Source organism: Oryx dammah, unplaced genomic scaffold (assembly GCF_014754425.2).
Source record: "Oryx dammah isolate SB20612 unplaced genomic scaffold, SCBI_Odam_1.1 HiC_scaffold_26, whole genome shotgun sequence".
Classification (NCBI taxonomy): domain Eukaryota; kingdom Metazoa; phylum Chordata; class Mammalia; order Artiodactyla; family Bovidae; genus Oryx; species Oryx dammah.
In genome coordinates this window covers 22,386,118-22,458,206 of record NW_024070210.1, presented here as the reverse complement: position 1 = coordinate 22,458,206, position 72,089 = coordinate 22,386,118, and positions in this window count along the sequence as shown.

Below are 72,089 nucleotides of genomic sequence, written 5' to 3'. Positions count from 1 at the left end.
TATGCCCTCCTCCAGAGGATCTTCCCAACCCAGGGATCAAACCTACGTCTCCTGCATTGCAGACAGGTTCCCTACCCACTGAGCCACCTGGGAAGCCCTCCCACCCCCCACAGTTACTACGGTTCCATGTGCTTTCAACTGAAGGACCTTGGTCCTGCCTCCTGAAGATCTGGGATACATCTACTTACACTATAAGCTGGGTACATTTTTTATTCTCTTTAGCTATCTGTTATAGGTCCCGTCTTGGCTTCTAGCCCTGCTTTATGCCCCAGGATGTCTCCTTGAAGCAGCTACATTCCTTCAGGCATCTATACCAGGAGGGAATAGTGGTGGGTGATAGCAGGCCCTGTCAGTCCACGGTACTGCCCTGCTACAGCCTCATAAGAAGTTTTTCTGAGGATGTTCTTTAGGCTTCCGTGCTATGGCTGATGACACCAGGTCAAAGCCTCCAGTGATGCCTACTCATCCCAAATCTGATATTTCCCAGATTCCCTTGCTGGGAAATTGTTAGGTCCCTTGTTAGGGCAAAGCCAGGTGACTGGGTTCTGGCCAAGAAGACATGGGCAGAAACGGTATTAGCCAATTTTACAGGCCCTTAAAAGCATCTCAGCAATCCTCCTGTTCTACCTTCCCTGACTATGGCAATCTTGATGTCCCAAGTTTCAGATGGTGTGACAACTGAGATGTGGGGGTATATTTGTTACTGTAGCCCAGTCTTTCCTACACTAAGGCAGAGCATAAGATGGGGTGTTCCTCTGGCCATGGCCCTCCTCACCTCAGTGAGCCATCTCACAGATGGGAGGTATTCCCCAGCATCTCTCTCAATCTCTGATGAAACAAACTTGGACATCTGCTGTGCTGATGGTGGCAGGTCAGGAGCAGCATCTTTGTGTCTACAGTTGCCAAGGATCTACTCTGTTCCAAATCCCTAAGGAAAGGCACAAATTAGTGAAGTAATTGAACCCCAGTAGGTTTTTCTGAAAAGGCTTTCACAGCTTTGAGCTCGGTTAGGAGGAAAGAGAGAACTTCAGACCCTAAACTGTATGAACCCTTTCTACTTCAGTTGAAGACATCCTTGCTGGGATTCAAAACACAGTCTTATCTGTTGAGAATTCGTGCAACTTCAAGTTCCTACATTACAAAAAGCCTACCCTGCCTGCCACGCCATGTGATCCGTGAATGAGGGTGGGGCTGCTTGGTATTTTCATACTGTTGGAAACAGTGGCCTTGTTGATCTCAGAGAGTCCCAGATTAAGCTGATTTCGCTATTTTTAATCTCTCCGGAAATAAGCAAAGAAGACAGGCCTAATTGCAAACAGACTGAACTTTACATAGGAAATATGTAGGTCCCCCGAGGCACCTAGAAAGTGTCTGAAACCCTAACAGCCTCCTCGTCTCCCCCACTGCATGCTTCCCTCCCCAGAGCACGTAGGCCCTGCACCCAGGGAGGCCTGGTGGGGGCAGGAGGGGTTGGAATCAGGAGTTAAGCTCTGGCCTTGAACTGGCCAAACCAGCCCAGCCAGCCTCTGGGGCCTGAAGGCAGGGGCTCTGCATGAGAAACAGGAAGATATTCTACCCACAACTTGAACCATGGCTTTGGGAAGGCTCTTTGTTTTCCCATCCCCTTTATTTTGGGTTTTCTGACCCTTCTCTACTCTGTTGCTTGTCAAATTCCAGGCATGGGGAGGATTTCAAACAGCCCCATCAAGGCTGCAACACCCCCACACACACACACTGCAGTTCCATTTGCCACACAGCCCTGGGATTTGTGGCTAAGTGTGGCCCAGTAAGAGCTTCCTAACCATTCACATGGCCCCCAGCCTTCTCTACAAAGCCAATGTGAAAGTACCAGCCAGAACCCTGGGCCTTGCTGGCAGCTGTGCTGCTGGGTCGCTGCAGGAGGCGGGACGAGGCCCTGTAGCCTGCTGTGCCTCAGTTTCCCTGCCCGTCAGTTTGGACAGCCATGACCGCAGCTAATTCAGAATTGTCTGCCTGCTGGTGGGATCGAGCACTGGAGGGGGCTCAGATTTATGGCACGGAAGTCCCAGAATGAGTCAAACAAGAGAGAGACCAAAATAGATTGGGAGCCGAGGGCCCAGAAAGGCAGCCAGAGGAGATTAGACACGCTATGGAGGGAACCATCCCGATGACTTTATTGAGGGCTCTTGCTCATAAACAGTCAGTGTGCTACTTTAACTTCCATGGAGCAGGCTGATCCTTGCCTGGGATGGAAAGTTTGGGATTGGAGCCATCGTGGGTCCTGCTGCTGCTGAGGTCACCCCAGGAGCTGGGGCTCTTCCAAAGGAAATCAGCATGGGGCTCTGAGGCTTGGCGAAATGGCTGGACAGATGGACAATTCTTTGAGTGAGAAAGTCATGGTTACCAGGCAGGGGGGAGTGGCAAGTGTCCCCCGTGCTGCCCCTCTGCTGGTGGAAGCAAGTCTTGGTTTATGGGACATTTCTGCTGAAAAGCCCTTCTTCCCTTACCTTTGCTTCTTGAGCTCATGAATCCTAACAGTGGGCAGCAGGCCAGGAGCTCGACATGGAAAAGACCCAAAAACTGCTGGCATAGCTCCCCACCCTGGGAGCCCCCAGTCCGCGGCCATCCCCAGCCATGACTTTCCCTGTCGCATCCTGACCCTTCACATCCGCTGCCTCTTTACAGCACCCAGCTGGCCCTCCTGGCCACATGTTCCTTCTCATTTTCCCTTTCACGGGGAGAGCAGCACTGGCAGGTGCCGTCCACCCTCATCTTCCCCTGTTGCTTCAGGCAACAGTGAAACTTGATTCAGGTTTGCCAACAAGACTCCCCAAAGCCATTGTTGCTCTTTTGTAGATAGGGGCTCATAAATATCTCATTTCAGCTCTGAAGACCCTTCTTTCCCTCTTACTGTCTGCTCTCAACCAGCCACCCATTTCCCGCTCATCTCTGCCGGAAATGCTCCCAGCCAAGCTGAGCCAAGCCAGGCAGCTGTCTGTGGGCTCACAGACCTTCCCAAGATGAGAATCTCTTCTGTGGCTACCAGATTGCACCCTGATGCCAGCCAGCTCCTGGCATCTACCACCAGCCCTCCCAAGGTGGTAGCGTGGGGAGACATAGTCCAAACCCTTGATTCAGCCTCCTTCCAGTCCAGTTCTGTTGGCAAAATGAAACTCTCTGATGAAGAAAACTCAGCCTGGACTGCCTATGAGGCACCTCTGATAACCAGGCAAACCGCTTGTCTTGGATGGGTCCATGCTTGGGGGCTTACTAGTGGACCAGTATAAGGAAGAAGGTAGGAGGAAGAAGTCTAGGGCAAGTGTCAGGTCAGGGGACAAGCCATTCACCACTGGCAACATGTCTTTATCTAGAAAACAGCAGGCAGGAACTTACAGTGAAAAAGAAGAGTTTAAAGGCCTCCAAAGACTTCTCCAGTGTCCCAGTGGTTGAGGGTCTGCCTGCCAATGCAAGAAGTGGGGGTTCAATCCCTGGTCCAAGGGGACTCCATGTGCTGTGGGGCAGCTAGGCCCATGAGCCACCTCTGCTGGGCCCGTGTGCTCTGGAGCCCATGCTCCCAAACAGGGGAGGCCGCTGCAGTGGGGCACTGGGGGGATGTTCCACATGCTGTGGCTGGAGGGAGCCCAAGCATGGCAGCCAGGATCCAGTGCAACATAAATACTAAAAAATGATTCACACCTGAACTAACCTGAATCTTGGACCACTGAGGTCACTTGATCTCTCTGGGTTTCAATTACTAGGGAGAAATGGTCACAAAGATCCTTCTAGCTCCTGCAGCTTATTATGCTGGGTGCCAATTGTTCTCAGGCCCCAGGCCAGTGAGAGGAGATGACAGAAAGAGGGCTTAGTTCTCTGGGTTACTGTCTCTCAGGGCTCTCCTTGCATTTATGGGTTTGGTTTAACCTGAATCTGACTTCAGGATGAGTCTTTGTAATCACAGCGCTCAGTGATTCTGTCCTGTAGCAAGTTCATTTTTGAAGATCTTCTCTACAATTTATTCATTTACTAAACAACAGCAATTTTTAAAAAATTATTTACTGCACAGAAATAAATTATATATATATTTTAAATGAAGCCTTCTATGATGTAACCCCATGCCACCGTGACCCCAGTCTGCTCCAACACACCTTCCCTCATGTGAATTGCATCTTGGTCAGACCTACAAACCCAACCAACGGCCTGCTCATTCCTGCTCTCTGTCCTTGCTCCTTCCATCGCCTTTGCTCATAATATCTATCTAGATTTTGCCCATCTTCTAAGGCTTTGTTCCAACCCTGTCCTCCCACCAAACCCTTACCCCGGCCAAACCTCAGAGAAGCCTAGAGCCTACACCTTCACCTTCTCCACGTCCAACACTTATTGTCCACCTTACACAATTTACTTCTTTATGGATGACCATCCCAGATGATCTCTTTCAGATGTGCTGGCCTTTGTCTCTTGGAGTCTGTGTCCCAGAATTCTTGCCTCAAGGACACATCCCCAGTTCTCTAACACTATAGGGCCTTAGACAATACCGACAGATTTGATTGATTATGCAAAAAGGAGTTTAAGTGATCAGAAAGATGCATAACCTGGAAGAAAAATAGAATGTTCAGTGAAACTGTGAGTGTGGGCCCAGGTGGTCCTGCTTAGGGGAAGTGGTGTAATGGGTCTTCCTTTCTAGGCTGACCTCTGATAGGCCTAGAATCCCACAGAGGCCCATGGAAGGTGGCAGTTGAGTGAACAGTGATCTGCAACCAAAGGAGACCATAAGTGCAAAGGAGAGAGCTGAGCAATGTTAGCTTCACAACTCCAGGTGATAAGAACGGTATTTATAGACTCAGTGACATGTTTGAAGCAGTGAGTCCCAGAGGGTAATATTTTAAACTGGACATCCTGAGACCCTGACATTCTGTTTTTATTCTCCTCCCTATCCTTCCCTCCTGTAGCCCCTGGAACTTTCCATGGTTTGGACAAGAGCATGAAACCTCTATTGTTTCTCAATCTTTGCTAGTGCTAGGGAAGGATTTAAAAACTGCTTTGTGGAAGGATGATTAGTGATGAGTGAAAAACATTCTGAGGCCCCAAAAATGACATTTGCCATTACACTGAAACTTCTAGCAGAGAATTTCAAAATAATAGAGAGGGAGGCCTATCTGCCCTTAGAGAACTCCAAGGGCAATGGGGCTGGGCGGAGGAACAGTAAGTCCTTGTTTGTAGATGGCCCCATTGGAGCCCAGAGGGTCCAGAGAGTCTAGAGCCACCTATTTAAGAATTTTCTTTCTCTTGAGCACATTTATATATTGGATAAAATTTCCTGAGGAATCTATAAACAGAGGGTGGGAACCTAAAACTACTCTTTACATGGCTCAGAATACAGATGGAGAAATCGGTGTTTTCCCTCAGAGCAATCTAGAAAGTACTAGCCAAAGAACAAATTACAAACAGCTACACAAGCACTAGGGAAGTCCCACAGATCATAGGGGATGGAAAATAACCATGAGATCATCAGGCTCATCTCCCCAGTGACCTGGACAGCCAGGATGCAGCTTCACCATCTCCTTTCTGAGAGTGTTTCACCTTTCTCTTGCTTGGGACTGTGAACAGAGTCCCAGATTCATCGTCCATACACCCCCACCTCCACTCCCAGACAGGCAACGCCTACAACAGAGTTCCTCATGCATAAAAATTAAGTCCAGAACGTTCTCTCCGGTGTGGTTTTTATGTTGTTTGTAAACAACAGTGGATGCTTACTCCCCTCCTCCCCAACATGTTGACGAGTTCTATGGAGCAGTGGGATCTGGCCAAATTGAAACCTCAAGTCCAGCTTAACTTCTGAGTCTAAGCCCAACTTTCAGAAGTGATCCAACAGGAAAAAAAAAAAAAAAAAGTACCTGTTTTCATGCCAAGGAAAGCTGATACCCTGCAACACAGTAAATATATAACACTGATACATATTATATATGAAAGCTGTTAAGAGAGTAAATCTAAGAGTTCTCATCTCAAGAGAAAAACATTTTTTCTATTTCTTTTCTTTATATCTATATGAGATGATGGATGTCTTCTAAATTTACTGTGATAATCATTTCATGATGTATGTAAGTCAACTCATTATGCTGTACGCCTTCAACTTATACAGTTCAGTTCAGTCACTCAGTCGTGTTCGACTCTTTGCGACCCCATGAATCGCAGCATGCCAGGCCTCCCTGTCCATCACCAACTCCTGGAGTTCACCCAAATGTGCATCGAGTCGGTGATGCCATCCAGCCATCTCATCCTCTGTCGTCCCCTTCTCCTCCTGCCCCCAATCCCTCCCAGCATCAGGGTCTTTTCCAGTGAGTCAACTCTTCGCATGAGGTGGCCAGTGCTGTGTGTCAATTATATCTCAAAAAACTAGAAGGGGAAAAAAGCTAATTTTAATACTTATCCTCTAAATTTAGGTTAGTCAAAGGGTAAAAATGGATTTACTGCTGATCAGGATGAAGAGATAAGCATATGAGTTCTGATTTCTTCTCTTTTAAATGAAAAGAAATGTACAGTTGCCAAGAACAAATAAAAATGGCACAAAGAAACAAGCAAAAATATTATACATGTTGGGAGAAGAAAGAAAAGCACATACCCTCTACCAGGAAAACAAACAAAACTAATGACCTAAAAATAACTTGAAAACTTTTGTTTCCACCAAAGAGAAACATACACACATTTTTTCCCTCCTAATTACAACAATAATAAATGCTCAATGCAAGAAATGGAAAATACAGAAAACACAACTGAAAAACTATTATAGTATTTTGTTGTGTTTTCTTCCAATATTTCTTTATGAATAGTCACCTATATATTAACAGTATAATATATACTAATGCTATGTCAAAGCTATGGCTTTTCTAGTAGTCATGTATGGACATGAGAGTCGTATCATAAAGAAGGCTGAATGATGAAGAATTGATGCCTTCTAACTGTGTAGTGCTGGAGAAGATTCTTGAGAGTCCCTTGGATAGCAAGGAGATCAAACTAGTCAATACTAAAGGAAATTATCCCTGAATTTTCATTGGAAGGACTGATGCTGACGATGAAGCTCCAATATTTTGGCTACCTGATGCGAAAAGTCAACTCATTGGAAAAGACTCGATGCTGGGAAAGATCAAGGACGGGAGGAGAAGGGAGTGACAGAGGATGAGATGGTTGGATGGCATCACCGACTCAACAAACATGAGTTTGAGCAAACTCCAGGAGATAGTGAAGGACAGGGAAGCCTGGAGTGCTGCAGTCCAGGGGGTCGCAAAGAGTCGGACATGACTTAGCAACTGAACAACCTTATACTAATGCATAGTATATATTATAGGACTTCCTTGGTGGCCCAGTGGTTAGGACTCTGCACTTCCACTGCAGGGAGTACAGTTATACAACACATAATATATATATTATGTTATATATTATATGTTATATATTAATATAATGAATATATTAATTATATATTATATTATATACATTATATAATATATAATATATATTATATTATGTTATATAAGTGAAAGCTATAGAATTCTTTACATATAAAATATTCATTCATTCATATATGAATTTCAAATAAAATGTTAAGAAATTCTCAATTAAGGTAGCATATGTTAATTATAGAAATCAGAAACAAGCTTTAGCGAAAAGAGACGAAAATTATTTCCCTCACATGGGAAAGTCCACTTTCATTTGCTGTATATGCCCTTCTCACTTATTTTAAATATACATCCGTAAGTATAACAAGAAATGATATGTCAAAGCATACAGAAGCATGGTGACGTCTGATATGCCAGGCCACATCGGTGAGCCTCCTAAACCATCGTATCGTCCTTCCCCATGAGCCATCTCCTGCTACTGCTTCTTCTTGTGGAGGGGACGCCACCCGTGACAATGGGCCACTGACCGGCGTGTAGGGCCCTCGATGGCTCTTGAGGAATCCTAAACGTTAAAGTCTTCCTCTTCCATCACAGGAGCAGAGCCAGGAAGTCTGATACCAGAACTCACAGTAAGCTACAGCAGAGAGAAAACCAGAGACAGCCTGAGGAGAGTTCCGCGGCTCAGTGGGGCCCGCAGAAAGCTCTTCTGGGTCAGGAGGAGAAACTGAGGAAGGCGAGGAAGAGGGGCAGCAGTTAGACTAGCCAGGTCCCTCCCACTCCCCTTCCTTGAGGTCGTATCTTGAGGAGTGGGGTTTTTCAACACCTAGAGGGAATTTCAAAATAGTCACTCAGTCGTGTCCAAGCCCGCCAGGCTCCTCTGTCCATGGAATTCTCCAGGCATGAATACTGGAGTGAGTGGCCATTTCCTTTCCAGGGGATCTTCCTGATTCAGGGATCAAACCTAGGTATCCTGCACTGCACTTGGATTCTTTACCATCTGCGCCACAAAGGAAGCCCTGGGGGAAATTTAGGGGATCTAAAAACATCTGGGTTGGGTCTTGCATTTCTGAGATACTGTTTGAGGAGATGTCAAGTCTCTTGGGTTCGCCTGGCACAGATCCTGCACGGGGCCACAGGGTGGGTTAGAAGTGACAGCAGAAAGTGGCACAGGTCGTGGGGCATCAGCACGGGTTGTGCAGCTGCTTGGGTGTCTCGGGGATTCCAGATGCCCCCAGGGCCCAGCACAGTAGCAGAAGCATGAAGAACAGGCCTGGGGTTAAGACCAAGAGGCCACAGTGTTCTCAGCCCTCCACCCTAAGTCAAGGGAGGAGGTGTGTGGTGAAGACACTAACTCAAACGCAGTTCAATTTAAGAGCCTTATATTGAGTTGTCGCCTTACACAAGGAAGGCAAAGATAAGGCTTCCCCTCAAAGAGCTTAGTGTTTGGAGAATTGAACTGGTTCTATACCATCATAGCACTAAAAGTTACCACCATCTTACTAAAAGTTAGCTTAAGGCAGGTGCTGGAAGGAACAGCGGATCAGTTCCACAGGTGCTCTTGCTCCTGCGCTGGGCTGTTGGCCTCATCCTCATTGTTCCCTTGACCTCTGTGTTCTCCCGCAGGCTCCCTGAGCCCAGCTTCAGCCCCTTCTCAACCCTCCCTCCCAACGCGCTTTAGGCAACTTCTCTTCCACCCCTGCTTCCATGAATCTTGGAGCACTCAGGGCAGTAGCCAGCATGAGGTAGATGGGGGACAGGCTACAACGAGAAGTCAGAAAAATGGTACCAGAATAATAACTGGGCTAGAAAATGTATAGTAATACTATGATTCGTCACTTATAATTAGTCTTGCTACGTGCCCGGCACTGGTTGAAGTGCTTTTCCTACACATTTTGAACTCATACATTTGTGCTAACTCGTACATTAACTCGTGTGTCAGATATACAGGCTCAGACATCTATGTAAAAACCTACGAGGGAAATATAACTGCGTGCCTTCCTTTTAGGGATAAAAGAAACATGGCACAGACAGGTTACAGTGACTTACCCAGGGTCACACAGTGAGTAAATGAAAACTAGAGCCCCTCCTGGCAGGCTGACTCTAGATCCTCACAGTGGGTAATGTTTGGGGACACCGACGTCCCTGAGTTAGAAGAAGGGACAGGGCTGCATGTAGTGGGTGAAGGCAGGCTGTCCCACAGAGGTCCCAGACACTCTAAAACTATCCATTAACTTTCAGAAGAACTCTCAGGAAGAAGTGGGTTTAGGGTGCTTGAGGCTCTTACCTGGCGGGTCTGGAAACTGAGACCCGGGGAGATTAGGGCTGCAGGGCCCACAGGTGCAGAGGCAGCTGTGGGAGAGTGGAGTTTGCACTCTGATGCACACTCTCAGGGATATAGTCAGCATCCAGGGAGGCGTACGTGCTCACATCTGCACAGGCATTTCTGGGGCAAGGCAGGCTGGCAAGCCCCCTCCTGAAAAAATGCGGCAAGAGAAGGCACCCTTTGTCTCGCTCCCATGGCTTCTGAGCAAAAAGCCCAGAGTGCTTTGCAGGTGCTCTTCACGTGCTTGGCACCTGAGCCTCACTGATTGGCTGACTTGCCTCTTGGCCAGCATCCGGGAACTGTGTCTCCACTTGCAGACAGGCCGGTGGGAGGTTGGCATCTACCAGAGGAGCCCAGTTCTTCTCAAAGGAGCACATCTCGAAGGAGCCCAGTGGGCTTGCTGCAGTGAGTGGTTCTCTGAGCACCCAGAGCCAGAGGCCCCAGGGGTTCGTAACAAATGGGCCTGTGAGACCAGCTGCGTCTTTTTCAGTGCTTTATCTCATTCAGCCTTGGCAGTGTTCCCAGGGGAGGAGCCAAGTATGCTCCTCCCAGTGTCACAGATGAGGAAACTGAGGCACAAGGTCAAAGCTAAAAAATGACATTTCAGGAACCTCAAATGAAATCTCCTGGCCCCTTCACCATACCGTCTTCATGTATATCTTCACATACACCATACAGTCCTGAGCACCCACGGCGTTTAAAACACCAAACACAACAAGGAGCTTTGGCCATAAATTGGCCTGTCACTGGGAACCCTTTCAAGGTGCAAATTTAGGCCTCCTAAGTGACAGGTCCTGTACACTTATTATCTCATCTAAACCGACTCTTGCTACAAACTTGTGAATTAGGCATTATTGTCCCCATTTAGTGAATTAAAAACGAACAACAAAACTTCAAAAGGTGATCCAGTGGATAAGAATCCACCTGCCAATGCTGAAGACACAGGTTCGATCCCTGATCCAGGAAGATCCCACATGCTAAGGAGCAACTAAGCCCATGCGCCACAACTATTGAGCCTGCGCACTAGAGCCCAAGAGTCGCAACTACGGAAGCCCGCACCCTGGAGCGCATTTTCCGCAACAGGAGAGGTCACCATAAAGAAGGAACCTGTACACCACAACAAACGGTAGCCCCTGCTTGCCGCAACTAGAGAAAGCCTGTGTGCAGCAGCAAAGCCCCAGCGCAGCCAAAAATAAATAAATAAAATTTTTAAAAAGACTATAGACCAGTCTTCCTCCTTAAAAAAAAAAAAAAAAAACTTCAAAAGATAAATGTTACCAAAGTCACATAAATGACACATTTGGGTTTTTAATCCAGGTGTGTCTGACCCCAAGAGAGTGAAAGTGTTAGTCACTCAGTTGTGTCTGACTCTTTGCAACCCCATGGACTATAGCCCACCAGGCTCATCTGTCCATGGAATTCTCTAGGCCAGAATACTGGAGTAGGTTGCCATTCCCTTCTCCAGGGTATCTTCCTGACCCAAGGATTGAATCTGGGTGTCCTGCATTGCAGGCAGATTCCTTACTGTCTGAGCCACCAGGGAAGCCCCGACCCCAAAGTCTGCACTGTTTCTCTTCATTAAGTACCAGCTTAGCCATCTAAACCTTGGGCCAATAACCTTGTAGCCTCAGTTTCCCACCTGTAAAATGGGTAGAATGCTGAAAACTAACAGTTCTGTTCCAATGGTCACATGAACTCATGAATAAGAAAGGCCTTTTGAACTTTAAGGCGGTGTGAATAAATGGTATTACTCTTCACCGTGAATTTAGAAGTTATCATGGCTTTTCTGTTCTCTAACCTTATTGGTATCCAATAGTACACTTACTTAGCCTATCGAGTTTATTTCCCATGTTTCTGTTCTGATGGGCTAGTCTCTGCTGCTGGCTCTGAATTGTATCATCTGTGTTGATCTCTTCTACTCTGTCCTTCAGACTTGCTCCTTACAGCTGAGCCACTGGTATTCTACAATGATCTTACTTCTGGGACCCCAAGGAAACGATTCATATGCCCTCCTTTCTAGTAGCATGATGGTTTTTCCAGTGGTCATGTATGGAGGTGAGAGTTGGACTATAAAGAAAGCTGAGCGCCGAAGAATTGATGCTTTTGAACTGTGATGTTGGAGAAGACTCTTGAGAGTCCCTTGGACTGCAAGGAGATCCAACCAGCCCATCCTAAAGCATATCAGTCCTGGGTGTTCATTGGAAGGACTGATGTTGAAGCGGAAACTCCAATACTTTGGCCACCTGATGTGAAGAGCTGACTCATTTGAAAAGACCCTGATGCTGGGAAAGATTGAGGGCAGGAGGAGAAGGGGACGACAGAGGATGGGATGGTTGAATGGCATCACCGACTCAATGGACATGGGTTTGGGTAGACTCTGGCAGTTGGTGATGGACGGGGAGGCCTGGCAAGCTGTGGTTCATGGGCTCGCAAAGAGTTGGACACAACTGAGTGACTGAACTGACTGAGCTGACCTGACAGTCATTGATTCACCATCGGTTTCCTACATGGAGAACTGACATTGAATGTTGGTTGATAATCACACTTAAACAATCATCAGTAAGTCAAAAGTGAAACAGCAAGGATGCATCCAAGAACTTCATTCATTTGTCAATGTCAGGAGTGATTTCTTTGCTGAACTGGATAGTTGTTTTTGAATACTGGGAAAAAATTACCTTGATTCGTTGGGTCCTTCACCATGTCATTGCTACAGAGACAACATACTTTCATGCTTATTCTGCCTTCTCAGCATTTTCTCTATCACTTTCTTAAGTCTGGCCAATCAACAAAACAATATATCCCATTTGTAGAGTGTGCCAGTTTCTGTGGTACAAAAGGTCTCCCTATGTCTGATTCCCAGCTACCCGATGTGACACCACTAAACGTGAATTTGGGAAGAGAAGCACAGGGACATAGCACTGTGTAGTATTTCCACTATATCCATGTAAAGGCAAATAACTCCAGAGCATGGATAATAGCAAAGGGCAGCAAAATAATTAGGATGCGATCTGTCTTTAGTATTGATTACCTTTGTTTTTAATATTAATTTAAGTTTGTAAAATTTAATTTACTGTAATGGCTGTGTTGAACAAGCAGCTCACGAAACTCCTGAAAATTTAACAATCAGTCAATGTAAGCCAGCCCCAGTATATCATTGTCCCTTCCCTCCTTCCTGTTAGCCTCTATGGGCTTCATGACATCTGATGGCCACACCCTTCATTAAACAGCTCCAGCTAGCCCAGGTCCACAGGAATTAAGAGAACATCACTCAGTGCTCAGCTTCTCCAAACAAGCAATGTCCACGGCTTCAGTCCAATGAAGTGACTTAATAATCTGTTTCCTTCAATAAACGGTGATTTCTGAACTTAATTCAGATACCTGAGCATCACTGTAAGCTGAGAATGAGCCCCAAAGGCGTTCATGATGTAATATACCAGGTTTAAACTTGGCAAGCGGATGACATTGTGAGAAATGGATTTTCTTAGGCTGGTTTTAGGAGTCTGGGGTGTTTTTTTAAGAGTTAAGCCAAGGCAAAAAATAACCCTTGCAACACATCACTTCACAGCTGGTCAGCCTGGGAGAAACTATTCTGGGATATCCAAGCTAAGGTGCCTCTTTAAACTCCAGGCAAGCTGAAATCAGGATGTGGAGTTTCTATTCTTGTCTCAAGAATTTGCTATGACATCCCTGGCCAGTTAGTGCCCTGGCTGGTGCCTCAGTTTATCCTCTGGTGAAATCAAGTCAGCTGCCTTAGCTGAGGTTATTAGACTTGAGCCCTGGGAAGTGAAAAACGTTTCCAAAGGGTGTGGAGCATCCACTCGAGGGGTTCTTAACCTATGGAGAATTTAGAAGGAGCTTAAGTTTTAAATGAAATCTTTTAAGAAATGACAAGTGAGCAAGGTCTAACAGAGAGGAACACGAAAAGCAGTAGAAAGTAAAGGAGGAGGTGAGCCTTCAAACAACGTCTGGAGAAAATATTGGACCAGGGGTTAGAGGAACCTGGGTCCATATTCACTTCACCAGGACAGAGTCTGTGCAAAGGGTGAGTTAACTACCGAAGAAAAAGCAGCCAAGACGGGGCTAGTAGTGCCTTTTGTTTGGATTTGAGATAGTTTCCTGAGTAGAAATGGAATGTGATCAAAGATTATATTAATAATTCTAACTGCGTGGAAGACGACCATGGAGTGAGTAAACTTGAAAGCAATACCATCCCGGAAATACCTCTGGAATACCTGTGACCTGATGTGTGCAAGCTCAGTCACTCATGGTGTCTGATTCTTTGTGACCCCGCATGACCCTCTGTCAGGCTCCTCTGTCCATGGAGTTTCCCAGGCAAGAATATTGGAGCTTGTTGCCATTTCCTACTCCAGGAGATCTTCCCAACTGGGGGATCAACCCCCCTTCTCGTACATCTCCTGCACTGGCAGATAGAGTCTTTACCCACTGAGCCAGCTGGGGAGCCCCACCTGTGACCTGGGCCCCTATGTAAATAACCTCTCTACTGTTCATCAGCTGGCACTGCAATTCTCAGAACGAGAATCTTCCCTTTATTGAGAGGGCCTGACTCAGCCCTTTGGAAGGAGAAGAATTAGGAGTGATCACTGCGTACTTCTGTCCAGTTCTCCCCATGCCTTGGAATTCTGCCATCTCACTCTTTTCACCAGCAACCCAGAGGAGAGGGGACTCTATTCCTAATTTTAACACAGAAGCCACTGAGACTTACATTAAGTGACTTGCCCCAGATCACACTTAGGCTTGAGCCATCACTCAACCACAATTCTAGCACCTCATCTACACCAAGCTGTCTCTACCAAACCCAACATGCTAGTCAGCTTTTCCCTCCATAGGCCAGACACATTCTGAAATAAAAAGCCAATTGAACCTAATGGCCAGTTCCAGTTGTCAAACACTATAAGTGAGAGAGTTTCTTCCAAAACTTCTACGGGAAGTCCAAGGATTCTGAAATCCAAAGCCAGCCAAATCTGGATTTCCTCTACAAAGAGACTGTCCCTCCCCATGAAGAACATACCCTTCCCCATTAAGCTCGTTCCATGTTTCCTAATAACTTTTGCTTACACCACAAAATTGTCATAGATTATGGAAACACAAAGGCCTTGGGAAAAAAATGTCCCGAGCCCCTGGAAGTCATTATTTTTTCCTTTAGCAATTGCTGAGTTAAGCAGTAAAAATATGGTTTCCATCTTGCACACACACACACACACACACACACACTCACACATACACATTCACACAGTCGATCTGCTGGACATATGTTCAGAAGAAAGCGGGGACGTGGGGGTGGGAGAAGATTCACATGTCGTGAGTCAAGAGCTTGAACATTTGAAAAGAAAAAGTGGGAGAGGGTGGGGAGTTTGCAGTCCTGGAAATGGACTATCCAAAGGATTTATTGCCTTTGAGTATCTCACAAGGCTTCTTTTTTTTATAAAAATCTGTAACTTATGGCTTTTTTTTTTCCTGTATAGGGTAGTAAACAAGAGCTCTGAAAGGGGAAGGAAACCAGGAGAAAGCCAGCTCCATTAGTCACGCAGCTGCGTATCCTGTCACAAAGGACCCCAGTTGAGTAATCGCCCAAAATATGCCTGTTATTTTTTTTTCTGTCAGAAAAAAAAATGGGGCCTGCCAAAATGTACTGTAAAAAAAAAAAGAAAAAAATCTGGTCTCTCAGCCCCAGAGGGGGAAAGGAAAAGAAAGAAGAAACAGGCGTAACTTCTCAGCACTCCTCTAACCCTCTCCCCAACTTATCTTTAAAAGAAAAAGCCTTCAGGTTCTCCACAGCAATGGAGCCGGCTTGAAAAGAGCTGGGTCTGTGAGATGTTCCAGGTCTCCGAGGCCAGGCGGTTATGCAGTGCTGAGAGCTTAGAAAGAAGAGGGAAGATAGGAGAGGGGAGGAAGAGGACAGCCCCAGGTGGGAGAGGGAAAACGAACAGGTAAAGGACAGGGACATTGAAGCAGGCCTTTGATAGACTAAGGGGGTGAGCTAAGTGTCCCACAGAGAACTTGTGGTGACCCACACCAGTTTCACGAGCGTGCCATGGGCCCAGCCAGTGGCCAAGCAAGCTACAGAAGCTTTTCTGATGGCCTCAGCGAAACCACCCTTGTCTCCAGCCTCCAATGTGCCTTAGGCTATGTGGGCCACAGAATGAACAACAAGAATTTGTGTGGCAGGACTCTGACTCTGGGGAAGTCTGCAGAACAGGGGCTGGGGAAGGACCAGAGCTGCCTACCATCTCAGGAATTTTCCTGGACTGGTTTTTCAAAACCCCTGGAGGCAAGGCTCCTGGTCGGGCAAACGGAGGCACGGCAAACCAAGGTGTTCTAAAGCCTGGCTCAGTCGCTGGACCTCTGTGTCAACGCCCTTGGTCCCTGGGTTCTCAGGACCAGGACACAAAGGATGGTCAGTCCAAGCACAGGGCACCCTTGGAAAGTCACAATTTCCCTCCTGTTCACATTCTGATCCATCAGTGTTGTCCACGGGGAATGGGCTTTCTCAACCCAGTTGACCAAAAGAAAAAAAGAGCAGCCGAAAGTCTTCTGCTTGGGAAAGAGAACAGAGGCCTACAGGGGAGGAACAGACCGGTGTACTGCTTTTGCTCTGGGCTCTCCAGAGCCCAGCCCTGCCTCAGCTCCACAGGGCCAGGCTGGGAGGAGACCCTTTCCAGGAGCACCTCTAGTGATCTGGGTCCTAATTTGGCTGCTTGGCAATTTAGGGCCAAGGGAACTCCAACTCCAAGTACCACATCAATCCCCAGGCCAACTGCTGCAGGAAGGCCCTGATGTTACTAAAATCAGCACTTCCAGGTCTTTGAGACCTGCCCTTTCTGTCCAAGACACAGTCTCAAAGCCAGTCCTAAGGTTTGAGACCCAGCCCTGACCACTGCTCCCCCTGGGTGAGCTAACTGACACCTAAAGCCGTTCAAAGGTTGCAGCAGTATCCTTCAGAGGACCAGCCTATGAGGGGTAGGGGCAGATTTTCCTCCCCAGAATCACTGCTGGCTTGCTGTGGAATTTCAGGCAATTCAACTGAACTCTGTGACTATTTGTCCCTCCCTTAGAGACCTATCAACTATTAGTCAGAGCCTCTACATGCCTGCAATGTGCAAGATGCTGGGAATTCCAAGGTGGAGAACACAGATTTAGTCTTTTTCTTCATGTGAAACCTAGGCAACCTTTTCTGTATCTGCTGCAGAAGTGATTTCTTGAGTTTCCAGAAACCCGCTCCTTGGCTAGGTGACTCTGTGGGTTGAGGGATGGGATTTTGTTGTTGTTCAGTGGCTAAGTCACGTTCGACTCTTTGCGACCCCATGGACTGCAGCATGCCAGGCTTCCTTGTCCTTCACTATCTCCCAGAGTTTGCTCAAACTCAAGTCCATTGAGTCAGTGATGCCATCAGACCATCTCATCCTCTGTTGCCCCCCTCTCCTCCTGCCCTCAATCTTTCCCAGCATCAAGGTCTTTGCCAATGAGTCACTCTTAGCATCAGGTGGCCAAAGTATTGGAGCTTCAGTATCAGTCTTTCCAATGAATATCCAGAGTTGATTTCCTTTAGGTGTGATCTCCTTGCTCTCCAAGGTACTCTCCAGAGTCTTCTCCAGCACCACAATTCAAAAGCATCAATTCTTTGGCATTCAGCCTTCTTGATGGTGCAACTGTCACATCTGTACATGACTACTGGAATAAACACAGCTTTGAGTATACAGACCTTTGTTGGCAAAGTGATGTCTCTGCTCCAAAGAGATGGGATAGGAGCAAATACAACAAAAAATAAATGCACTGAAATGTTTAAAAAGGCAGACACTAATACTAGCATTTCCAAAATGCTTCTGGACAGAGGACAGCCCCTTAGCCACCTGCATGCTTGCATGCTAAGTCACTGCACTCATGTCCAACTCTTTGCAACCTTATGGACAGTAGCCCACCAGGCTCCTCTGTCCATGAGATTCTCCAGGCAAGAATACTGGAGTAGGTTGCCATTTCCTATTTCAGGGGATCTTCCTGATTGAGGGATCAAACCCGCGGCTCTTATGTCTTCTGCATTGGGAGGCAGGTTCTTTACCACTAGGACCACTTGGGAAGCCCCTTGACCACAGTGAAAATTCTAGCAGGGCAGCTGGAATCTCCTCCATTAGACATTCCAGCTCATTGGCATACAGAAAGGACCATGGTGGCTTAATGATGCACAAACCATGTTGATGGTGATGCAGAGAAGCTAGCCCACATCAAGTCCTGGTTCCTGGACTGAGTTGTGGGGACCCTGCTTTAGAGGCAGGAACCTGCTTTAGAGGCAGGAAGTGCCTGAGGGCCACTGTCCTCCTCAAGGCTCAGCTCCTTCTTGAGGCCGGTCCTTCATGTAAACCAAGAATTGAAATCAGAAACTTCAGCACAGGACTGTTGACTAATGCCCCGTTAGTTGTCAGGCCAGGCACGCAAACACAGGGGGGATGTTCTCGTCCCCTGAATCGCAAGTGAATGAGGTCTCTGGAGGTGCCCACCGCCCCCCACGGATTTCCCTTTGTGGTGACAGTGACATCTGAGTCACTAAGCGTGGGGCCGCCAGGTAGCTTCACCCCTTCCCGTCTCTCTGCCCCGGAAGGGGGCTGGGGGCAGGTCCTCGCAGCAGAGGAGCCTCCACTTCCTTCCAGCTCCCGACAACATCGCTTATCATCTGCGCCAGGCCTTGCAGCTTTGCAAGCCTGCGGTGACAGGCACCCAGGTGATGAGGTCTTTCTCAGCCTATTCTGCTCTCACTAACCTTTTGATGTTTCTAAGTTGACAAAAGTCAGCATATTCCAGGCTGTGGGGAACAAGTTTGCCAGGCACACCTTCCAAGCAGCTGATTAAGACGTGAGACAGTCTCTGGTCAGAGAAGAGTCTCAAGGAGCTGTTGAAATGACTCAACTAACTCAACCCCGTCCTCTGGGGAACTCTATCCTGTCAGCCAAAGGACTTCAACAGAGGATGCAGCTGGAGAGCCAAAAGGGAAAAGCTCTAAGTAACACACACACACACACACACACACACACACACACACACACACACACACACACACCAGATGAGGTGAGAGATGGGAGGGGGGTATCTCTTTTACCTGCCAGGGCCAAGGGGTCCTGTGCTCCAGTATTATGCTTAGGAATCAAGCCCAGCAACATCAGTCCGTCATGCTGATGAGAAGCAAGCAGCCTCACAAGGCCCTTAAAGTCCACTCAGCAGCCTATGCCGTGGTGCCCTCAGCCCTGATGCTGGGGGATAATGTAACCAGAGCCCTCGAGTGTATGAAGAGTCAGGGCCTGACAAAGCACTTACTGACCGAGGAAAAATTAACTTCAGGTGCAGCAGGAAAGGTCTGGTACCAAGAATGTCTGGGGTTTCGAGACACTGGAATGGAAAAGATTGCCTAACACTGCAATGGGCTCCCTTCCCTGGAAATATCTGAAAATAGGATAAGTACTCTCCAGTCCTGAATAGGTCAGCCTTGCCTTGAGGTGAGGAGATGGTTACATTGACCCACGGAGAGAGCTTGCCAGGAACTTTGAGTCTTTAAGATGGTATATTTTCATACAAAAAAAAGTTTTTGTTGTGGTAACATAGACATAACATTAAATTTACCATCTTAAACCATTTTAAAATTTACAGTTCAGTGGCATTCACATTGTTGTGCCAATCACCTTCAGAAATGTTTCATCTTTCCAAGCTGAAGCTCTGTACCCATTAAGCACTATCTCCCCATTCTCTCTCTCGCCAGCCCCTGGCAGCCACCATTCTACGTTCTGTCTCTATGAAATCTGATTACTCCAGGTACCTCATATTAGTGGAATCACATACAATATTTGTCATTTTTATATGACTGGCTCATTTCACTTGGCATAGTATCTTCATTTCAAGCATGTTGTAGCCTGTGTCAGAACTACATTCCTTTTAAAGGATGAATAATATTCCACTGTGTGTATAAGTCACATTTTATCTATTTGCTCATGATGGATGTGTGGGTTGATTTCACCTTTTGACTATTGTGACTAATGCTGCTACGGACATGGGTGTACAAATATCTGTTCAACTGTCCTGCTTTCAATTCTTTTGGTTACATACCCAGAAGTGGAATTGCATGAAGAAAATTTTTAAAAAGCATTGTGCCCCAGGAAAAATGTCATTATGCACACATCATGATCCTGTATGGAGAACAGACACTTTAAAGGATGGAAGCTGCAATCAGGCTTAGGCGAGAGGGCTAAGGAAGCATGGAAGAGGGAGCCAGTGGGCTCCTGGTTCAATCTGGGAAGGCTTCAGGGAGGACAGGAAATTTGAGTTGGGTGGTTTCTGACAGATGACTAGGAGTTTGCCTGGTTAAAAAAAAAAAGAAAAGGGGCAGGAAAAGAAATAACCTCTTTTTAGAAAAAAAGAGTAGATAGACTATTAAAAGAGCATGTCCTTTGACCTTGTATTGTGATGGTAAGAACTTCCCTGAAGATACACTCGCATACAGACACCCAAGGCATATGACCGAAGGTCTTCATGGCAACGATGTTTGTAAAGCTATAAGATGGAAATAGCCTCTGTGCCCAATACTAGGACACTGGTTAAATAAACTATGGTATAGTCACATGATGAATTAATATGCAACTATTAAAAAGAATGAAGGGGGTCTCCATGTGCTGATATGGCAAGAATTTAGACTTATTTTTAATTAAAAAAAAAAGATGTCAGCATACATCTAAATTCTTTCCCTGAAGAATACACAAGGAACTGTTAGCAATCATTACCTTGGGGAGGAACAGTTATGGTTTAAGAGAAGAGAAACTTAAGTTTCATGATATACCTTCCTATGCTCTTTTTCTTTTAAGCCATGTACACGCACTACACTAAAAAAATGCTAACAGGACTCTCAGGTGATAGGATTATGAGGCATTTTTACATTCTGTACACTTTCCCTATTTAAAATATTTTAAAGGGGAAAGGAGCTATTTTTCTGGAATGGTTTAGTCCCACTGGCTCCTAAAGGATGGAACAGTTGCTTAAAGGGCCAGCCTTTGGAAGAGTTTCTCTTAGAACTTTGCAAGAATTCCTTTCAAGACAGAATGGTGTCCTCACATTCTGGAAAGGGAAACTGAGGGACAGTGGTAAGAGGAACAAGCGAAAAGTGTCAGGCGAGGAAAGTGCGGAGTCAGGGGAGATCCCAGACTGCCTGCCCATCTGTCTAGAAGTCCCAGGGAACTCCATGCCTTCTGCAATTTCTGCACCCCTCGTGGATACTCAGGTCTCCAGGACAGAGACCCAACCACACAGGGTTAACCCACGTGCTTTGCTTCACTGAGCGCAGTGGGAGGATTGCTGGGGGGCGTGCAGAGGGGCCCAGCCCACCCCATTCCAGGCAGCATTAATAAAATGCAGGTGTTTTACAGTCGCATTACAGAGCAGGGAAGAAAGGGTCTCGGCCGCAGCAAGCGTATAGCAATATAGAAACAAGAGCCGAGCACGGTGGGGGCAAAATATGTCTGCAAATAATGAGAAAGCATTTTGGAAAGAGGGCTGGCTTTGGGGTTAAGAGGAATGTAGCAGTTTCTGGCACAGGGCTACCCTATAGCTGTGTGTGTGTGTGTGTGTGTGTGTGTGTATGTATACACAGGCTCCTCCTGTTCTGCTGCACAAGCGCACTCACACACACTCTCTCTCTTTCTCTCTCTCTCTCTCTCTCTCTCTTCCACCACCATCACAGATCTTTTCCCAACAACACCTCAGACACCTCGAGTTCGGCCTGCACGTGCTTTGCTCCGGGATTGGCTCTGACACTCCAGGGCCAAGGTGGCCTGCCTCTCCTCTGTGCCCGTCCTCTCTCTGGGCCCTAGGCCCACACACCTCCTCCTTTTCCAACCATTAGCTTTTCTTTCTGAGGCCACTGGTGGACTGTGTCTCTGTGTGGCCTGCCCCTGTTTCTTCCTCCCCCTGCATCCAGGCCAGCAGTCTCTGAGCCTGACTCCTACCCCCTTTCCCAAACCCCACCTTCCCTGAAATCAGGGAGAAAGGAAAAGAGAACAAATGGTGCCTCTGACTTGGGCTTCTAGAAGACCATGGAGCTGGGTTGGTGCCCCCCAGCTCCTGCTGCTTTTGCCCCAGGGAGGTGCTCTCTGTTTAATTTCATAAACCTGGAGCCTAGATGAGCCAGGTGGGATACAGCACAGGGTGGCCTTCCTCCTCCAAGCCACTCCAGGACAGCAGAGGGACTAGAGGTGGCAGCAGCTCTGTGGGGAGCTGGGCTCACTGGGGGTCCTCTGGCCCTCCTCTCTCTCCTCCCCTGCGGGTGGGGGTGGCAAACAAAAGAATCGCCGCCTTGCCCTTGCCTTTCAGGGGGCTCCCAGCTCTCCCTGAGTTAAAAGAACCTGAAAGGAGTTCCTTCTGTGATATGTTTGGTTGACTCCTTGTCTGGGATTACTGAGCCGTACAATGGGCAGCATGTGGTCCTGACACAGGAAAAGGCTTTGGGAGAACTGGGCAGACCCGGGAGGCCCCCTGCTCAGTCCCAGGTGGGCTGGAGTCTGAGGTGGAGGCGAAGCTCCTCCAAACAGATGGGGGTGCAGATTCCCAAGAGGAGGGATGGGGAGGGAAGTGTGTTGGGGGCCCAGGAACTGTCTCCTATGACCGGCAGCTAAGCTTACCCTGAGGGTCTGTGTATGTGAACCCTGACCCGCTGAGCTACAACCGCTGCAGGGTGGAAGGCCAGCCCAGCTGCATGGAATTGAGTTCCCCAGAATTCAGCACTCCAAGCAAGGTCAGAGCAGGGTTGGGGTGACAAGAGCTTGTGTGTGAGGTGTCCTCTGCCCTGGCCTCTGGATGGGAGCCGCAAACCTCCGAAGCCCAAGTTTCTACTTTCTCAGCTCCCATCCTCCACCCAAATTACCTCCCCTTCAAAATCAAAACAAAAAACAGCCCCAGCAGAGCAATGTGGACCAGCCGCATCCAAAGCGTCACCCAGTTCGTGCCCCCACCCATCATCGGGCCACGCTGTGTGGAGGGGACAGCACTGGTCAGCGGTAGGGACTGTGTTCAGAGGGTCCAGGGGACTGGAGACAGAGCACAGGTACTGGGGCTGATGTGCCAGGCCCACAGCTGGAACAACCTGTCCGAAAAGACTTGGACTTGTCACCTGTGGGGCTAACAGTGGGCACCATCCTGAAATCCGGGCTGCAAGAGCACCCCACCAGCGCCAAGGGGCCTTGGGGGCCTCTGATGTCTCCACACCTAGCCTTGACTCCCTTCCACGAATGGGATGGGGGAACACGGCTGAAAATCGCCCTCGGGCACTAATCCTCTGCGGCCCTGTGCCCTGCACCGAGGAGTTCCTAGAGGAGCAGATGTTTCCAATGAAGGGCCCAGACTAGGGCCGCGGGGGAGAACAGGAAAGCCGTGTGGCTCCGGCTCCCATGGAGGAGCCGCCCCCGGGCCTCTGAAAGCAGGAGCCGGCTAGTGAATGGGACACACACTCTCTTGAATTCTCAGCTCCTTTCAGGAAATTGCCAAGCTGGCCCTTGGCTTTCTCTTTCCCGAGCCGCTTGCTCCGTCTCCATAGCAACCGCCTCCCCATCCCTCAGAAGCCTCTCCCGGTCCTGTCCGCCCCTCCTTCTCTGCGCCCTCCGCTCTCATCTGTCTGGGTGGGAACCGGGATTAGAGTTGGTCCGGGCCCGCGGATGCTTTTCCCAGGGCTGTCGCGCCTTCGTGATCCTTTTGCGCCGCCCGGCCCCTGCCCCAGGCTTTTCAAGTGCCTAGACTTAATGACTGGCCCTGGGTTTCCTCCTCTTCCCTTTTCTCTGCCTCCAATAAAGCGGGAGAATTAACCCAGGTTTTAAGTGCCCCCGTTTCCAAGCTGCATATCAAAGGGGGCTTCCCCAAGCTGCTTCTGCATTTCAAAGGGATTGATTTATCGCTTTCACTTAAACTGGCACATTTTGGGGAAGAGTTTTACCCAGAGGTCAAACCGTGGAAAAACAAATGGATCCCCGTCCACCCCCTCCTGCGATGCTGGGGGCTATTAGTATATCAACTGCTGGGGGACAGGGAGCAGGTAAGGAAACAGGCATGCCTCAGCAGCTTGGGGACTAGCCTGAGCCCCAGATCACTCACGTCCTCTGAAGGCTGTGTTATAAAGAAACGGGTAGTGAACGGAACCACTCCTGACATGGACCAAGTCCCCATGTCTGTTTCCGGCTTCCTCAGTCTTTTCTAGAGACCCAGCCTGAGAGCTGAACAGCCTCTGGCCTGAGTTAGCGATTTCGGGGTGTGTGTGTGTGTTGGTGTGTGTGTGTGTTGGTGTGTTGGTGTGTGTGTGTGTGTGTGGTGGGGCGGGGGAGGGGGGGTTGCGGGGCCGGGGGTGGTGTGCTCACAGCCCCTGTGATTCTGCCCCTCTGATGTGACCCTGGCCCCTGTGCAGCTCTCACGGTGAACCTTTGCAGGCCCTTACAGTTCAGCTGCTGTACCAGCCAGGCCACTGAGTCACATGCACTCCTGCTCCCTCCTACCCTCTCACAGTGGAAGCTCGCCCACGCCCTTCCTTCCACATCCACCCTCACACAGGGTCACTCACTCTCTCCCACAGCCCCCTCCCACCCACACTCAGCTCAATAAACTGTCCTTATTATTTCCTGCCTCCCAAATCACCCCCAAACCCCGGAACCTTTCTTTCCTGTCTGTTTGCGCTGCACGCTCCACCCCCACCCCCAGCAGACTCCCTCCAGTTTCACTGGAGAGTGTAAGTTTCACCTTCCTTCTATTTAATCCAGACCTGAGTACCAGGCATTCTCAGGCTTGAAGTCACCACCAAATATGCAAGTCTCTCACTGGACTGACCAGAAAAGCCGCAAGTGAACTGCGGTGAAGAAGTCCTTGGAGGAGGCTGGGCAGGTGGCCCCCAGCTGGAGGAGCTCCTCACTTAGCTCTGAGGACAGGAGGTGGAGAAGCAGCCCCTGAAAAGCAACTTGTGGAGAGCACATCCTGAGTCAGGTTCCTGGAGGCAGGTTTCCCCTTAAAGGATATATGTCTCGTTTCTTGTTCTCATTCATTCATTCACTGACTCAGTGGCCTTTATGGAGTGCCTGCTGTCCATATGCAGCAGGAGCTCCTGACTCTGGAGCACGGGAATTAGACAACAGAGCCAATCATGAATCACCATGTGAGTAGATTAACCCTCCTTTTCGTAAAGAAGCTGGCAACTCTCGCTGAGCTCACGTAACTCCTTCTGTGGGGGACCCAGGGAAGACTCCAGATAGGGGGAGATCTGACTTGAGTTTGAAAGAAGAATGGGAGCTTATCAGAGAAACAAGCATATTCCAGGCAGAGGGAACCTCAGATGCAAAGGCATGGAGGCTCCCTGGGCCACCCCAGGTGCTGCTGTCAGGCAGTCAGTGGGGCCAGCACACAGAATGTGGATGGAGGAGGGAGGTGTGGGGAGATGAGCCTGGAAGGGCAGGGACGAGGCGGTGATCACCAGGCCAAGGGATCTGGAAGTTGTGGCTGAGCATCAGAGCACGTAAAACCCAAAGAGGAGACTGAAGCAGGTAGAGATGTGGTACACCCCTATCATCCTCATCACTAGCTTCTTTGTAGGCTACACGGGCTCAGACCCTGGCTTTGTGTATCCCATTCCACCAGAGAAAAGAGACAGGCTCTTCTCCTGGAAGCCTTGCTATAGAATGCACTCATCATTGCATCCTGAGCTGGGGAGCTCAGTAGAACATATGAGGGGAAACTTCTCTCTCCCCAGAAAGAAGTGAAGAAGACAGAGAAAGTTTGGAGCAAACTACAGAAGGCCTGGCAAAGTGTGCAGATAAGGTGGGGAGGATGCAGGGGCACTGAGAATGAAAATACCACTCATGTCCCAGGACCCCACAGAGCAGCCTTTGGAATTTTATAGAAAGAACTCCTGGGAGGGATCCTCTAAGCCCCTTCCAGTGCCACATCTTGTGACACCAGGGCTGGTGCCATAAAGCAGGGAAGCCCACCCAGCCATCATTTTAGCCTCCTGTTGCAAGGGCAGTAAACTGCCAAGGCCTGACCAAGCAAGCCATAAGCAGCAGGACTCCATTGCTGCAGCTCATATCTGCAGCCCAGGTAACCCAGAAGCCCAGGCTCTCAGCAGACCGTATTGTCCTGGGCACGAGACTTCTGAAATCACAGAGATGGGGAACAAAACAAAGATCAGAGCATGGTTCTGAACCTTCATCTTTATGATGTTCCTCAAGATCCAGGAGTTGAATAAGCTGTCATTTGCACATTTCACATGCAAACAACAGGCTTCATACAATAGATATGTTCCCCCAGAACTATTGGGGTTAAAATGGTACTATTCAAGTAATGATTTTAGAGATCCCAGAAGGGGTCAGTCTTTGTGCAGTGTGTTCATATAATCTGGATAATTTGAATAACTGCTGTGTATCTTGGGTTGGCTTAAAGCCAGGAGGCATCTTGAACCAAAACAGGAGCGCTGTGTGTGGCCTGGTGCCTTCCGCTTGGACCTGCTCTGTTTGTCAAATGTCCCTCTTAAGTCTTGGCTTCCCCGCTTGATTTCACTGACATCTCCAGCCCCTGATAACTGCCCCAGAGTCACCCTCCCAGAGTCTTTCTTCACACCCTCTTTTGGGCTTTTTCTCCTCAATGAGCATTTGTTTAGTCTGTCCAAAGCTCAGGATGCTGCTGAAGGTGTGAGGAAGGAAGGGAGGGAGAGAAGACTCGTGGGAAGCTTCCCCAGAAGGAAGGACCCCTGCTCTGGTCTTCCAGGAGTGTCAGCATGCCCTCAGGCCATAGGAAGCCCCACACAGGCTGCCCCAGGCTCCACGTGGCCAGGTCTCCCTTGGAGGCAACTGCAAAGCAGGCAGAAATCACCAGACTTTATCCTGAGGCTTGTTCCAGCTTTGCTTCTCCTCTATCTAACTCATGAGAAGAAGGATAGTGCGGGAAAGAAAAGAAAAATCCAATCGTGCTCAAGAATCTTATTTTCTATGTTTCCCTCTGAACTTTCTTGCCCTCAGCCAAAACCCTGCACCCCTTTCTCTCCACGGGCACAGAATCTACGCCCTGTCACATGGACCAGGCCTCCTTCTCCTGCTTAAATCCATGAGCCTTTCAGGAAAGTCTTGCTCCAGTAACATCGTCTCATCTCCTCTTCTTTCTGTAACTGGTCTCAGGCCTGCTCTCCACCACCAACCAGAGCCTGTATCCCTGATTCAACAACCAAGACAGGTGTTTAAGAGAGTCTGGGTGAGGGCCAAGGGAAGCCAAAGGAAATAACATTGGTCTGACTTGAGACCTTCAGGAGTGAGTCACTCCTCAGCCCATGAACCATCACATTTCACAATATCACACCCGCATTATTCATGAGTGATCGTCTTCGGTTTACTAGACAGCAGAGCCCGACATGACTTATGGAGCCAGAGCATGACTTATCAGTCTGCTGTGAACTCAACATCAAGTACACGTCTTACCTCTATCCAAAAAATGAAGTGCAAGAGCACCACGTCAAGGGGGCTCATCCTCAGAGTATCTTCCTGAGGCCTCTGCTCACCCCTGAGCAGTCAGTCCTGTATCTCACACCTTAGAAGAACATCCCCTGCGGATGCAATGAATGGGAAGGATTCTGGGAGGAAGGAGGGGGCTGGCGGGCCAGTGTGTGCAGCATCCTGGCCCCGCCCTCCTTTGCCCACAGTCTTAGGTTGGCACAGTCTCTGGCTGAAGCTTGCAACCTGCATCCTAGGGGATAGACTGACATTATCTTTGTTTCTCATTCCTTCTATGGTAGGTCCAATTAAGGACCCACCAATTCATAGTTTTAACTGGTTAGTGACTTTCCTTCACATGGGGCAAGGAGGACTTTTCTGGGCTTAGTGGGATAATGCCGTGGTTGTAAACATGGCTTTGGAGATCCAGAGACCTGGACTCAAGTTCCAACTCTACCACATACCAGCTCAGCAAATGATTTCACTTCTCTGAGCCTCAGTTTCCTCACTTATAATGGGAGCAATAAGAATGACAACCTTGTTGTTCTACTGAGCTTTTAATGACTTTGGGTTCATAAATGCCGAGCACATAATAAGTACTCCTTAAATGGTCCTGCCATTGTACTGTTGTTGTTATTACTAATATTACCACTATTACCACCATTCTCCCTAGGCCATAGTCGTCTGCAACATAAGGAGCCTTGTCTTATTTATTTTTGCATTCTCACACCAGGCACTTAATAAGACTCAGTTAGTGGTGGTTAAATTAAACTTCAGAAGGTGAGGAGCCTCAGAGAGAAAGTTTAATATATATAAAGGCCTTGTGTTGGGAAGGTAAATGGCACATTTGAAGAAAATGCTATATAAAATATATATACATATACAAGTACCAGCTAAAGGAGAAAAACAGATGCCCTAACCAACCTTTCTACCCCATAATTTGTGACTCAAGATCACTGAAGCCTGGGGCCTTGGTGCCTACTCAGGGCCTCCTGCTTTCCTCTCTGGCTGGGAAACTTCCAACAGGACAGAAATGCCTAAGGACCCAGACGAGTGGAAATATACCGAGAAAGGATGCTGAGGCGTTTAGCGTTTGGTTGCCCTAGAAAAATGATCACCCAAACTTGTCGGGGCAATTTGTACTTGGATTGTATAATTAGGAGATGAAGAAGGAAGGTGAGGAGTGGAAGGGGGAGGACATCCAGCCTGTGGTTGCCACATGGGGAGGGAGCACTTTGTATACAAAGCCAAAGGCCATGATGGGGGAGGTAGGGGTCTCTGCCTTCCATGCAGCTTCTACTGCCCCAGCCCCAGCGTCCTCACAGTGCATGGATACAGCCAGGGCCACCGACCACACTGCCAGCTATCCCCACCTCCCACTGTTCTCCCTGCCGCCCTCCCCACCCCCACCGACTCTGCCACAGCCTCTCTCAACTTAAACTAGTCACCCTCCCAGGGGTACTTGCATTTAAGAAAAAGAAGGGTCTCAATATGCAAAGCAGAGGCTCCTTAATAGTTCCTTTTCTGGTCCTGGAACACAAGGAGAATAAGGCCTATCAGAGCTTACTGGGGCCCTCAGGGGCAGTTCGGGATCTGAGGAGGCAGAAAGGCAACAGACACCAGACCCAAGGTGGATCTCCACACCTCTGTCCTAGAACCTAGTTGCCCTGTGACTTTTTAAAATCAGATTTATTTCTTTTTTGGCCATGTGACATGCAGAATATTAGTTCCCTGGACAGGGATCAAACCTATAAACCCATGTACCCTGCAGCGGAAGCACAGACTACTAACCACTGGACCGCCAGAGAAGTCCCAAAAGTCAGCTTTATTGTTTGTAATTTATATACAGTAATTTACATATATGTGTTTATAATTTACATACAGTAAAATTCATCCATTTAAAATATAATTCTATCCAATCTTATGGTTATGGGGGGAAGAGTGAGGGAGCGGGATAGTTAGGGAGTTTGGGTTGACATGTACACACTGCTAGATTTAAAACAGATAGCCAACAAGAACCTACTGCACAGCACAGGGAACTCAGCTCAATACTCTGTAATAACCTAAGTGGGTAAAGAATTTGAAAGAAAATAGATACATGTATATGTGTAATTGAATCATTTTGCTATACACCTGAAACTAACAACATTGTTATCAACTATACTCCAATATGAGCTTCCCAGGTGGCGCTAGTGGTAAAGAACCTGCCTATCAGTGCAGGAGATGTAAGAGACAGGAGTTCGATCCCCAGGTTAGGACGATCCCCTGGAGGAAGGCATGGCAACCCGTTCCAATAATCTTGCCTGGAGAAGCCTCATGGGCTATAGTCCATAGGGTCACAAAGAGTCAGACACTACTGAAGCAACTTATCATGCATGCACATACTCCAGTGTAAAATAAAAATTTTTTAAACATGTACTGCAAATAGTTCTGTGAGTCTCAACAAATGTATGTAGTCATGTAACCACCACCTCAATGAAGATACTGAACTGTTCCGTCAACCCCCCAAATTCTCCAGTGTTCTCTGTAGTCAACTTCTGCCCCTAGCCCCAGCCCCTGAAACCATTCTTCAGGTTTCTTGTCTCTGTAGCTTTGCCTTTTCCAAAACACCACGTAAATGGAATCATACAGTCCGTAGTCCCCCGCGTCTGCTTCTTTCACTTAGCACAGTGCTCTTAAGATTTGTCTGTGTTAATGCCTGTGCAAACAGTTCATTTTCATGGCTGAATAGTGAGCGTCCACTGTAAGAGGCATAACAGTTTGTCTAACCATCCAGCAGTCCAAGGATATTTGGGTTTTTTTCCAGTTTGGGGCCATTATGAAAAATAGTATGTTAAGTATTTGCATACAGTCTTTTGTGTGGACCTAAGTTTTCATTTGTCCTGGTAAATACCCAAGTGTGGGATTGCTGGGTCACAAGCGTATGGTTAGCTTTACACTAAACTGCCAAATGTTTTCCAAACATTTGGGCTGTACCATTTTGCATTCCCACCAGCAATGAAAGAGTTCCAGTTGCTCCACATCCTCCCAGTCCTTGGTATCATCAGTGTTTTTGGTTTTTTTAGTGTGCTTTTTCTTGTGTGTGTATGTGTGTTTTATTTTTATGTTAGACATTCTAAAAGTTATGTAGCGGTTTTTCACTATGATTTTAATATAGTGATTAATGATGCTAAACATCTTTCCATGTGTTTACTTGCCATCTCTATTTCTTCTGTAGTGAAACGTGTGTTCAAATATTTGCCCATTTTAAAAATTGGATTGTTTTCTTGTTATCAAGTTTTGAGAGTTTTTTTTTAATATATTCTAGATACAAGTCCTCTATCAGATACATGTTTTATAAACATTTTCACCCAGTCTATGGCCTGTCTTCTCATTTTCTTAACAGTATCTTTTGGGAAAAAAAGGAAGAACTTTTTAATTTTGAGAAGTTCAATTTGTCAGCTTTTTCGGTTTTGAGTTTATTATGCTTTTGGTGTCTTATATAAGAAATCATTGCCTAAAGACAAATCACAAAGATTTTCTCGCATGTTTTCTTCTGTAATACTTTTAGAAGGGATTTTTTTTTTCTTTTATGCTTTTGCTTCTGTTTCTTTTATTCTTTTATGTTTTACATTTAGGCCTATGGTTTATTTTGCGTTATAGGCCAAGGTTCTTTTTTTTTTTCTTCATTTTGTATTTGAATGTCTATTTTCCATTGAATTCCCCTTGCACTTTGTCAAAAATTAACTATGTATGTGTGCACTCTTGTTGTGTTCCGCTGTTATGGATGTCCATCCTTTCATCGGTTCTGTTTCCTATCTTGATTACTCTAGCTTAATAGTGATTCTTAAAATCAGGGAGTGTGAATCCGCCCAGTTGCACTGTTTTCCTGCAAGGCCCTCCTCTTTCCTATGGTCTTTCAGGTCAGGAGGCAGAGGTTGAACAAAGCCCCGAGGCCCTGATTTGGCCTTGCAGGTCCTGTGATGCAATCCCACAAGCTCATCTCCTATTACACTGCCGGTAAGAATGATGATGCGCTTCTGTTCTCTGCTTTCATCCAGCAACGTCAGACCTCTAAGTCCTTACCTGCACTATAACCTCTGCCTGGAAGGCCCTGCCTCTGTCCCCGCCCCACCCCTTTCTCTTCTCCTGACTAACTCAGATCATCCTCCAAGGCTCCGCTGAGGCATGATCACCTTCGGGACAGCTCCCCTGGCTTGCTGGCTGGCAGAGTGCAGGCCCCACTCATTGTTTCCCTGCTCCCTCCCCTAAGTCTCCCTCTTTCCCACACTCAGTCAATAGACATCTGACTGTCTCTTCCTCTGCCGCCAACACCCCAGGGTACATAACATGTCTACTTTAGCGGGCTCCTCCCAGTGCCCAGCCCAGCGGCTGGCACAACGTTGGTGCCAACACATGGCTCTCGAATGAAGAGAATCAGTGGTACTTTCCTCAGGCCTCCATGTGGGTGACAGTGGAAGATGCCAAGCTTGCGGCTCAGCCTAAAGAGGTTTCTCCCCCTCTTCCCTGGGGTTCTTGTCAAAGCCCTCAGGAGCCTCAGCTGGTAGAGAAGGAGGTTCAGACATTCTGGCTCCTGAAAGAAAAGGAATTTCTCCTAAGGAATCGAGATCTCATTAGGAATACCCAGGGAAACCAGGACTGCCTCCTCGAAAGGCTCATAAGCAATCCAACATAGTGGCTGGAGTGTGGATGGGAGCCAGTTGCCCAGGTCTCAATTCAGAGTCCCTGAATCCATGGCTGCCTTACTACTAGGGCAAGTTACTTCCCTTCTCTGTGCCTCAGTTTTCTCATCTGTAAAATAGGAACAATCAAAGTGCCACCTCTTTGGATTTCTGTAAGGGTTAAACGTTCCTGATGTTCAAGCTGGTTTTAGAAAAGGCAGAGGAACCAGAGATCAAATTGCCAACATACAATGGATCATGCAAAAAGCAAGAGAGTTCCAGAAAAACATCTATTTCTGCTTTATTGACTATGCCAAAGCCTTTGGCTGTGTGGATCACAATAAACTGTGGAAAATTCTGAGAGAGATGGGAATACCAGACCACCTGACCTGCCTCTTGAGAAATCTGTATGCAGGTCAGGAAGCAACAGTTAGAACTGGACATGGAACAACAGAATGGTTCCAAATAGGAAAAGGAGTACGTCAAGGCTGTATATTGTCACTCTGCTTATTTAACTTATATGCAGAGTACATTATGAGAAACACTGGACTGGAAGAAACACAAGCTGGAATCAAGATTGCCGGGAGAAATAGCATTAACCTCAGATATGCAGATGACACTACCCTTATGGCAGAAAGTGAAGAGAAACTAAAAAGCCTCTTGATGAAAGTGAAAGAGGAGAGTGAAAAAGTTGGCTTAAAGCTCAACATTCAGAAAATGAAGATCATGGCATCTGGTCCCATCACTTCATGAGAAATAGGTGGAGAAACAGTGGAAACAGTGTCAGACTTTATTTTGGGGGGGCTCCAAAATCACTGCAGATGGTGACTGCAGCCATGAAATTAAAAGACGCTTACTCCTTGGAAGAAAAGTTATAGACCAACCTAGATAGCATATTCAAAAGCAGACACATTACTTTGCCGACTAAGGTCCGTCTAGTCAAGGCTATGGTTTTTCCAGTAGTCATGTATGGATGTGAGAGTTGGACTGTGAAGAAGGCTGAGCGCTGAAGAATTGATGCTTTTGAACTGTGGTGTTGGAGAAGACTCTTGAGAGTCCCTTGGACTGCAAGGAGATCCAACCAGTCCATTCTGAAGGAGATCAGCCCTAGGATTTCTTTGGAAGGAATGATGCTAAAGCTGAAACTCCAGTACTTTGGCCACCTCATGCAAAGAGTTGACTTATTGGAAAAGACTCTGATGCTGGGAGGGATTGGGGGCAGGAGGAGAAGGGGATGATAGAGGATGAGATGGCTAGATGGCATCACTGATGAATCTGAGTGAACTCCGGGAGTTGGTGATGGATAGGGAGGCCTGGTGTGCTGCAATTCATGGGGTCGCAAAGAGTCGGACACAACTGAGCGACTGAACTGAAGGGTTAAATGAGTTAATATATGTATAAATAAATACAGCTGCATATTTAAATATATGTTGTTCAGTCATCCCCCAGCCATGTCCAACTCTTTGCGACCCCGTGGCCTGCAGCATTTCAGGCCTCCCTGTTCCTCACCATCTCCCAGAAGTTTGCCCGGGTTCATGTTCATTGCATCTGTGATGCTGTCCAGCCATCTCATCCTCTGACACACTCTCTCCTTCTGCTCTTGATATTTCCCAGCATCAGAGTCTTTTCCATCAGATGACCAAAATATTTTAGCTTCAGCATCAGTCCTTCCAGTGAATAGTCAAGGTTGATCTCCCTTAAGATTGACTGGTTTGATCTCTATGCTGTCCTAGGGGCTTGCAGGAGTCTCCTCCAGCACTACAGTTTGAAGGCATCAATTCTTTGGCATTCTGCCTTCTTGACAGTCTAGCTCTCACAACTGCTTGTGACCACTGGGAAGACCATAGCCTTGACTATACGGACCCTTGTCGAAGAGTAATGTCTCTGTTTTTCAACAACTGTCTAGGTTTGTCATTGCTTTCCTGCCAAGAACCAATCATCTTCTGATTTCATGACTGCAGTCACTGTCTGCAGTGATTTTGGAGCCCAAGAAGAGGAAACCTGTCACTCCTTCCACCTTTTCCCCCTTTATTTGCCATGCAGTAATGGGTCTTGAATATTCGCTGGAAGGACTGATGCTGAAGCTGAAGCTCCAATACTTTGGCCACCTGATGCAAAGAACTGACTCATTGGAAAAGCCCCGGATGCTGGGAAAGATTGAAGGCAGGAGGAGAAGGGGACAACAGAGGATGAGATAGTTGGATGGCCTCACTGACACTATGGACATGAGTTTGAGCAAGCTCCGGGAGTTGGTGATGGACAGCCTGGCGTGCTGTGATCCATGCGGTCGCAGAGAGTCAGACACAACTGAGCAACCGAACTGAACTGAACTGAATGGGACCAGGTGCCATGATCTTAGTTTTTTTAATGCTCAGTCTTAAGCCAGCTTTTTACTCTCCTCCTTCACCCTCATCAAGGAGCTCTTTAGTTCCTCTTCACTTTCTGCCATTAGAGTGGTATCATCTGCATATCTGACTTAAATGTATACTTACTATAATAAATAGAGGACTTCCCAGGTGGTGCTAGTGGTAAAGAACCCACCTGCCAATGCCAGAGATGTAAGAGACATAGGTTCAATCCCTGGGTCAGGGAGATCCCCTGGAGGAGGGCGTGGCAACCCGCTCCAGTATTCTTGCCTGGATAATCCTATGGACAGAAGAGCCTGGTGGACTACAGTCTATAGGGTTGCAAAGAATCGGACACAACTGAAGTGACTTAGCATGCACGCATGCATAATAAATAGAACAAATACCCAATAAAGCTGGGTTATTATCATCATTTAAGTGGACCCTTGAGTCCACAGCTGTCAAGAAAACATGGGAGCACAGCTTCTTCCCCCACTGGTAACCCCACCTTAGGCAGAGGTCAAGGCCATCAACTCCCTACTCCAGTACTGCTGCTCTCAGGAGGCACGTGCTGGAGAACAAGCCGGCACTAGAACAAGACTAGCCCTGCCTCAGTGCTCCTGCGAACCCCTCAGGGGTCCAGCACTGTGGGGATCCCTGCCCGAGGAGGCCTAAGCCGGTGCTCAGACCCAGACGGCCTGGGGTCCTTGGACACTGAAGTGTCAGCTTCAAGTCAGGACCAGCTGGACCATCTACTGTGGAGGAGGAAGCTCACTTTCAAGGGGAAGCCGAGCCCTGTTTGCCCATGAGGTTAGGTCCCCCTGAAGGAGGAGGTCAAGAGAGCACCACTGACTTTATTCCAGGACAGAGTACAGAAAATATCTGAAGACAAGAGACATGGAGGTTCAGAGGGAGAAAACCTCAGCGCATCCAACCTTCCTCCCTGATCTCAGGCCATACACTTGGCTGTGTGCTCTTACCCAGGGGGGGACGTAACATTCACAGAAGCCCTAGTCAACGCAACGGATCCTGTTTTCAAAGAAGGGAGAAACCTCTGGTTCTTGGAGCGACTGCCCACCTCCTGCAGCCTCTCCCAGCTGGGCCACTGGGCATGGCCTGATGGCAGCCCAGGGAGGGACGCCATCCTCCTTCTTGCCTCATCGGTCCTGGCTGAATGGCCTGGTTCCTCAGGCCCCTCTCCTCCCAGGACTGCCTCCCCAGTCCCTGCAGAGCTGAGGGGTGGAAGACAGGGGGTCAGGCTACTCCCAGACCCGGTGCCTTGAAGCATCGGCCATTGAGGAGTGGGTGGACAACGCCTTTGCCAGAGCTTCGGGGAGGAGGGCAGGGCATTCTTTTGAGTCCATTCAGCCGCTCAGCTATTTCCTGCCCTGTTCCAGCACCCGGCATGCTCCACCTACTCTTACTTAACCATTTCCTGTTTACCGCCTGCCTTCTGCAGCCTCCAAGCTCCCAGGCAGCAGCCAGCAGCCCAGAGCTCCCCGGATGGACAGATGTACTGCCTGCCTTCTGCAGCCTCCAAGCTCCCAGGCAGCAGCCAGCAACCCAGAGCTCCCCAGATGGACAGATGAACGCCTGGCTGCCCGGACAGACAAGGCTGGATGGTTGCTCTCTGGGCAGGGGGCGGCACCCTGGTCCTTCCGTTCAGACGATTTAATCAATCCCAGAACTAGATAGCACAACCCACCTTCCCCAGGGTTAGGACGTGGGCCTGGGGGGAAAAAGAGGATACTTCCCGGGCTCAGGCTGACTGTAGTATTAGTCACCCTGCACAAGAATCAGCATTGTCCTCTAGTAGCCTCTTCTTTAGGCGGGCCCCCCTTCCCCATGGTTACCTGCCCAAAGATTCACTCCCACCCACCCTTACCCATACCCACTGACACAGTTCAGACATGAGAGCCCCCATGGTCCCTTTCACTCAAAAGGTTCCTCTGTGACACCAGCTTCCTGCAGGAGAAATCATCAGGGGTGTTCTATTTATAATTACAGATTTGGGGGCAAAGACTTGGTTCCAATCTCAGCACCGCCCCTTCCTACCTCTCTATCTTGAGCAATTTAAGAAACTCATCTGGACCTCAGCTAGGTTTGTTTTCTTTTTTCTCAAGGAGTAATAATATAATCATATTACCCATCTAATAGGGCTGTTGTGACAATGATATCATATCGTCATATGTGAAAGTTCCCAGTACAAAATAAGCAATTGATTCATGGTATTGACTACTATTAAATACTATTTTATGGCTCAGATGATAAAGAGTCTGCCAGCCATGTGGGAGACCTGGGTTCAATCCCTGGGTTGGGAAGATCCCCTGTAGAAGGACATGGCAACCCACTCCAGTATTCTTGCCTGGAGAATCCCCACGGACAGAGGAACCTGTTAAGCTACAGTATACGGGGTCGCAAACAGCCAGACATGACTGAGTGACTAAGCACATATACAGATAAAAGAAAAAAGTATTCCTTTATATATAGTGTTTTCTGAAAAACAGTAAGAAATCCCTCGTTTCCTTGCCCCATTTGAAACTCTGTGCTAACATGGAATAAAATAAAAGAAGGTAAGAGGTTTTCTCAGCATTAAAGACCTTGCCCTCCAGCCCCAGATACAGAGGCATGGATGGAGATGAGCAGCGAGGAGCAGGGAGAACTGTGACCCCTCGTGAGGACCCAAAGGGCGAGAAGGCTGTAAAAGCACTGTCATCCCTGGATTCACGGAAGCCCACGTGATTTCACCTCTTAACACAAGGCCCCCCACACCAGCTGCTCCAGCCTCGTCTCTTGTCTTTCTCAACTGTGGCACTGTTGACACTTGGGCCAGATTAATCCTCTGTCGTTGGGGGAGGAGGGATATTCTGTGCATTGTCAGATAAGTTTAGCAGCATCTCCAATGCCACTTGTGACATCGCAAAATACCTCTAGACATTGCCAAGTGCCCCAGGCTTGGGGGCAGGATGGAGGATCACCTCCCTGCCTCCAGGGAGAACTGCTGCTCTAAAGAAAGGCTATGGGCACAGAGAGGGGGCCCCTGGTCCTACACGAGTCCATCCCCCATCTCCCTGCGTCCTCCTGAGCCTTCCTTACCACCTCACCCCCACCCAAGGCCTGGCTGGGGTGTCTGCCCAAACATTCGTCAGAAGAAGCAATGCCAATTCCCTGGCAAATGCACCACCCAAAGTCAACCTCCAAACGCAGGCAGCCCGCTGCATCTTGGGAAGGCTGCCTGTGGCAGATGGCCTGACTCAGCAAGAATGGCCAGCTCTGGGCCAGGGAGTGGTCAGTGGAGGAGTCTGGGGGCGAACAGAGAAATACAGTGCCTCAGAGATGAGCAAGGGATGCAGGAGGCATGAGGCTAAGACAAGGCCAGGTGGTGTGTGCGGGCACTGACCTGGGCACTTTCTGCTTGGTCAGGAGCCTACCCCTGAGGAGGCCCCCGAGAGCTGTCAGGGAGCTCAGAGCTCCAGCCACCAGGCAATGCCTTCCCAGGACCTTGAAAGTCCAGCCAGGTTGGACCCCAAACATTCAGAGGACCTAGGCCAGCCGTTTCTGGAGCCTCACAGGGGGCTGAGGGTCCAAAGCTTCCAGTGCAGCAAGTTTTATAAGTTACAGCAAGGGGGAAACCAGCAGGCTTCACAGAGGAGGTGACTGTGGAACCAGTTTTGTCAGATGAGGAGAAGTTCGCCAGGCAGAGAAGCCAGTGGAGGAAGGACATTTCCAGGAAAGGGTGCCCAGACCAGGGCTGCCCAAAGAACAGGGGAAGGTCACAGCTCTGTGGGGCTGGGGTCAGCCCCCTGGTGGGCAGCACAGTTTAACCTTTGGGCCATGGAGTGGGGGTGGGGTGAGTCTGTGTGTCTCTGCCCCCAGAGAGTGGCCAGGTCAAGAAGGGACCGTTTGACTTGGCCTCCTTCCTGCCCCACCTCACCAGTGAAGCTCAGCTCACCGTGAGGCCAAAGTCAAGCTCTCCTGGTGTGAGGGAGGTGGCCGTTGTTCCTGCAGGAACCCAACCCCAAGTATATCTGGCATTGATCAGTTCCCTAGGGAAGACTCTGAGGATTGCCCCCTTTGCCCTGCTCAGCGGGAGGATAAGGTAGCGTCGTCACCTGACCCAAGAGCAGGGACAGGAGGCAGGAGGGGAATGTTGGATGCCTTGCTGTCACTGAGCACTGATCTCTCCCTGTGATCAGCGATGAGATTGGGAGAGGGGGTTAATATTCTCCATCCTCACTATGCCCTGGCCCACTGTGGCCATCCCTTTCCCCCAGGCCATTCTAGAAAGCCACCGCTGCTGTAAGACCAGCCCTCCATCGCCCCAGTTCAGGGAGAAGCTCAGAGAGATCCAGGGTACCCAGGACCCAGTCCCTCCCTGCCCTGCCCCGGTGGGTCTTTCCGATCTCACCCAGTCCCAGGAAAGGGCTGGGACTGTTTCTATTTCCAGCATGTCTGGGCCTCTCCTTCTTGCCCTGGTAACTCTTCTGGGAAAACCTAAAACAACTGGGTGGGCTTTTCGGGACTGGCAATCTCACGTGCTGCTGAAATACGTCATTTTAGAGGACCTCAAAACCTCTTGCAAGAAATAGGGGTTGTGCCAGCTGTGGGAGGAGCCATAGAAGGGGATCACATAGCAAGCGGGTGGTACCTTTGAGTGGAATGGATGCTCAAAAAGACTGGCTCCCAGGGAAGAACAGCAGAATCCAAAAGCTGAAATTGCATCTCTAATAAAAATTGTTTGAGGTTAAAGCAGGAGTTGCCTTTCTGTGGAAATCTATATAAAGCTAATAAGCACACAGTGAGGGGTGTGTGTGTGTCTGTGTCTGTGTCTATATGTGTGTCTGTGTGTGTCTGTGTCTCTCTGTGTGTGTATCTATATGTGTGTCTCTGTGTGTCTCTGACTCTGTGTGTCTGTGTGTGTGTCTGTATGTCTCTGTGTGTGTGTGTGTGTGTGCACGTTGCAGAGAGCAGGTAGAACAGAACAAGATATGATCTCACTCTGCCTCCATCTGTCTTTCTAGGATGACAGACCACTGACAGTGCCTCTAACATGAGAATCTTCCCTCCAAGACCCTGCACCAAGGGTGCTTTCTCCTCTGCACCCAGCAAGGCCCAGATCCCCCACTTGATAGAAGACAGCCACTTTAGGCCACCTGTGCTCTTGATGGTCACCTGTACATCCTACCTAAGGGACGAGGCCATTACTTTGCAATGTCCTTCTGATGATTCTTCCCTTCCCACAGACCCCTGCCACCTCATGCTTAGCTCCCCACCCCACTGCCCATTCTCACCAGTCTTACATGCTATCACCAGATTAACCATTCTAAAATGCTGCTTCAATTGGTTACACATCCTTATGCAAAACATATGGTCCAAAATCCTCCCAAGGTCCTCAAGACCCTCCACAGGTTGATCTTCCTCCTCCGGTCCTTCCCAGCAGGAAGTCTCCTCCAGGTATTTCACCGTCTGTTCACCATCACCCTGTGTGCCGCAAGCCCTCCTCCCTCTGCGCCCTTCTATATCCTTGCCACTTAACCTTAGGAACCAGCTCTGCCGGGAAGCCTTTCCAGCACAAGCCCCCTGCCACTGAGTCTGTTACCCAGCAGATCACATCCAAAACTGTTCTTTCTCCAAAGTACTTACCTGTACTTCTCACTCTGTCCTTATTAACACACTGCCTGGGTCATGAACTGTCTCTTCAGAGAAATTGGGTTGCCAGATTTAGCAAATAAAAATTCAAGACTGCAGGTTAAATTTGAATCAAAAAATAAATAACAACAAAATTTTTGAGTCTAAGTGTATTCCATGTATATTAGAATATACTTATACTAAAAATTTTGTGTTGTTTATCTGAAATTCAAATTTAACTGAGTATCCTGTATTTTCTCTGGCAACCCAACAAAGAAAGCACAAACCCTTGTCTGGTACTTTCCACCTCCCTTGGTGTTTGACACTCGGAGACATTCTTCAGGATCTGTATTGTTGATTGATTCCTTTTATATTCAGTAGAGAATTGCCGGCTTTCATCTGCTGTTGGCCTCAAGACCCAGAGTCTGTTTAAATGCCTTTGGTCCAGTCTAACATCTGTAGCAAGCACAAGGCATGCCACCTATGAGAATACCTCTTCCTCTTCTTCCCTTTAAACATTTATCCTGAAATTTGCAGTGGCAGCGGATGGGCTCCAGGTGATAAAACGGTATATTTCTTGCTCACCAAAGGAGGCAGAAGCTATGGAATCAACCTGCCTGGTTTTAAGCATAGTGGCTGTGGAACTTCAAACAATGATTTAGCATCTGTGAACCAGGGATAATAATACTGCGTACCTCAGAGGGTGGCAGTGGGAATTAAATGAGATAATGCATGGAAATTGGTGAGTACTCTTAACTGGAAGGCACTTGGTGAACGTGAGCTGACACTGTCAGTGGTTAACTGAGGCTGCATGTGGCTGCTGGCATCAGCACAATCTCCTTTCACCAGCTGCTAAACTGTCAGGGTGAAACCCACAAGGGAAGTCATGTGTAAATGGGCACAAGCAACAGAGCTGAGGCAGTCACAGAGCGGGTCACTCCAGGGAGAAAGCACTTCCCACCTTAGGTGAGGGGGAGCAAGAATTATAGTGGCTTCTTTCCTCTGAGAGTGCAGTCTGGCCCTACTTCTCCAACAGCAGTACTGCAGACTGTTACCCTCCTGTTTGATGTTCTCTAAAGAACGGGTCTCACCAACTGTATAATGACATGTGTCCATCATTATGGCATCATGCAGAGTATTGTCACTGCCCCCAAAATCTATGCTCTGCTTATTCATTCTCTTCCTGCCCTAACCGCTGGCAATCCCATGTCTTTTTACTGTCTCCACTTTCCAGAATGTCATATACTTGAAATTATACAATAGGTAGCCTTTTAGTTGGCTTGTTTCACTTAGTAATATGCATTTAAGTTTCCTGAATGCCCTTTTATGGCTTGATGGCTCATTTCTTTTTAGCGTGGAATAATATTTCATTGTCTGTCTGTACTACAGTTGACTCAACCATTTACCTACTGAGATACATCTTGGTTGTTTCCAAGTTCCCACAATTATTAATAAAGCTACTAAAAAAAAAGAAAGAAAAGGATGGGTCTCAGATCTTTACAAGAGTGGTGAGAGTTGCTGTCTTCTGTGATGAAGTAGCTGCCAGCCTCCAGACTCACTGGATGTGCACAGAGGAAAAGCCATCACTGGCGTCCTTAGGACTCTAAGGGGGATATCAGGGCCTTGGAGAGACAGCTCCTTCACCCAGATCCTTCCACAGCCTGCAACCCAGCCTCAGCCCCCTATACATCCAACTCTCCTGAAGCTCAGCATGGCTGGGGTACCCTGGGCTTTCTGAAAGATTGTTCAGTCACTAAGTCGTGTCTGACTCTTTGTGACCCCATGAACTGCCGCACACCAGGCTTCCCTGTCCTTTACCATCTCCTGGAGTTTGCTCAGACTCATGTCCATTGAGTCAGTGATGCCATCTAAGCATCTCATCCTCTGTCACCGCCCCCTCCTGCCTTCAATCCTTCCCAACATCAGGGTCTTTTCCAACAAGTTGGCTCTTCGCATCAGGTGGCCAAAGTATTGGAGCTTCAGTTTCAGCATCAGTCCTTCCAAAGAATACTCAGGGTTCATTTCCTTTAAGATTGACTGGTGTGATCTCCTCACAGTGCAAGGGACCCTCAACAGTCTTCAGCACCACAATTCAAAAGCATCAATTCTTTGGCACTCAGCCTTCTTTATGGTCCAACTCTCACATCCATATACATGACTCCTGAGGGAAAAATAGCCTTGACTATTGTCAAGACTTTTGTTGGCAAAATTGTATCTCTACTTTTTAATATACTGTCTAGGTTTGTCATAGCTTTTCTTCCAAGGAGCAAGAGTCTTTTTAACTTCATGGCTGCAGTCACCATCCACAGTGATTTGCGAGTCCAAAAAGATAAAATCTGCCACTGTTTCCACATTTTCCCCATCTGTTTGCCATGAAGTGATGGAACTGGATGCCATGATCTTAGTTTCTTGAATGCTGAATTTTAAGCCAGCTTTTTCACTCTCCTCTTCCACCTTCATCAAGAGGTTCTTTAATTCCTCTTCACTTTCTGCCGTTAGGATGATATCATCTGCATATCTGAGGTTGTTGATATTTCTCCCAGCCATCTTGATTCCAGCTTATGATTTATCCAACCCAGCATTTTTCATGAGGTACTCTGCATATAAGTTAAATAAGCAGGGTGACAACATACAGCCTTGTCATACTTCTTTCCCAATTTTGAACCAGTCTGTTGTTCCATGCCCAGTTCTAACTCTTGCTTCTTGACCTGCATATAGATTTTACAGGAGGCAGGTAAGGTGGTGTGGTATTACCATCTCTTTGAGAATTTTCCAGTTTGTTGTGATCCATACAGTCAAAGACTTTAGCATAGTCAGTGATGCAGAAGCAGATGTTTTCCTGGAATTTTTTTGGTTAAGGTGATGAAGAATGACTAATTATGAAGAGTTACTATGATATTCTAAGGTGGAATTTTTTTTCTTTTTTTAGAGTGCTTTAAAATTACATCTAACATTAACACTGGGTTTATTAAATAATAAAAATCACTTGTATCCCACCATTCTCACACAATTAACTTCTTTTGCAAAAGCCTTTAGTATGAATGCATACTTTACAGGTTACCAGAATGTATAAAGAATGCTTACTCATATTCTACCTTTTCCTTTTTTGCCTGCATGCTAAGTCGCTTCAGTCATGTCCAACTCTTTGCGACCCTATGGACTGTAGCCCACCATACTCCTCTGTCCATGGGATTCCCCAGGCAAGAAAACGAGTGGGTTGCCATGCCCTCCTCCAGGGGATCTTCCCAACCCAGGGATCAAACCTGAGTCTTTTATGTCTCCTGCACTGGCAGACAGGTTCTTTACCACTAGCACCACCTGGGAAGTCCACCTTTTTCCTTTACTGCCATGTATATGAGTTATATATAGTATCCCACCTACAGATTAGCTATCATTTATTCAACTAGCCTTCTAATCTTTTATATCTCCTTTGTGCTAAATGGTTTCCAATTTGTAGCAGCAGTAAACATCTCCAAACGTGAAGTTTTGGTTTCTGTTGAGTAATTTCCTTAGAATTCATTTCCAGGACTGTTACTAGTGGTGTGGCAGGAATCGACAGTCATTCCCTGCAGTAAGAGCAAAATAGAAATAAGGTACAAAGGCCATTCCTAGGATAACATGAAATGTGTACATTGTAATTTTCCACTAAGTCACTTTTGTGGGGCCATAGGAATAAGGATCACAGTTAGTTTTACAGGTCAATTTAAGTTCAAGTCATTGAAGAAGCTGGACATGTAGGGGCTCTGAGTTCCATATAGCATCATGATCTTGCTGTAGCATGTATTGGAAAGTCCTGAGATAATGTAGTCCTTAATGAGTCCCAGGATTCGATGCATAATAAAGATAGAACAAACACTTAGTTCACTAACAGTCTGGCATAATTGAATTGCACCATGGATACTCCTTGCCACACCACGCAACCATCTCAGTAACATCTGGAAGCATCCCACTGAGTTCCAAGACCCTGGGAAGGGCGGAGCCAACACCCCTAACTCCCACACTGCCCTGTCCCCTGCTCTTCCACCAATAGAGTATAGAAGTGGAGGTCTGTTCATACCGAAGACCATTAGCCAAGACTCACTTCCTGTTCAGAGCTGATGTTGTCACTGTGTGCGAGGAACCAGGGAAAACCAGGAGGAACAATCTCGTTGCTCCCCAGATGTGTAACATAAAATGGTCATTCTGATTTCGCTTCCATGCACATGGGATCTTTGTCTTACTGACCCCTTGGAAGTACTCAGCAGAGAGCTATTGATTGAGTACATGAATCGATGTCTAACCTCCTAGACCCCTCAGGCTCCCCATCCCCCAGACTGCCTCTCCCTGATGTGCTCTGTAGGGGGCACTCTCACTACGGCCTTTGCTGCAGCCAACACCTGGGATACGGGCAGCTGTGTCTCCATCCTGGACAGTGTGACCTTGGCTTTATCTCTTTGATCTGACCTCAGGGAAGCTGTCAACAGGGCTCAGTCTCCGCAAGACAAAAGGCAGGCAGACGGGGCGCTGAAGCAGACTCTGTGCACGATGTTTTTTAGGCGGTTGCACGCTGTAGCAGCTACAGAGCACCCTTTCATGAGACATCATGGCAACATCGCTGCCTGCAAACTGGAGTGCAGGTTCTTCTTCCCCAGCTGTCTTCTCCATCTCTCTGCAGCCTACTTGAGTTTTCCCTCCCTGGCTATCCAAGTAGCATCTCTGGCAGGTCTCCGCCTCCTCTTCTGAGATCCAGCTATCCCTACTAAGAAGTCAGCTTGTAAACTTAGAACTAAGAGAGTCCTTCCTTTCTCTGTTCCCTGCCTCCTTCCAGCCCCACCATCTCTATGAACCTCACCAGGGTCACTTAAAGCACCCAATCTCATTTTACAACAACCAGGAATCAACTCAATAGATGTTAAAGGCAGAGCCTTGGTCCCACCAATCCTGGGCCATACATTTAGGTGGGAGCCACAGCAGGGACGCCACCTTCATTCCACCTCCACTTCCAATTCCCAGAATTCTGACTCTCCAGTAAAAAGTGGAGAGGTGTGCTTCCTGTTTTCCCAGCCCAGCAGTCAAGAGATGAGCTAGAGAGGGCAGCCTCCATCCAGTTGGCCCAGGCTGAGGCCCAGACAATCAGACACCTCCTAGTTCCCACGCTCAGACAGCAGGCCTGAAGCAGAACTGGTTTCATAATCTCACCTCTGCCAGTGCTTTTTGCATAATGATCTGCCTTTTCGTTCCCACATCACAATCATAGTATTTATCTATGCAAAACAGCACCTCATTAAAAAAAAGAAAGAAAGAAACACACAGCCATTGGCCCAACCCTTCATTAGAGTATAATGCACAAGCCCTGGGCACACCCAGGGTGGAAACAGCATCCAGGTTTTAGGCTTCTAGGCCTCCCTGGTGCTGCTCATACTAGCTCTGCCCCACCCTCTCCTCATTCCCCCCAGAGTGAGCTGGGCTGTTTCCCAAATCCATGCAGTGGAAGATCACAGAGGAGCCCTTGGGGACCAAGAGGTGGGTCCAAGGGGGATCCCTACCTCCAAGAGGTCTTCTCCCTGCAAAATGTTATTTCTAAACCCCTTTCTATTGTTTTCAGCCTAATTCATGTATTTGCTGAGTGCTGACCTATTTTAACTTTTGTTTCCCATTAGAATCAAAACTCCATGAGAACAGGCACTATATTACATTTTTCAGGGCTTAAACCAGTTCCTGGCACGTAGTAGGCCCTCATTAAATATTTCTAGAACGTTTGCTTTAATTTTTTACTTCATGATAATAAATTTCGTGGTTGTTTCTCTGCCAAAGTGGTCCCGGTCCACCACCCCCTTTTGTTTCTTTAAACAATTCTTTCAACCCTTAATACCCCAGGCCTTGGAAATAATAGTTAAAACGCCTTCATTCTGAACAATAATGTTATGCTTTTTGTACTGTTAGAATGGTTTCAATTTAGTGTGCAATATTTAAGATATGCAGAAAGGAAATAAAGAAAAACAGAACACCCCTATTCTCACCACCAAAAAAAAAAATCCTAAAACATTACTAATACAGCTGAAGTCCCTGGCTATCCTGACACCATTGGTCCCTCCCTCTTCCTCCCCTTCAGAGGAAGCTATATCCCAAATTTGGGGGAACCTATATCCTAAATTTGGTGACCACTCGAAATTCTTTAAGTCTCTATATTAGGGTTACTGTCAGATAAAAGTCCTAAATATTCACTGGAAGGACTGATGCTGATGCTGAAACTCCAATACTTTGGCCACCTGATGCGAAGAACTGACTCATTAGAAAAGACCCTGATGCTGAGAAAGATTGAAGGCGAGAGGAGAAGGGGACAACAGAGGATGAAATGATTGGATGGTATCACCAATGCGATGGACGTGAGTTTGGGTAAGCTCTGGGAGTTGGTGATGGACAGGGAAGCCTGGCATGCTGCAGTCCATGGGGTCGCAAAGAGTCAGACACAACTGAGCAACTGAACTAAACTGAAAGGGCTAACACTGTTTTTCTTCTAAAGCTGTTTGTTTCTCTTTGTTTGGGCTTAGGGGACAGTGTGGACAGGACAGGGCACAGTGTGTCCTGCGAGCCAGGGTCAGATGTGTGTTCTCAGTCTCAGCTCCACCTGTGTGCCACACCTGCTCTGTGTCCCAGTTTATCTGTAAAATGACGCTAATAATATATATCTCTTTCCCACTCCTCAGAGTGTGCAGATGACTGAGATAAATGTAAAGTGCTTGGAGCATCAGCCAAGGAAGAGAGGCACTAGATAACCCCCAAGAGGGCAGGCAGCACACAGGGACTCAGCAGGCACCCAAAGCAGAGTTCTCACACCTGGGAAGGGCTGGCTAAGCAAGTCCTTCCTGCAGTGCCCAGGCCCTCAAAGCCAGCACCTACCTTCTCATTACACAGACAGCCCAGCTTCATTTACGTGGAGAGGCCTCCCATCAACGCTGTGTCATAAGACAGTGTCGCCTTCTGGCCACGGGGGACTCATTTTATCAACACAATTGGCAATTTCTTACTCCCACTGCATCGGGATCTTTCCCGCCTCCCTTCCTGCCTTTCTGTAAACCAGAGCTGCACTGCTTTCATGGCAAGCCCCTAAGGAATGGAGAGGATCCGGGCCAGCTGTACTCCAGAAGAAATGGGGAGAGTTTTCCAACAGTGTCCCCCGAGCAGCAGCAGCGTTTGTGAGATCTGTATGATCACACCAAGGAAATGGTCCACGGAGGCCCTGCTCCCCAGGCCCAAGAGAGAAAAAAGTTGAAAAACAAACAAAAAACACCAAATCAACATCAAAATAGAAACATAAAGAGTCGATCGTTTGCACCTCTGGCCATCTATCCACATTTGCACCAGAGAGCTTCACGTGTGGACACCACGTAAGGAGAAGTGAAGTGAGATCGTGTGGCTGGTCCAGGAGGCTCCAGAAGACACCTGATGAGAGGCAGGAGGGCATGGGCTGAGGTTTGCCCAAGACGCCAGCACTAGACTGACCAGGGGAGGCCTCTGAGATCAGTCGTGTGACCACGTGCTGGAAGACAGGGGCAAGCAGGGTAGGTAAAAGAGTTTACTAACACAGATGTTATCTGTGATACAGAAGAAGTCACTGTCATCGGAAAATATTCCCACATGTGCTAAGTGCTTTCAGCACTCAAGCGAGAGAGGTGATTCAGAAGGCTGATGTTGCAGACAAGAGCAAGTGTGGGAACGGCGATGCCGCCCATCCTTGAATCCAGTGTTAGTTTCTCAGTCATGTCTGACTCTTTGGGACCCCATGAACCGTAGCCCCGCAAGGCTCCCTCGGCCATGGATTTCTCCAGGCAAGAATACTGGAGTGGGTTACCATTCACTTCTCCAAGGGATCTTTCCAACCCAGGGGTCGAACCTGGGTCTCCCACATAGCAGGTGGATTCTTTACCATCTGAGCCACCAGGGAATCTGGGGTTCACTACAAATTCCAGGCACCCTCCTGTGCCTTGTATTTCAGACAGCCCTTGGGACCAGCATTGTTCCCAGAGAAATCCCAAAGATGTGTGCTGGTGGAAGGATGAGAGGCGCCAACCTGGAATGTCATGTGTGGCTGCAGATAAAGACCAGAAGGGTTAGGGTTGGAAAGCAAGGCCATTACTGGGGACTTTCCTGGGAGAGAAGAAAGAATCCTGAGCTAGTGAGCTGAGCTCTAGATCTAGCTCGTCCACTTACTATCTGTGTGACCTCGGGTGAGTCAGTTCATCTCTCAGGGTCTGTTTCCTCATTTGGAGCCCAAGGGGATTGGAGTGAATTACCTCTAAAGTCCCATCACGTTTCCATCGTAAGGACAGTGTCAAAGGTCAAGGAAGAGACCAGCACTGGAATATTCATAAATGTAATACAGCCACTTGAACAGAATGGAGTATAGAATTAGAACTTGTATTTGGGAAGAATCGGGACACACTGTCCAGCCCTGCTTCCCACAGTCACACGCAGCACCCTGACTTCATTGCCCTGCTGGTCGGAGGATTGGCCAATGGCCTCCTAGTTGAGCAACCCAAGTCTGGGTCTAACACTTCTACTGGCTGTCACTTCAGGCAAGGCAGTTATCTTTTTGCTGTGCCTGTTTCCTCATCTCTAAAACCCTCTGCCTCCTCCTCACCCTGTGAGGAAGCTGTGAGAATTCACTGAGTAATGTGCATAAAGTACTCAGCTTGCATGGGGAGAAGAGTCCCCACATAAACAGAAGATGATGATGATTGTTGTGACAGCTGCTTGATTCCCTTAACCCTTCCCCAGCCCTTCCTTTGCTGATGCCGGAAACTAACCTCTCGTGAGTCATCACCGTCTTTTTCTCAAGGTTGGTTCAGAGAATTCCCCTTAAGCACTGAGTTCATGTCTAGCCTCATGGCCAAGCGACAAGACATCAAAGAACAAGGCTGAAAAAACATGATGCCAAACTTCCCTAACACCTGATTTCACTTTGCCTTTTACCCACGAGCATGTACGTTTCATAAAGGCAGGGACATTTGGGCCACCATGTTACCTAAGTACAGCCTTCAGTTGGTACTCAATAAATGAACTAAATGAATGAGTGAAAGGCACAAGCTGCCCAGATGAGATCTGAGTGAAAGGAAGAAAATTAACACTTTTTTAATGCTCACCCTAGGCCTTTTCTATTTTTATTTTGTTTGTTCCTCTCCACAGCCCCATGGAATCAAAATCATTCTCCCACTATATGGTTGGGCAGACTGAGGATTGAGCATGAAGTAGTTCAACTAAGATCTCACACTATGTCAATGGTTGATGTAACATTTAAAACCCCAGGACTGTCTGGCTAGATTCCAGCCATGGTGCCTTGAATGGGCATGGGAAGCAGGCAAACCCCTTGAACAAAGATAAGCTATCTTCTTCAACAGGTGTTTGAACTGGGCCAGCCAAGCAAACAAGTACATAAGACCCAGACAGGCCCAGACAGCCCTCAGTCCTATAGGACTTGGCTTGGTTTGTCGTGGACCAGCAAGGTAACACCAGGGAAGGGAGCTGCCTGTGAGCAGTGCATACATGCTAAGTAGCTTCAGTCATGTCTGACTCTTTGGGATACCGTGGACCGTAGCCTACCAGGCTCTTCTGTCCATGGGATTCTCCAGGCAAGACTGACACCTTGGGTTGCTATACCCTCCTCCAGGGGAAACTTCCCAACCCAGGGATCGAACCCAAGTCTCTTGTGTCTGCCCAGAGTAGGGGATGGGACTGGGTGAGCTCAAATTCCTCCTGCTCTCACCAGAGACCCACCATAGTCAGCTCTCCCAACCCCTCAGAGACAGTCTTAATTAGGAAAATGTAACCCGAGCTTTGCTCACTAGGATCTACAGAATAGCTTCACTAAGCAGGGAGCCCAAGACCAAGACCTGTTCTTAAATGTGTGAGGCTACATCCCAGCTCTGCCAGTCTCTACTACATTCATTAGATAGGGCTGGCGTAACAAAACCCCACAGAATTCAACATATTTACATATCTACTCAGGCCTGTGGCACTCGTAAAGGAATTATTGAGAGTTGACAATAATCTGGGTGGCTTAAACGAGAGAAATGTATTTTCTCATACTTCTGGAGGCTGGTAGTCCAAGATCAAGGTGTCAGCAGGTGTCTCCTGAGGCCTCTGTCCTTGGCTTGCAGACGGCTGGCTTCTTGCTGTGTCCTCACACGAACGTGCTCCCCACCCCTTCCCCCACCTCATCCTGTGTCTCTCTGTGCGTCCAGATTTCCTTTTCCTATATAGACACCAGTCAGATTGGATTAGGGCCCACTCCAATGGCCTCATTTTAACTAAATTACCTCTTTAGGAACTTCCCTGGTGGTCCAGTAGTTAAGAATCTGCCTTCCAATGAAGCGGATGCAGGTTCAATCCCTGGTCAAGGGAAAAAGATTCCCCATGCCCCAGAGCAACTAAGCCTATGTGCCCTGAGCCCACGTGCCCTGGAGCCCTTGTGCTGCAACAGGCCAATGTGCCGTAACTAGAAAAAAAGAGCCATGTGCACAGCCAAAAAAAAGATAAAATCATAAATTACCTCTTTAAAAAGGCCCTATCTCCAAATATAGTCATGTTCTGAGGTACTGAGAGGCTAGGACTTCAACACAGAAATTTTGGACACGATTCAGCTCATAACACCTCCCTTGGCCAAATCATGTTCCCAAACGGCGCCTTCATTTTCTTCACTTGGAACCCATTTCCAGGCCAGTAGGCTTTCTGAGGAAGGCAGTATGGCTATACTCCTCAAGGAAAAACTGTATAAGAAATGCCAAGGGCAGAATAGGAAGCAGGAAAGAGCCCTCTGTGAGCTGTCCTCAAAAGATTAGAGGTATCTGCAGAAGAACAAGCTCCTGCCTGACACCATTCCCTCTCTGAAATTCTCTCTCCTTGCTTCCAAAGGTATCACTTGTGGATTTTGATTTAGGTACTTCCAGGTGAACTCAGGCCCCTGTTAAAAAAGCAATCAAATTTCTGTCCTGTAAAATATCTGATGTTGCTACTTCTTTTATTAATTTTTTTCCAGGCCTTAGTGGTAAAGAACTGAGCTAATCCTATTATTCTATTCATGATGTCACCATGCTCCCTGCATTTCCCCAACCTCAACAGCCACCACATTAATGTATTTCTAGATAGCCTTTGATATTTACTTGTTGTTTAGTCACTAAGTTGTGTCCAATTCCTTTATGACCCCATGGACTATAGCCCGCCAGGCTCCTCTGTCCATTGGATTTCCCAGGCAAGAATACTGGAGTCGGTTGCCATTTCCTTCTCCAGGAGATCTTCCCAACCCAGGGATCGAACCTGCCTCTTCACTGGCAGACGGACTCTCTACCACTGAGCCACCAGGGAAGGACATACAAATCCATACCTCCACATAAACTGCCGGTGGGTAATAAGTAATGATGAGGTAAAATACCTCTCGTGGTGAGTCGCTGCCCATAACTTTGAAAGCCACTGATTCAATGTCCCCTCACCCCTACAACCTCACTCTGATCATCTGTGTCCAGAGCGCATGAAGGATAAAATCTGCTTCACATCTTTAAGTGTGACAGGAAATTGGTGAAAAGAAACTAGTTCTAATGACTAAGAAAGTAGAGAACTGTATCTGTGAAAGAGGAAAACCAATACAAAGGCACACAGGACAAGGCCCCTGGAGATGCAGCCTGGCCTCTCTAGCTCCACACTCACCTCAGCTGCCTACCTGTTTCTCCCCAGGACGTGCTCCATCAAGTCTGAGATTCCTAGGAGACAACCAAGCGGAGTTCCTGACCCCTGCCGGCTGACCTTTCCCATCACCATCTTCATTGCCCCGGATGCTCAAGCCAGATCTGAGCTGCCCTCCAGAGCTGTTCTCTCGCTCTCCACAGCTGAGTCGAACAAAATTCACCTCAGAACTTCCCCCGTCCCTCCATCCCAACCACCACCAGCCCAGCGGGGAATCACCGTCCGCCCTCCTCAGCTCTTCTTACTCCCAGACACTCAAACAGGGCTCTGACAAACTTTGCGCTCTGCACCATATATTTAAGTAATCCCAGCGTTTAAAATGTTATACTATGAATCTAAAAGTTTACAAAGAGTGTAATTTCTGGCATATTGTAAATACTGGCATTTTTAGTCAAACTTACGCTTCTTTAAATACATTCAAAGGAATCTAAATACCACTGCAATGATATCCATCATCATCCTTTTTTTTTAAATATACAGATAGGCTTTCCTGTATTGCTAGATAGTCCCTTAAAGAATTCTAACCTAACATAACTTTATGATCAAAGCCTTTTTCAACAAAACCGTGGGTACAAATTGAGATTTCAGGATTTTTTTTTTTTTTACATCCTGGAACCATGGGATCTAAGTGTTAATTTTTTTCTTCTGAATTTTATCATTATAATTTTTAATAGCACACAACTGATCAAATCAACAAGTTTTACAAATGTTCATAGGTAATTAAACATAATTTTATTGAAAATTCATCCTTTAATGAGATGAATGGAACTGTCTTTCCCCCCAATTGACTTATGTGAATATTGTTCCCAGAATGAGACAAGGTTAATTAGCATCAATTTAATCTTATTTTTCTTGTCCTTCTTTTTTTTTAATGTAAGCACTGAGAAAGCTTGTTCACATAAATAGATGTGAATGGAAGGACTTTTGTTACAGCACTGTCCCTACATGCTCTAAACTTTCTCAGCATTTTAGCCAAAAATCTATCATTAAAAAGAACTTTTGGGGAAAATATTTGCAAACAAAGCAACTGACAATGGATTAATCTCCAAAATACACAAACAGCTCATGCAGCTCCATATCAAAAAAACAAACAACCCAACCTCAAAATGGGCAAAAGACCTAAATAGACATTTCTCCAAAGAAGACATACAGATGGGCAATAAACACTTGAAAAAATGCTCAGCATCACTAATTATTTAGAGAAATGCACATCAAAACTACAATGAGGTATCACCTCACATCGGTCAGAATGGCTATCATCAAAAACTCTGGCAACAATAAATGCTGGAAAGAATGTGGAGAAAAGGAAACCCTTTTATACTACTGGTGGGAATGTAAATTGGTACAGCCACTGTGGAGAACGGTATGGAGATTCCTTTAAAAACTAAAAATTAAAAAAAAATAAATAAATAAAAAATAAAAAAAATAAAAACTAAAAATTAAACTACCATACAAGCCAGTAATTCCACTCCTGGGCATATACAATGGAATATTAGTCAGCCATAAAAAGGGATGGAATTGTGCAATTTGCAGATACACGGATGGACCTAGAGACAGAAAGAGAAAAAAATTGTATAATATTGTTATATGTGGCATCTAGAAAAACTATACAGATGAACTTATTTGCAAAGCAGAAACAGACACATAGATGTAGAGAGTGGCCATATGGATACCAGAGGGGATGTGGGGGGTGGGATGAATTGGCAGATTAGGACTGACATATATACACTACTATTTATAAAATAGATAAATAATGAGAACCAACTGTATAGCACGGCGAACGCTACTATTGAGTAGCATTTTGTGGTGACCTAAATGGGAAGTAAATCCCCAAAAAAGAGGGGATATATGTATACATATAGCTGATTCATTTTGCCATACAACAGAAAATAACGCAACCTTATAAAATGCTATACTCCAATAAAGATTAATTTTAACAAAAGACTTCTGATGGTCTAACAACTACCAGTTTGATTGGGTCCTCCTTTAATTTTATAGAAAGTAAAGCCTCGGAAACCATCGGAGTTACAAATGACTCTATCATCCAATCAGAGTTGAATCATTTTCTCCTAACCAATAGGAGTATTTCGAATTGTCCCTTTGCCCAAGATGAAGCACAAAGCAAGATAAGGGGCAGGTAAAAGTATGCCTCTCTTTGGCAAAATGGAGAAGTGAGATTGTGGAAGACGTGGTGGAAAATGAAAATTTGAGACCTCAGATCAGTAGCAGGAGGATACATGGATATTGGGGATTCTCTGAAAGTTATCCCCTTGTCCTGGTACTACTTAAGAGTCTTCAGGTACCTCCAAGGGACCAGATAGCCCAGCAACTAAACAACAGGACCTGTGACCAAAAGCATTCTCTTTTAAAAATGTAATTTGCATCTTCTGATTTGCTGGCTACTTTTAACAACTCATCTCACGCTTAAAAAATAAAACTGAACCTCCTCACTAGGACCTCCTCTAAAGTCCAACCTATCTCACCATCTGACAAAACCACACTGGCCTTCACCATGTCTCTGGATTGCCACCAGTGCCTCCCACCGCAGGACCTTTGCACCTGCCCTTCCCTCTGCTTGCTGCACGGCTGCTCCCACATGTCCTCCAGACTTCAGTTCCAACGTCACCTCTGATGACCACACTGCCCATTTCACTATTCTCTCCCACAGTAATCGAATTCTTGGTAGTTATTATAAGCACAACTATACTTCCTTATAAAATATATGATAGCATTTGGTGGGGAGCTGTGTTTTTAATTTACAAATGGCATGCTCTGAATAGCATTTGACTACCAGCTTGTTTTTCCCAGCTGTAAAATAATTGTCATAGTATAATATGTACATGTAGCTCTCTACATCTGAGAGCTATGAGTATTCCATAGTATGTGCCCACCGCAGTTAACCTATCCATTCCCTTTGGTGATGGGACGACTAGGCTGCCACAAACAAGGCTGGAGTGACTATCCTAATGGCGTGTATAAGAATTGCTCTTAGTAAGAATCCCAGGAGGGGTTTCTGTGACCCTGGTGGACACACCCTCATGTCACTGAGCACTTTCAGACTGGTCTCTGAAATGGCAAGACCAAATTGATCTATTTAATAGGGCACTCAGTACAGTGCTATTAATTTTATCAGCTGTTAACAAAAGAATTCTATGCTGGAAAATCAGGGTTTAACCCAGCTCTGCCACACGCTGGCCAAGGGGTCTTATGAAAGTTACATCACCTGTGTGGGTCTCAGGGTCCTCTCCTGCCAAATGAGTGTTCCAGACAAAGTCAGTGTCAAGGCAAAATCTAGCACCACGTGGAATGCATCTGGAGCAGAACAGTAAAATAGTCAAGGAACAAAACTGGACCCTAAGTCCTGGCTTTGAAAACCTTAGTAAATGACTGAAGAAGATAGTTTCATCACCCTTAATTTGGAAATATGTATGTAACAGGAGTTCTTGGACAATTAAATGAAATGCCATATGTCGAGTACCTGACACTTTGAGAAGCTGCTCAAGCAAATCAGTTTTCTTCTTTCTCTTCTTCACCCCTTTCTCTGTTTTGTTTTGGTTTTAATTGAAGAATTCACCTTTACTTTCTCTCTCTCTCTCCCTCCCTCTCTCTCTCAATCTCAATCTCGCTCTTGCTCTCACTCTTTGAGGTGTAAATACACATAGTAGAATGCACTAATCTCTTTTTAATAACAGCTTTATTGAGATATAATTCACATACCATAAAACTCACCCTTTTAAAGTGTGCAATTCAGTGGTTTCTACTGTATTCACAGAATGGTGCAACCCTCACCACTATTTCATCTAAGAACATTTTCATTCCCCTGAAAATACTGTAACCATCAGTCATCACTCCCCGTTGCCTCCTCCCCTTAACCCCTGGTAACCATTAATCTACATTCTGTCTACAATTCTGAACATCTCATACACATGGAATCATTCAATATGTGGTCTTTTGTGACCAGCTTCTTTCACTTAGTATGTTTTCAAAGTTCATACATATTGCAGCATGTATCAGTACTTTATTCCTTTTTATCCTTGAAAAGTTCATTCTGTAGATAGACCACACTTTGTTTATCCATTTGTCAACTGATGAACATGTGGGTTGTTACCACTTTTTTGGCTATCATGAATAATGTTGCTATGAACATTCATGTACAGACTTTTGGGTGGACATACGTTTTCAATTCTCTTGGACATATACCTAGGAGTGGAATCATCAGCCATATGGTGATTCCATGTTTATCTTTGTGAAGAACTGCTAAATTTTTCTTTAAAAAACTCTATAATCCCAGCAACCATGCATGAGGAGCAGTTCCTCCCCATCCTCACCAACACACGCTATTATCTGTTTTGTTTTCGCCTTCCTTGTGGTGGTAATAGAAATGGTATCCCACTGTGGTCCTGAAGTGCACTAATCTTAAATTAACAGCTGGATGGATTTTGCAACTGTACGCACCTATAAAATCACCACTCAAGGGACTTCCCTGGCGATCCAGTGGTTAAGACTCAGTGCTTCCACTGTACTAGACTTGGGTTTGATCCCTGGTTGGGGAACTAAGATCCCACATGCTGCAAGGTGCAGCCAAAAAAAAATTCTTTAATCACCACTCAGCCTGTGATATAGGCATTCCCTCATCCTAGCTCCCAGTCTATCCCCTTCAGTCAGTTCAGTTCAGTTCAGGTCGCTGAGTCGTGTCCAACTCTTTGTGACCCCATGAATCGCAGCCCGCCAGGCCTCCCTGTCCATCACCATCTCCCGGAGTTCACTCAAGTATCCCTTTACCCAAAGTAATAACAGCTCTGTGTCATCATGGATTAGTTTTTCTGTTCTTGAGCTTTATAGAAATGGAATCATGAAGTATATACTCTTTAGGGTCTGGCTTCTTTCATTCAAAAAATATTGTGGTATCAGTGTTTTAGCTGTTTATTCTTTTTATTTCTGTGTAGTATTCCATTGTATGAGTATGCTGCAATCTATGTATCCTTTCTTCTATTAGTGGACATTTGTGTTGGTTCCAGTTTGGGGTTATAAAACACATGAACACAATTTCTCTTGAGTATACTCCTAGACGTGGGATTGCCGGACCATGGGGTAGTTTTAGCTTTAGTAGATGTTGCCAGTTTTCCAAAGTGGTTGTACCAACTTATACTTCCACCAGCAGTGCGTGAGAGTTCCAAGTTGCTCTCCATCCTCACCAGCACTTAAGTATGTCAGGCTTTTTAAGTTTTAGCCATTCTGATGTATGTGTATCTCCTGGTGGTTTTAATCTACACTCCTCAGGTAGCTAATCACATTGAGCCCCTTTATTCATTGCCCTTATCTGAAATTTAGCTAAAGGGATCTGATAGCTAATACTTACCTCTCCTTGGTAATTGCTGGAAGAGCTAAAGAACTGGGTCCCCCATCAGAATGGATACATGTCTGTGTATGGCTGAGTCCTGTCGCTGTTCACCTGAAACTATCACAACAATGCCAACTAGTGATACCTCAATACAAAATAAAAAGTTTTTTAAAAAAAGGAATTGGGTCCACCACCCCGGATCCTTGATCACACTCTACTAGTTAAAGTGAACACTGATGTACAATCAGTTGGTGTGAGTTCATTCATTTTTGAATAATCTGTATTTTACTCTCAACTCCTAAATCTCTCTTGCAACACTTAGCCCTGGGCAATCCTTAGCCCAAAACGGAAGAAGAAAGAGTATTCTGAAAGCAAGAAAAAAATCAACCAGTCAACTTTCAAGGCAAAGATTTAACTATGTTTAAACAAAAGAACTTTCCACTTTAAAGCTAAAGTCAGATGAAATTATAATCCACTGTTTACTGGATGTTTAGTTTAGTGGAGTTTTTAAACAGAAGGGTTTTTTATTCTTTATGGTGGTTTAATGAAAGGAGCACTTAAAAGACAGTTTACTCTGTCTTCCAGTTGGGTAAGAATTTCAGGAGATTCTTTAGAATAGTCATATCATCCAGGCTCCATAGGAAGGATATGGAATTGGGGGGGATTGGGAGGATGCTGAGAGAATTGCCAAGGCAGGTGGTGTAAGAAGAAGTTCGACTCCAGACAGCTTCTGCCGTGTCCACCACCCAGGACTGGAGCAAGATACCCAGGTCCTTTAGATGGAGGAATTACAGACAGTCGCAGAGATGTGAGGCAAGACATGAAGTTCCCAACCCTTCCACACTAGGTCTCATATAAACAAGCCAGCAGTAAACTCCCATCTTCTCTGCCCAACAAACAGCGCTGATGTATTTATATCTTGTAGAGCCTTGGGGCAAAAGAGCAAGCCCCACGTTAAACAGAGCAGAAATCATCCCACAACTTTTATCAAATGCTAAAAACTATTTTGAATGTGGAAAATTTCTTCTTAATAGGGAAATGGAAAATTACAGATATAGAATCACATACTCTTAGAGCTGGAGGGAACCTTGGAGGTCATCGGTTGAACCTCACGCCTAGTTCTGGAATTCACATTACAACACCCCTGCTGTCCCCTGCTTTCACGATCCTGAAACTGGGCCCTTTCTCAGCACCTCCAAGGAAGCTTTCCATTCATCATTGGATGATTATTAGACAGTCATTCTAATACTGAACCAAAACACTACTTTTGGAAACTTCCACCCTTCAGTCATAGTTTGAATGAATTTATTTCCTTTCCTTCATAAGAGCCCTTTGGGTATTTTAACACTATCAGCCTGATCCCTTCTGAGAGTTTTTTTCCCCAGCATAAGCATTCTCAGTTCCTCCAAGCAATCCATTATAAAACAGCCCTGGACAGGCCTGAGCTCTCTGGAGTGGGGTCTTCCTAATGTTTCTTCCCCTCGACTTGAAAACCAGACCTGTGTCAGGGGCTGGGACAGGTAATCCGCTCTCAGGCATTTCCCCAAAGATACAGGGAGTGCTTCTGAGAAATGCAAGGTCTACACAATAGTACTGGAGGATTTTATTTTCAAAAAATGGTTAGCAAAGTTGGAGTATATTGAGGAAATAAGTGTGACACTGTTGACCCCAATCTGGAACCAACCCAAGTGGTTTTCCCAGGAGAGGGGTAGGTTCATGTTAATCAGATCACATACTCAAGCTCACTGTCTTTTCCAGGCACCTCTGAGGATAGCAGAATAGCTCCTTCAGAACACTGTTGGATCTGGAACTTCCTTAGTCCTTTGTTTTGTCCACCTGGGCAAAGTGGCCCCGACCAGCGCCAGAGAGGAACAGAATGTGAATACCTTAGAACAAGAGTTGGGTGAAGGCCTTCTGTGTTCATGCCTTACCTGACATGAAGGTAAACTGCTTCACCATCTCGTCCCCCACAACCTGGGTCCCAGGGTGAAGCAGTATACTTGTGAGCATGTGCACAAGTGTGTATAGACCCACACACACTCACAAGTACACATGTCCTTAAGGCTTTTCTTATCAGCATCCCCACTTGTGTTCAACTATCCACCAAGACCAGGAAATAAAAACCAGCTCTTCAGAGAGAGAAGAGCAGGCAGAATCTTGGCCTCTCCTTGGAGGCTGAATGATTTTATGGTAGAGGCAATTTTGAGCAGCCAGCAAAACAAGACAAAGGTCTTATTTGGTTTATCAAGCCCAGGTTACGCCCATTGTTCAGCGGGCCAAGCATCGTTAATCAGTACCCAGAACTCTGAATAGAATCTTTACTAAATAAATCTGTGTAGATATTCTTGCTACATAACGATAAAATTACTATTCTGGGGAGGAAGCAAAATCACTAAGGTTTTAGGCAATAATCTTTCCTTCCCTATAAAAATAGAAAGGAATGCCTGTCCCAGAGATATAGAGGAAGGGAAATCCATAACTTATGATAAAATCAACTGCCAAAACAACACCAAGTGGAGCTTTTTGGAAAGAAGGTATTGTGAGTAAAGTCCTAGAAGGACCCTCTCTCCCCAGTTCCTTTTTACATTCCCATGCAAACTCATAAAGGGGAAAACTGCTTGATTTTGAAACCCAAGTATCCTATTTTTAAAAAATCATGTGTCAAAATTTAAGAATGCAAAAGAATTGTAATTACAACACCAAGAGGAGTGGTTATGAAATACCAATAATGGTTGATAAATGCTCAACCTATTTAATGAAATACATAAACAAACCTTTGACCAGAGGCATGGATGTTAGCAGGTCACCATCAGGGTGCTGGAAGTCTCTGAACACACCTCTGACAAGGGTGAAGGTAATCAGAGAGCAGCCTGTCTCCCTTAGATGAGGGCTGCTCCCTGAGAAGACCAGCTTGAGAGAGAGCTGGAAATAATCAACCATTGTTTTGGAAAGGGCTCTCCTAGATCCTCAGGTTATCTTGCAGCCCATTCTACAGGCCTCCCAACTTCCCCCCGCCCCGCCCCACTCCCCCACCCCCCCCACCCCTCCACTTGTCAAAACAAATCTGTGGGAGAAGCATACTCAGGAATGTATGATGCTCTGTTTAATATGGAAAAAGAGAAAAAAAAATGGAAAATGATCCTCTGGAGGCCTGGGAAGAAATAAAGAAGCCCATTTCTACAACCTCCACATTACAGACTCTAAGAGAAGGAGCCTTTTAACAGGATGCCTAAGAAAGTTTGGGCTTCCCCGGTGGCTCAGTGATGAAGAATCCTCCTACAATGCAGGGGCCACAGGAGGCATGGATTCGATCCCTGGGTCAAGAAGATCCCTTGGAGGAGGGCATGGCAGTCCGCTCCAGTATTCTTGCCTAGAGAATTCCATGATCAGAGGAGCCTGGTGGGCTACAGTCCATAGGGTCGCAAAGAGCCAGACAAAACTGAAGTGCCTTAAAGACACATGCATGCACTAAGAAAGATCTGGAATTTGTCGCTCCTTCAGAAAATTGTCTGTCCATTTCGTTGTAGGCTTCTAAAAGTTTAAGTCAGCACTATGGACTGTAGTTCAATCTGAGCTTTCCTTCCTATTCTCTTCTTTCACTGGTCTTATGAACAGCAGGGCCTCTTTACCCACTGCTTAGAGAAGAACACAAAAGTACTACCCTCAACAGGGCAACCCTTGTTGAATTTTTAAAGGATTAGCACACAATGAAACATGTCACACATAACTAGGCTTTTAATTCTGAATCTCAGCCTCTAGATTTAATAGCGATGTGATCTTAATATCTCTGAGTCTCCATTTCCTGAACTGCAAAATGGGGCTAGAACCTAAATTACAAAAATTAAATCAGTTAAACGAATTCAAATTTCATCCCATTCCCTGGCACATGGCATCTAAGAAACAGTAACTTATGATTATAATCAACTTTTCACTGCTGGTTCATTCATGGGCTCTAGACATTTTGTGCTGAAGAATGGATACTATGAAAATCAGTCATTTTGTAGGGAAGCAATGCTAGATTCAGACTGTAGAGAAATAATTTAGTAACAAAGTGCTGAAATCCCTGTGGCTAACAAAGTGCTGAAATCCCTGTGGCTCTCGCTCTTGAGATTCTGAACAGATACATTCCTACAGGATCCAACTGGTACATTTCTGCTGTGATGTAATGAAAGGGTCTGGGTTTTAACCAAGGGAAATTGTCTCAGTCTCAGCAACGATACGTTCTAGCTATGTAACTGGGAAGCAGCTACTCAGAAAATAGCAAGTGAAATTTATAAAGCATTTACCTGTTTTGATAATTTTATAATGCCATGTTTTCTTTTTATAGTCATTTCAATAGCAAGACTTTGCATTTTTTAAAAGGAAAGTCTAAGCACTTTCAATTTTCTGTTTTGTTTTTAGATTAGAAAATTTCATTATGTAACTTGGAAAACAGCAAAGAGGAAGAAACAGCATAATTCTATCTTCCTAACCCAGACACCATCTCTGTTACTCTCTTACAATAAAAGCACTCCTAGAACCCAACGTGATCTCCCCTTCCCCATTCTCTCAAATGCTTGATTACTTTACTGGCTCATTATCAGACTAAAGTGCGTGTATGTGTGTATGTGTGCACACACACCCCACACAAATATGAGAAAGGGCAAACTACATAGATTTCGAGGATGCTATCAAGAACTTCCATGGTGGTCCCTCCATTAAGAATCCACCTGCCAACGCAGGGAACGCCAATTTGATCCCTGGTCTGGGAAGATCCCACAAGCCTCAAGGCAACTGAGCCCAGGCACCACACCCACTGAACCCATGCTCTGCAACAAAGAGAAGCCCAAGCACCACAACTAGAGAGGAGCCCCTGCTCGCCTCAACTCGAGAAAGCCCATGAGCAGCAACAAAGACCCAGCACAGCCAAAAATAATTTAAAAAAAAGGATTCTATCAAATGGACCAATGCTACCTATGACCCTTATCAATCTTGCTCAATAGACATTTTGTTCATTCGATCAGTTGTGTCCAACTCTTTGCAACCCCGTGGACTGCAGCACACCAGGCTTCCCTGTCCTTCATTATCTCGTGGAGTTTGCTCAAACCCATGTCCATTGCGTCCGTGATGCCATCCAACCATGTCCTCCTCTATCTCCCCCTTCTCCTCCTGCCCTCAATCTTTGACAAATGTGGACATGATCAGGAAGGAAACTGACAACCTCAGATAGTCTTCTGCCAATATTGAATCCCACAGAGTCTTCACGTCTGGATTACTGGTACTATAGGATGTTATCCATTCAGAAGTCTCTAACAAAAGACCTAAGGAAAAGTGATCAGAAAGATGGAAGGGTTATAAAAATCAACTATGGAAAAATTATCTGATGCTCCTGGCACTTCTCTGTTTAGAAGGGGACACTTAGTGAGGAGAGGTGAAGACAATTCATGACACTGCTTCATGCAAGAGATAGTACCTCTGCCCTCAGAGATACTTTGTACTGACAAGAAATAAAAAAAAATTCTAAGAGGCTTGGGTATGTAGGGCTGGGGGCCAGAGTTGTCAGATAAAATACAGGACACCCGGTTAAATTTTAATTTCAGGTAACCAACACTTTTTTTTTTTTTTAGCATGAGTGTCTCCCATGCATTCTTTGAGACATGCTTACTCTGAAAAATTATTTGTTGTTTATCTGAAATTAAAATTTAACTGAGGGTCCTGTATTTTGATTTGCTAAGTCCAGCATTTCTACTTGGAGAGAAGAAGCTAGGGAAAAAGAAAAGAGGCAGAGACTGGGCAATAAAATGAAGTGTAGTGACAGAAAATGTTAAGTTTTTTTTTTAAGTTTGGGTCCATTTTTAAATAATGGAGTCATCAATGTTTACTATACAGACCAGGAAAATTTTCCTAATCAAGCCTCTAAAATTAAGATTGTTTCCTATCACAATGGGTAACTGTGCCTCCTGGCAATATTCCCTGGGTGCCTTTGGGCAACAATACCCTTGTAGATGGGGCTGGAAGCAGCATTAGAGCACCCATGTTCTTCATCCTCCCTGCCCACCCTCTTCCCTCTAAGAGGTCAAGCTGCAGAGCCTGTGCGACCTGTTCCCCGCCTGAGTCCACAGAAATCCAAGCACCAGACACCATATAAACAAGAGCCCAAGTGCCAGGTCCCAGGGAAAGCACTCAGTATATATATTTGTTGAATAAATACTTGAATCAACTCATTCCCTTCCAAAGCCTGTCCCCAGCATTCGCTTATCACCTCAATTCTCCTTATAAAAACTCCTTCACTTCCCTCCACCCTGAACTCTAATAAATACCTGCACCTTGACCCATACAAGTGAAAGAATGAATGAATGAACATTGGGCCGTATGGACAGGGATGGGAATTTTGTTTATGCACCCTCCTGACCCTGCATGTTCTTCACAGGCAGTGATCATGCCCTGCTTGTCTTCAACTGCTTCTGACCTCTCTACATATGTTATGGTCGTTTCTGTCACTTAGGGGCTAAGTTTTTGCCCATGGTAGTTCCATGTAAAAGATGGTCTTTATCAAGTAATCCTGTACAGATGGGTGAGTAGGCAATATGACCAGAATACACCCTGACTTGAGCATCTGAGAAGAGTTTGATCCTGTCCTGGAAGTAGCTGGACCATGAAATCAGATATCGGGAGCCAGGGGATACAGGAATGCTACCTAGACTGAGGGGCTGTGCACGCATGGCCACCCAAGTAGGCTTTGGCCAGAACTCATTCCCCTCTACTTCCACTCAAGTGTTGCAATGAGTCCAGCCCAAGCTTGCTATATCACTCCGTCCATGTTTAGGAGTGAGGTGTCATGGGGCGTGTCTATTATTTCCTAGTTATTAATTAGAATTTTAATTCTCCCATTGTGAATGTATCAGTTTATTGAATGAGACACACTGGTTAACACACGAATTTCGAAAAGTCTCCACTGACAGCCGTGACTGCGGACACAGGACAGTGAGATAATAAAAATCCTTTTACTCAAAGGGACTTTGAAAAAATCTAATCTGTTTTCTCTCCCCCTTGGTGCCTTGCTTATGATAGATTCTTAGCAAATATTAGTCGAGTGACTGAACGAATAGGTGAATGAGTGAACGGCAGACGTTTAAATCCTCTTTGATGCACGAGAACGAAACCAGGCTTCAAGCCACTGTGGGAAAAGCCCCGGAGCAGTCATAGCTTTACCAGAGAGGAATCTTGTGATTGGAACAAGTCACTCCACCATCTGCAGCTTCTCAGGCTGTAAATGAGAATAATCTCCTGCCTTAATAAGGAGTTTTGAAATTCAACTGAGATTTCATATCTGAAAGTGGTTGTTATATATATAATTGTAAGATAATCAGATAGGATTTGAAACCCAGTTCTTCTACTGTATGACCCAGAAATTCCACTCCTAGGTATATATCCTGGAAAGAAAAAAAAAAAAAGGCACTAATTCGAAAAGACACATCCCCGTCCCCCCGCCCCCCACCCACCCCGTGCTCATAGCAGCATCATTGACATAGCCAAACATGGAGGCAACCTATGTGTCCATCAGCAGATTAATGTGGTACACGTATACAACGGAATACTTCTCAGGCCTTAAAAACCAATGAAATTTTGGACTTCCCTGGCGGTGGAGTGGATGGGAATCTACCTGCCAATGCAGGGGACGTGGGTTCAATCCCTAGTCTGGGGAGATTCCACCTGCCAGGAGCCTGCGTGCTGCAACTACCGAGCCCGTGTGTTGCAACTAGCAGAGCCCGCGCATCTAACGCCTGCACTCTGCAGCAAGCGAAGCCCCCGCAGCGAGAAGCCCTCACGCCACGACTGGAGAGGGGTCCTCACTCACTGCAGCTAGAGAAAGCCCACGAGCCGCATCAAAGACCCAGCACAATCAAAAATAAAATTAACTAATTTAAAAAATAACAATGAAATTTTGTCATCTGCAGCAACGTGAATGGATTTGGAAGGCATTAAGCTAAGTGAAATGTCAGAGAAAGACATACTGTATGATATCACTTACATGCAGAATCTAAATAAATACAACAAACTAGTGAAGCAGGCTCACAACGCAGAGAACAAACTAGTGGGGAGATAGCGGAGTGGGAAGTACAAACTGTTGGGTGTAAGACAGGCTCAAGGATATATTGTACAGCATGGGAAATATGGCTAATATTTTGTAAATAGGAAACGGAAAGTGACCTTTGAAAATTACAGTTAAATTTTTAAATTTTTTAAACAATCATTATTTTAAAATTTTAACTATACTTCTAGATAATAAAGAAAAGCAAGCTGAAAAAATAAAAAACAAAACAGGAGGAGATTTTAAAAAAGCCTAATTCTCTCCATTTTAAGCTGAGATCCTGCTTCATTTTGTTAACCTACCCACGCCTAGGTTTTCTCATCTACAATTGGGAATAATACTCACATCCCCTTCCTTGAATTGTCATAAAAATAAAATGAGATTATATATACCCAAGAGTGCTCAGAAGGTAAGCTCATATCAGTCTCTCTCCTCTGGGTTCCCATTCCCTGGATAATTTCTAAATAGATTGTCCTCTTGTATTGCCTGGACTTTTTCTCTGCCAGTTCGCCAGTCTGTAAGTAAATTAATTAGGTGATAAGGGATTCCTTAACCTTTTTATTATTACTATCATTATCATTTTGATGATGATCATTAAAGCAGGTGGTCATCTGATTGACCATAGGTCATGCATTCAAAGCAATTGCAGTGGTATCTCGGGATTATTTCCTGATCCAGGTCCTGCCACCCAGGTGTTTCCTCATCTCAGGGTTCACCCTTGAGGTTTCCTCAAATTGTGTCTTTCAGAGAAGACCCACCCACTGGAGCTGCACTTTGAAGGGACTGACTTTGTTGTATCTGAGGAAGTATTTCACTGGGGATGGCCTCAGCCACTCTCTTGGGAAAACAGTGACCTCTCCCCTCCCTTCCCCACCCCCAGATTCTCAGGCAAAAGCAGGAGAATCCAGCCAGCCTTCAGGCATGAACCCCCTTCTCATTATCTCCAAGAACTGCCCAGCTATCCCAGACAAGAGTTTGTGTTTGTTTTTGCTTTTCAAAAATCATTTTCAGTGTCCTGAACAGTGGGCTGCTTGACACTCTTCATCCGTCTTCCTAAGCCCCCATATCACTTTATTGATTCTGCTCGTTCCACGTGGGGGATGCCACATTTTTGCTTTTGAGGTGTTTGCAGTCAATGCCAGGTCGCAAGTCCTCACAATCTAACACCCCGGGGGGCGGGAGTGGTGGGGGTTACACCAACATTCCCGTGCACCTCTATTCTAGTGACAACAAGTTGGGAACTGTCATCCCAGTCCTGGGTCAAGGTCTCCTGGCCCTTATCTCTTGTTTTCACTGAGGCAAAAAGCATCTGTTTGGTATGTGTATAGATTTTTTAACTCCTTTCACAAAGCCTAGTGCTTGAGACAAAGTTAGCCCAGGTTCTGCACTTTGTCTGTGTTTCAGCAGCTCTCTTGCTTGATATTAAAAATAGCCTTGTCTTGCCCACTGAGATCAGACCCAGGAGACGGGCGCCTGCTATTCTAATCTCTGCTTCACAAATAGCTCTCTATGAACTCAAGCATCTATCAACACTTCCAGGGGTCTCCAGTTGCAAAACAAGGCTGGGCCTTGCCACCTATAAAGGTAGGCTTGGCTGAACTTTCCTGAGCCGTCCATGAAGTTCATGAGAGGCCTACTCAGATCCGTTCCCATCATGGACTACCAACCATGGCCCAGAACTGGGAAGCAGTTAAGAACAGCCCCCACACTTAGGGTATCCTGTATTTCCCAGGCGGGAACCTACAAAAAAGAGTCCCTCAAACCGTGCTGGTAAACAGGCTGCCCCTCCCCCACTCCTGCTCATTGCCCCCCAACCCCCACCCCAAGCCCATCTTGCTCTCTGTGAAAGACCTAGCTCTTGCGGTTGCCAAGGAAACCAAGCCTTTTATTCCATCCCAGTGACTGGGCTGGTTGGGGCTGAGGAGTGGGGTAACAACTGGTTCCCCTGGCCTTTGGAAGCCTCCCACCAGACCCTCCATTTTCTCAAAGTGGGGTGGGGTGGGGTGCACCCCTGTTGCCTTCTCACCCAAGCTCAGCTGGGTGGTGTGGAGCCCCCGGGCTCTTGGGAGCTCCCTGGGCTGCAGCTCAGGGTGATCAGCGACCTCCTTTGGCCCTGGCCCTTTCCAGAGGACAATAGCCTCTATGCAAGGGAAAATTCCATCGCCTAGGGTTCAAGTCTCCAAGGAGTTGCTGGGGCCTCAGTTGAGCCTGCAGTGGGCTCTGAGGAGCCGCTGCAGCTGCCTGGCTTGTTTCCCCTCCTTGCTGTGTTTTGTTTTTAACCCCTGAGCTGCCAAGGATTGTCTTGCCCCAGCCAATGCCTGGGAACTGAGAGGAAAGAAATAAGGCTTTGTTCCCTTTGGGGGATTAATTGGGAGAGGCAGGCAGTGTGAGGCTCCCATCCTTGCACACACATCTGTCCCCCCTAGCCTGCACCCAGGAGTCTGGGAGTGGGGGTCAGTCCTCTGGGACTGAGCCCCAAGGACTAGTGGAGAAGCAGGGACGCTTCAGAGGGCAAAACAGCCAAGAGCCATTTTCTGGTGCTCAGAAGATATTCGGGAAATAGGGATGCTGGGAACTAGAAATGTCTGCTCTCTGCTGTTTCAGACCTCCAAACCAACTCCTGTTTTTATCCCCTGTTGCTCCTTCCCAGATCTGCATAAGGAACTCTGGAAGGAAAGCGAGGGAACATAGACAAAGTAAAAAAAAAAAAAAAAGGAAAATCAAGACATGATGCATTTAAATATTAGGTTAATAAATGGAAACACCTAGCAGTCCCACTTTTAAATTTACCAAAAAAAATCCTTTTTGAGTACTCAAGAATTTAATCTCATACGTGCATGCATGCTCAGTCATGCCCAACTCTTTGGGACCCAGTGGACTGTAGCCCACCAGGCTCCTCTGTCCATGGGATTTCCCAGGCAAGCATCCTGGAGTGGGTGCCATGCCCGCCTCCAGGGGGTCTTCCCGACCCAAGACGCCTGTGTATGCTGCACTGGCAGGTGGATTCTTTACCACTGAACCACCTGGGAAGCTGTTAATCTCATCCAAATCAGCTAGAATCAATGAAAAGTTTGACCCACTACCATTTTAAGACTGAATAAATCCCAAATAGGTATCCGTAAGAGAATTTAAGTATTATTTTGATCCCATTTAGAAACAGCAAATTTCTTTTTTTTCCTAAGTAGTAATTGTTTGTGTTTATTGAATGCCTGTTATGTGGCATATGTGTTCTTTTCCTTCCAGTTTATTAAGAAATACTCAACATCAGAGCAAATTTCTAAGAAATCATCAATCCCGTCCACTTGCAGCAAGCCAGTCATGTTGTGGCAAATGTCCACCCAGTGCATTCAAGTAAGGACTGTTGGTCTCTCCATCAAGAATGGTTCAGAAAGAAAATGCTCTTGTCACTCAGTAAATGACAATACTGCGGATGAACACAAGCCAGGCCTAAGTGTTAACAGGATGCAATGGATAATCTGCAAGAGCGTCTCTGTACCTGGGCACACCTTCTCCACTTTTTGAAAGAGGGCCCCTGACCCTGGTCTGTAGAGAGCTGGAGAAGAGGACAATGTGGGCTGAGAGAACCAAAGGTTCATACTCACATCGGAAAATTGTTACATAATGCACGGTGTGTGTGGTAGAAATCAGTTTTAATAAAATTTCAGCCTTGTTAACTTTTTACACATTCAGCTGTGGCTCTGACTCTCCCTCTGTTAAATCCTGCTAACACAGGATCCCACGCTGCTTTTGGTCCATCCTTCCTCCAGTGTGGCAAGACTACATTTTCAGGAAGCTGGTGGGCAGAGTGAGGCAACTCGAAACTCTGAAGAAGCATCTACGTGCCTTTTAGGGTTGGGGTTCAACCTCCCCCAGGAATTTCCCAGCATGCACACTGAGGTCTTGAGAGAGCAAATGGAAGGGTGAGTCGAGCCGGTTCTCAGCATCCTCGAGCCTAGCCGTGGCTCCCCTTACCTCATCCCACACTGCCTCTCTCTGTCTGGAGTCCCACACTTCTGCACCTCAATCCGTACTCCCCACCTCAATGTCAGGTGCCAAGCCAGAATCCACACTGAGCCCAAGTCCTCTGAGAACTGGGCACTGCTGGCAGCCCTGAACCAGGCCATCTCAGAGGTGGGCTCCAAGCCACATAGCCTCGCCCCCGCCAGGGTCGACTGTGCGTTGGACCATCTACATTCTTTTCTCCCCCAGCTTTTCTTAAGACAAACTGCTGGCCGTTGGGAGACCAGCCAGGGTTAAGGTCGAGCTTCAATGTGGCCATTTTCACAGCCCCAGTAAAGTCCATGGTTGGTGCCAAAGTCTCATTGAGTTGAATAGAATGGAGGAAAGCGGACCAACCCATCAGAATAATAATAGCTAACCGTTAGAGAGTGATCACACACCAAGACTGCTCTAAATGATTCCTGGGCATTATTTTCCCCTCATGCTAATTGCAGAAGATAAGAGCTATCACTTTTCTATCTCATAGATGAGGAAACCAAAGCAAGTTTGCAAACCAGGCAACCCCAAGTGCCACAATTAGTGCCTCCCTGAGGAAGCCCAGTCCAAATGACCAGATTGTTGGCCCAGGGTCGTCTCCCGGCAACCACGTGTCCACATTGCAGCATCACTTGGCTTATCTGCTGAAAGAAGACAGATGCAGGGGTCCCTCCAGAAGCCTAAAGAGGTAGCCATGTGGTTTAATTGGGCAAATGTGGCTTGAGAGTCAGGAGACCCGTATTCCCATTCCGGCTCGGGCTTCTGCGCACGTGAGTATTGCCGACTATCTCAGCTCCTAAGCGCCATTCCACTCCTTGGTCAGGCATGAGGTCTCCCAGACCTCCCAGGTCCCTAGCCATCCTCAGACTCTCTGAGTAACGGTGACAGGTCGCACGAGTTGGCTTGAGGATGAGCTCCAGATGGGGCAAAACTGACAAGTCACCACTCACTCTACACATGAGCCTCAGTATGCACATTCCAGTGTTTGGGGAACTATGTGTTCTTTTGAAATGTGTCTGGGTCATGAGTAAGTACTGGGGGAGAGGGGACAGGAGCCTTTTTCCAGTTAATGAAGTGAGGCTTCATGGAGGAAGATTTTTCTTAGTCACATTTCCTGTTTCACACTGACCTTTTCAAAGGAAACCCACAAGTAAACCAGTGCCAAGTCCTGCTTATAAGATCTACCCACAGGTATAATAAAGATGATCTAAATAAAGAGCACATTGGACCAAGCTTAACCTGAATCAGTGGAAATAATAAGACACTAAGGAGGTCTGATGGACTGAGATAAAGAGGATGGTGGCTCTCCGTGAACTGCAAAGGAAAACAATGGCATGTAAGATATCTGAATGCTTATTCAAGAGGGATGCAAGCAGAAAGGCAGAGAAAAACCGTGCAGCGATCTCCTCATTGGTCTCTAGGTACTTAGGGCTTTGTGGTTGTTATTGAGTCACTAAGTCACATCTGACTTAGTGGACTGTGACATCTGACTTTGCGACTCCGTGGACTGTAGCCACCAGACTCCTCTGTCCATGAGATTTTCCAGGCAAGAATACTGGATTGGGTTGCCATGTCCTCCTCCAGGGCATCTTCCCAACCCAGGGATTTAACCTAAGACTCTTGCATCTCCTGCCCTGGCAGGCAGGTTCTTTACCGCTGAGCCACCGGGGAAGCCCACTTAGGGCTTAACCTCTTGTTATAAAACAGAGGCTTTAAACTTAAGAGAGATGCTTGGTGTGATTTCAAAAGAAGGAATGATGTCTGCATTGTAGAATTAGTTACAGGAGTCAGGAATATTTAGTCTCATGAAGAAAGGACCAAGAGGTACCTGAGGAGCCGGAGAGTTGGTAAGGATTGGTTATTTGATGGGCAAGATGGCTGAGATGCAGCTCTGTGTCCGCAGAATGGAAAGCCCGCCCAGAGGCAGGGACAGAGAATGTCCAAGGATGTGCTGAAGACGACTGGAACTGGAGAGTGGACCAGCTTGCTGAGGCCATGGCTGGCCTCACTGTCACCAGCAGAGGTGGACCATCAGGTTTCAGAGCCAAGGTCCCATGAGATGAAGGACACTAGCTGTCATTGCTCTCCATGTCTACTCAAGGAGAATGTCACAGAGGAGAGCTGAAGTCTGGGAAACTTTGTTTTAAATAGGGAGGCCTGGAATTGGACTGGAAAAAAAAAATCAGGCAAAGGAAGCAGTGATAATGTTAGTGAAAATGAAGTGGGAAATAGGGGCCAAGAGATAAGAGGCAATAAGCTAGAGAGCACCTAAGAGTTAGAGAGTCTTGATTTTTGTGTTTTTGTCAAAAGTAAAAAGGACTTTTTAAAATAGGTAATCCATGGTCAGAAATAAAAACATAGCAAGTTTTAAATAATATCTCATTCCCACTTGTCCCCCTCATCCATCCAGGTCTTATGTCCATATACACTCATCTTTATTCATTTCTTACCTAGCCTTCCAGAAATTCTTTCTGTAATTATAAGCAAATATGATTACAGATATTTGCCTTTTCAATTTCTCTTTTGCACAAATGTAGTATGATATCATATATATATAGTATTGCACCCCAGGCTTTTTCATTCAAAGAAGCATTCCAGAATTCTTACCCTATCGGCAAGTAGGGAGCTTCCAGATGCCTCTTTGCACAGGTAATTGAGGGAGAGGTATTCTCAACCAGAATACCTCCAGGTCTCTTCCCAGCCAGCCTCCAGGTTTCTCTCCCATCCAACTCCACACCTAAAACTCTCACCCACCCCCAGAGTTACTCTCAAATCCCCTTAAACCCTTCTGTGCCACTCAGGAGATTTCTTACTCGGGCACCATATCCCTGAGGAACTCACAATGGTCCGTTTGATGGAGAAGAATGTAACTTTGCAGAGTGAGAGTACGGCCAGACCTCAGCATTTCAGAGGAAGAGATGTTCCTCCATTGCCAGAAAGCACCTAGCCCTTTGCCAGCCAGCACGAAGCCCTCAGCTGCCAGGATCCAAGCTTCAGGCAGCCCCTCACCCTGGTGTTCCCTCTGCACCCCCAGCCCTTCTCAGCTCAGTCGACCCAGCTGTCCTCCCCCCATGACAGAGCTCCCAGGATCCACCCTCCTCCGGGCCCGACCTGCCTGGAAGCTGAGTGACGTGGGGACTCGCAGGCCAT